General features: G+C 38.2%; 10 protein-coding genes across 15 annotated transcripts in view; 6 read left to right on the top strand and 4 right to left on the bottom strand.

The window, feature by feature from the left end:
- LOC114353893 (CD63 antigen) overlaps nt 1–7,977 on the bottom strand; it is a 9,595-nt gene extending 1,618 nt beyond the window's left edge. Inside the window, exons 1-3 of the mRNA XM_028306039.1 lie at nt 7,862–7,977; nt 7,289–7,483; nt 1–127 (exon numbers count right to left, since the gene is read on the bottom strand). The exon at nt 1–127 is cut by the window's left edge and continues 50 nt beyond it. Coding sequence (XP_028161840.1) covers nt 1–127; nt 7,289–7,483; nt 7,862–7,909 — 370 coding nt within the window. The 5' untranslated portion in view covers nt 7,910–7,977. The remainder of the gene's footprint in view (nt 128–7,288; nt 7,484–7,861) is intronic.
- A 9,391-nt stretch (nt 7,978–17,368) lies between these two features.
- On the top strand, nt 17,369–19,008 carry LOC114353881 (tetra-peptide repeat homeobox protein 1-like). The gene is made up of 2 exons (XM_028306020.1): nt 17,369–17,533; nt 18,382–19,008. Exons 1-2 carry the CDS (start codon nt 17,369–17,371, stop codon nt 19,006–19,008), a joined length of 792 nt encoding a protein of 263 aa, XP_028161821.1.
- Nucleotides 19,009–22,784: 3,776 nt separating this feature from the next.
- Nucleotides 22,785–23,642, top strand: LOC114353879 (uncharacterized). The gene is made up of 3 exons (XM_028306019.1): nt 22,785–22,875; nt 23,022–23,101; nt 23,439–23,642. Exons 1-3 carry the CDS (start codon nt 22,785–22,787, stop codon nt 23,640–23,642), a joined length of 375 nt encoding a protein of 124 aa, XP_028161820.1.
- Nucleotides 23,643–24,121: 479 nt separating this feature from the next.
- LOC114353878 (uncharacterized) lies at nt 24,122–31,070 on the top strand. Its single transcript, XM_028306018.1, has 5 exons — nt 24,122–24,126; nt 24,444–24,496; nt 24,587–24,666; nt 25,332–25,487; nt 30,870–31,070. The coding sequence occupies exons 1-5, from the start codon at nt 24,122–24,124 to the stop codon at nt 31,068–31,070; spliced, it is 495 nt and encodes a 164-aa protein (XP_028161819.1).
- Nucleotides 31,071–31,280: 210 nt separating this feature from the next.
- On the top strand, nt 31,281–34,013 carry LOC114353891 (peptidyl-prolyl cis-trans isomerase E). Of its 3 annotated transcripts, XM_028306034.1 has the most exons (10): nt 31,281–31,517; nt 31,602–31,664; nt 31,742–31,903; nt 32,362–32,493; nt 32,565–32,641; nt 32,707–32,796; nt 32,888–33,043; nt 33,207–33,334; nt 33,423–33,529; nt 33,837–34,013. In XM_028306034.1, the coding sequence occupies exons 1-10, from the start codon at nt 31,395–31,397 to the stop codon at nt 34,011–34,013; spliced, it is 1,215 nt and encodes a 404-aa protein (XP_028161835.1). In that variant the 5' UTR covers nt 31,281–31,394. The 3 variants fall into 3 exon arrangements, with proteins under 3 accessions (XP_028161835.1, XP_028161837.1, XP_028161836.1); XM_028306036.1 differs by lacking the exon at nt 31,281–31,517 and having other exon boundaries at nt 31,609–31,664; nt 31,719–31,903; XM_028306035.1 differs by lacking the exon at nt 31,281–31,517 and having other exon boundaries at nt 31,661–31,664; nt 31,716–31,903.
- Nucleotides 34,014–34,382: 369 nt separating this feature from the next.
- Nucleotides 34,383–43,990, bottom strand: LOC114353890 (tetraspanin-9). 3 transcript variants are annotated; one of them, XM_028306032.1, is made up of 6 exons: nt 43,763–43,990; nt 42,166–42,250; nt 38,397–38,588; nt 37,379–37,633; nt 35,688–35,819; nt 34,383–34,582 (listed from the first exon to the last, which is right to left on the bottom strand). In XM_028306032.1, the coding sequence occupies exons 2-6, from the start codon at nt 42,241–42,243 to the stop codon at nt 34,535–34,537; spliced, it is 705 nt and encodes a 234-aa protein (XP_028161833.1). In that variant the 5' UTR covers nt 42,244–42,250; nt 43,763–43,990; the 3' UTR covers nt 34,383–34,534. The 3 variants fall into 3 exon arrangements, with proteins under 3 accessions (XP_028161833.1, XP_028161832.1, XP_028161834.1); XM_028306031.1 differs by lacking the exon at nt 43,763–43,990 and adding an exon at nt 43,033–43,200; XM_028306033.1 differs by lacking the exon at nt 43,763–43,990 and adding an exon at nt 42,512–42,656.
- Nucleotides 43,991–46,128: 2,138 nt separating this feature from the next.
- LOC114353882 (tudor domain-containing protein 3) lies at nt 46,129–53,091 on the bottom strand. 2 transcript variants are annotated; one of them, XM_028306021.1, is made up of 7 exons: nt 52,935–53,091; nt 52,772–52,856; nt 52,296–52,686; nt 51,946–52,127; nt 50,555–51,835; nt 49,909–50,023; nt 46,129–48,850 (listed from the first exon to the last, which is right to left on the bottom strand). In XM_028306021.1, the coding sequence occupies exons 1-7, from the start codon at nt 52,982–52,984 to the stop codon at nt 48,771–48,773; spliced, it is 2,184 nt and encodes a 727-aa protein (XP_028161822.1). In that variant the 5' UTR covers nt 52,985–53,091; the 3' UTR covers nt 46,129–48,770. The 2 variants fall into 2 exon arrangements, with proteins under 2 accessions (XP_028161822.1, XP_028161823.1); XM_028306022.1 differs by having other exon boundaries at nt 46,129–48,838.
- Nucleotides 53,092–54,741: 1,650 nt separating this feature from the next.
- On the top strand, nt 54,742–55,570 carry Atox1 (Antioxidant 1 copper chaperone). The gene is made up of 2 exons (XM_028306024.1): nt 54,742–54,887; nt 55,063–55,570. Exons 1-2 carry the CDS (start codon nt 54,879–54,881, stop codon nt 55,270–55,272), a joined length of 219 nt encoding a protein of 72 aa, XP_028161825.1. The 5' UTR covers nt 54,742–54,878; the 3' UTR covers nt 55,273–55,570.
- Nucleotides 55,571–55,644: 74 nt separating this feature from the next.
- Nucleotides 55,645–58,439, bottom strand: LOC114353884 (Proteome of centrioles 1). The gene is made up of 7 exons (XM_028306025.1): nt 58,055–58,439; nt 57,758–57,976; nt 57,319–57,644; nt 57,152–57,236; nt 56,941–57,060; nt 56,729–56,863; nt 55,645–56,402 (listed from the first exon to the last, which is right to left on the bottom strand). The coding sequence occupies exons 1-7, from the start codon at nt 58,187–58,189 to the stop codon at nt 55,689–55,691; spliced, it is 1,734 nt and encodes a 577-aa protein (XP_028161826.1). The 5' UTR covers nt 58,190–58,439; the 3' UTR covers nt 55,645–55,688.
- A 353-nt stretch (nt 58,440–58,792) lies between these two features.
- LOC114353889 (exportin-5-like) lies at nt 58,793–69,845 on the top strand (the record flags this gene model as incomplete). Its single annotated transcript, XM_028306030.1, has 13 exons — nt 58,793–59,125; nt 59,292–59,352; nt 59,484–59,635; nt 60,157–60,316; nt 61,870–62,088; nt 62,953–63,123; nt 63,804–63,968; nt 64,253–64,381; nt 65,013–65,255; nt 65,762–65,892; nt 66,327–66,468; nt 67,830–68,013; nt 69,747–69,845. Coding segments are annotated over exons 3-13 (1,783 nt in total), but the record flags the coding sequence as incomplete, so codon positions are not given.
- Nucleotides 69,846–69,849: the final 4 nt, after the last annotated feature.

Raw genomic sequence — 69,849 nt, 5'->3', positions numbered from 1 at the left:
CTCTCGACATAGCCCGCAGCATGCTGGAGTTGAGTGCCGCCGGCTCACGCACTGCGCGCGACAGCCCCGCTACAGACGACAGCCCCAGTGAGAGCATAAGCATCGCCACCGTCACCAGGGTCATCAGCTGGGGGAAAAGACTTTATGCACTGAATAGAAAAAGTAAAAAAAAAAAAACAATTTAAGGCCATGATTTCCCAAATTGTCGATATTTGACCGATTTTATTTGCAGATAGCTTCTAAATGAAAAGATATTTTAGCAAACAAAAAATTGTACGAGTAAGTTAATGTCTTTAACTAGGGCGACAACTTTTCCAAAACACGATATTGCATAGTTTGTCCGATAAAAAAAAATCCCAAAGAAGTACGTCGACGGCTTTTTTGTTTTACTCTCATATATTCATTTTTAACATTTTACACTTAAAATATACAACGTGTCCCAAAATTCAAGGATAAGCCGGCGCCGCAGGGTGAACATAGTCATGACTAATTTAGGAAAAATAAGAAAAAAAATCTATCTCAATTATTTTTTAAGTTACACAATAAATTATGAAATTCGTCGAAAATTGACACCCCTTATGATATTTTACATTACCACGACTACAATTTTTTAAATACTTCTGTTTTTTTGTTTGTATCGGCAACTTAATTAGTGCTGCTGTCCACCCTAATTCTTAAAACCCTCAGAATCCTTGCAGTTTTTACACAAAAGTTAATCAAAATATGATATTTCCTTAAATTTTTGAACGATTTTTACGTTCACTCCACTTTGACTCGTCGTTTTGTAAAAAAACAGTATGAACACTACTGCGGCAAGTTTTTTATAAAGTTGACGCAACTATCCAAGATTCCAAAATGGTATAATACTCTAAGAAAACTAGTCGCAATAAANGGCCCTGTACCCCAGCCTTATCCCGTGCCCTATCCATGTCCCAACATATTCCCGTGTCCCAACGTATTCCCGAGTCCCAACGTAATCCCGTTTCCCGACGTTTATCCGAGTCCCAGCGTAATCCCGGTTCCCGACGTTTACCCGAGTCCCAGCGTAAACCCGGTTCATGGCGTTTACCCGAGTCCCAGCGTAAACCCGGTTCANACAGTCTTTAAAATATACAAATTATAGTCATAAGTATTGATGCAAGCTAGGTAGTTAAACATTCCAAACATTTTTATTTTTTACTAGCTTTCCGCCCGCGGCTTCGCCCGCGTGGAATTTTGTCTGTCACAGAAAAACAATATCGCGCGCGTATTTACTCAGCGTTTAGACCTACCCTGGACTACGACAAACATTTTAAAACCAAAATCAGCTCAATCGGCCCAGCCGTTCTCGAGTTATAATCAGACTAACGAACATCAATTCATTTTTATTTATATAGATATAATCATCAACTTTATAGTAGCCCTTTTTCATTATGGTGCTCGTCATGTTCCATACCAGATATCTCATTTTAAAATTAACATCTATTAGTTAAAAATAATTCAATCCCGAACATCGAAGGAAAATTGTATTCACAAAGCAGAACACAGTTAATGAAATTATTAATAGTCCATTACATTTGTATTGAAAATAACAGAATCGGTTTTACTCGTACTAATCGTCGGATAAGATTGGCAGTCATCAAGCATCGCATGCGCAGGCTTTAAAGCCTGTCACATAAATCATTTGTCCTGTCCTGACTGACTGACTTGTCAACACACGGACAAGACTAAAGAGTCTAACATACAGGTTTGTTTTATAAAATGAGTATAAAATTATTAATTAGAATACTACCAACTACTCGCTAGGTGTCAATCATTTTTTTAACGCAACACGTGCTAAGAACGTAACTAATAGTTACCCAATAATGTATAAAAAAAATAACAGCCTATTGCCTCCACGTGCATTAAAAAAACTAACCAACAAAATGTCTACCACGTCACGTCACTCATGCGCACCGGTCAACGACCTGCCACTGTCGCTTTCGGCGCTAACCATCGCCGCATCTAGGCAAGGCTGCATAACGGGCATTCCTGCATACTCATCAATGTATAAAAATACAAGACGAGCGTTGAGGCTAACCCGTTGTATTTCATCATTTAGCACAAGCTCATTATTTAGAAATTCGTTTCCCGAGGGTTTCAACTTCACTTCACTAATTTTAATAATGGATACTATTCAGGAGTGGTGAAATATTTGTAATTAACTATGTTATCTCACTAAATATTACAATAATAATATGAAGAAAAAACAAGTAATTTCTAAAAAAAAACTTAGCAAAACATGTGACAGCAAAAGACAGTTTACGGGACTATTCCCACCTCTCGTTCCCACCACTGCAACTCCTGTGTAGCCAGGATCTACAGCTTGACCGCCACAAAAACCCAACCAATGAAGGTCAAGTCTGTCCCGGGGGAAAGTTAAACTGTCATTGGACCCGCAACGAAATTAATCAAAAGACAGTTTCCAAAAAATAAAGTAAACAAATAATAAAGCTCTTATCAAAGCTATATGTATGTATAGGAGTGTATGTATGTGTATCGGACATGCACCCTACCACACCTACCAATTAGTGACGGTGTAGACTGTACAGCAATAGCAGTATGTATTCATTGAAAAAGGCTCTAATACAGTATCCATTTGAGATCCAGTTCAGCGCTCTACAACTACCAACCTCGCAAACACGTCAATGTACAACGAACTACTGTAAAACTTCCGACGCATGCTGAGTGCGCACACGCATGGTAACAACGCTGGCATTGGCGGTGATAAGGAAGCGCATGCGGGTTTAGGCTTTGGCCTTAAACTACAAGTTCGTGATAAGGTGAAGGTTTGTTATGGTGGCACAAGGTGTTTTATTTTTAGCTACCGCAATAGGTTTAACTGTACTAGTTAAAATCTTTAATTAACTTTGCCCACATTAATTGTTGCACCACCTAACTTTAACCGTAAATATAACGATAACCGGTGCTTTTTTATGGAGTTTGACAGATAATTGACGTTTGTCATAGTTAAAGTAAAAAACAAAAATGATACGATGTTTCACTATGAAGACTTTTTAGATAAATCTTTATCTTTTTCGTTTATTCAACTTTATAGTTTCATTCATTTGGTTGTATTGTGTCATAATGATGTTTATTTTTTTTACCTTAAACTACCCTACACTCATTTGTCATCAGCATCAGTCAGATGAAGAAGTCTGGCGACTGTTCATCATTAATTTATTAGTGGTCGCGGTCCGCAGTGATGCCTCGGTTCGGTTCCCGGAAGAGCCATCAATTTCGGCCGCTTACCCGCACTTAAACACTCCTTAGCATTTCATAAGCGGTTTTCACTCGGGTCGCGTGCGCGCGCGTCGTTTTTGCGCGAGTTGCGCCCGCTTCCTGCGTTATGCAAGAGAAACCGCGGGTAATCGCTAGTCGGGAACGCGGCGCTCTCGCGAGTTTATGTAAGAATTAGAACTAGTGGAGTTTGGGTATAATCGAGCGGCACGAAAGAATATAAGATAAGGTAAACCTGATTTAGTATATGAATCGCTCTATTAATTTCAATTTCAGTACACATTCACGAGAAATTGTAACACAAAAATGTGCTACTACAAGTCGTGTATTTAATTTTATGTAATTACATGTAAATCGGAATCGATACCACGTACCTACTAACAAGGTTTACCTTTTCGTTAGTGCGTTTCCGGTACATGTAGGCAGGTAGGGAAAATATGCATTATATTTTACGACAAAATAAATAGATATAAAACAATGTTTTCCTAGACAATTACATAGTAAAATATGTCAGATACTAAAAGCCATATCCTTGTGACTACATTTTTATACTCTGTGTTACTCTGTAATCAAAGAACTCAACTGGGTACCTACCATGAGTTTACGTTAGGTGTGCTCGCTAGCGAGTACGTCAAAAATCTCTATGAAGGTTTTGTTTCTTGAAAGTAGCCGCTAGGAGCGCTGCACAATATGTCATACAATTAATGTCATTTTTTTACGTAGTCGCTAGCGAGCACACCTAACGTAAATTCATGGTAAGCACACTGTATTCAAGTTTGTGCCGCTCGCGAGAAATAAAAAAACAAGAACAATCTTCAATTATAACCGCCATTTTCTTGTTCATTCAAACAATTTCGGGCCCTAGCTAAGGCGCTTCTCTTAAAATAGTTTTAATTTAGAGCCTGCCTCATTCTTAATTGAAAAATTATATATCCAAGGCGCCTTTAATTAAAGTCTTCGAAGCCTGCACGACATATAAATATGTATGCCGTAGATATTTTTGATCTTACGCATGTAATTAAAATTACGCTCGTTAGAGACTGAAAGTAATTTGGGAAAGTTGGATTAGCTCGTAAATTGATACGGTTTATTGCGTGAGATGATTTTGCTGTTTTGGCAAAGAAATTGTGTTTTGGCTGTTACCAAATTGGAGTTATGGTAAATTGTTCGCATCACAGTGTAAAAGATCGGTAAACTGGTGGAAAAATAATGCGGTGTGTTTAGCGCAACTTCGACCGACAGTCCGATAACATTCACGATATTAATAGACGACTGACACCAGTTTTTTGACTTGTGTCTTCCCAAAAGAAACCGTTTTAAGACTATACTAGACTGTAATGTCATATTATACTTACTAGAGATATTCCGACCGAGTATATCGTCGCTACATGTGACATTCGTTAATACGCGATCTCTACTCAAGAACACGTTTGCTTTACACCGGTTATCGGCGCTGTACAGTAAGTACCATAAGATCGGATCAAAAAATTATAATATATCGAAGATTTGGTTTACTCAAGATCCTCTAAGAGCCTATATCATAAAGACTAAGGCTGGTTTTAGAGTCACGCTGACGCACGCTGACCGTCAGCGCTGACAGCCGAAATGTATGAAGCGTCGGCGCCGAGCGATCAGCGTCACTCAGGAACGTTCCCTTCAATTACAATACATATTGATCTGTCAGCGCCGACGATCAGCGAGCGGTCAGCGCGATTCTAAAACCCACCCAGCCATTCTACGAATACAGGATTTCCCCAAGTACCAACAAGACCGGTACCAATCAAACTCATCTTATTATAACACACGAGCCTCAAACGACGCCTGCGCAAAGTTGGTACCATTAGACAAACAAACTGCGTCCCATTCACTCCGCGGCTGTCAGACAGGGACGGGCGATCGAGTTAGCGAACTGGTTTCGCGTCACCTTGAACTCTGCGAGATGACCATGGTACTTGAACTAATGGTTTTTAAGTATTGAAAAGAGGTTGAGTATCATGATAGGGTACAACACAAAGTATGGCAATTATCTTAACAAACTATGTGACCCGGATTCGCACTTCTTTTGGGTGTCATGTAGGCTAATTTAACGTGACAGGTACCTTCCAAAATCAAAGCAAGAAATCATCTTTTTCTCAGACAGTTGAAATTTTTGAAACNACTATTCCAAATTCCCCAAGTAAAATTCATGGATTATTGTCAAAATGTGTCAATTAACTATTATCTATCCCATATACAATACAAATAAACAAAGATAAATAAAACAAATCGAAATAAAACCAAAATTATGCTGGTACTACTTATGCTAATTTATTTTAAAATTGGTCATATATGTGAACTTCAAACTCGTGTCATATAAATTCTAGTGAACGAAACATATTCCGAATTTAGATCATGAGAAACTTAAATAAATGCATTATTTGTTTCATAACTTACATTTAAATTATTATAAATAATTATTTAAAAACCAAGCATCAAAATGTTATCCATAATATCCTTGAATCGGTAGTGTCACGAAATAGGGGACACCCGAAAAATAATATGTACGCTATTTCGTGAGTCAATTAATCGCCATTTTAAAGGAATTCTACGTTTTCATAGAACTTTTTTCTAAGCCAAATCAATTGTCAAGGAACACATGAAACCACTATTACAAGTTTTATTTAAATGGACGTTCCTTCGCCTTTTTATAAGCTTAAGAAGTTGGAGCGCTAACCTTACGGTGAGAGCAACCTTTGCAAGCCGCACGGCTGTTTTTGGCTCTCTGAGAGTTTGAAGCTTCGTATTGCTCTCATTTTTGGCGCCACAATGTTGGTACTTGTTTTTTTAGATAGCTTAAATAATAGAGATTTTGTAGTAATGAAGAATTTTTATAAATAATATTCCATTTGCTTATTATTTGAGCTAGAAAAAAATCTTACGAACATACGTACTATCACGAACTAGTAGCCGTTTACCTTAAAGTAAACCGTCATCCAACTTACGGTTTGTTTTTACACTGTGGCGTCAACGCGTCGCGCGAGTGTCAGCGCGAGTGTCAGTGCGAGGTGTGCGGGGGCTGTGGTAAACAAATGCACGGCATCGAGGCGGTAAATCCTAGCCTTAACTATGGTCACAAAAAAGATAATAATATTGTCAAGTATAGTGTGCGAAAAAAACTGTAATCCATTAAAGCATACCCCGGCGTGCCTCGGCCGACACAGATTTTCAGTATTAGCACAGAATAAGTAATAGTACAGGTACAGAAGGATTACTCCGCAAGACGATTTAAATAAATGCGAGTCTTGCTACGACGCGATACAGTGGAATTCAGCTCGCACAGCACTACGTACCTACAATTTTATTCACCTACAAGTTTTGTCTCTTTCTATCGCGTGCCTCTGAACTCTTCTTACGCTGTTAGGGTTGCTGTCTAGTGAAAAAAGAATTAATCTATTTATTTGTAATTAGGTACGTATGTAGGTAAGTATGCATTCATTATGGAAAACCTTGGGAGAGGTCTTTGTCCAGCAGTGGACGTCATTTGGCTGAAACGAACGAACGCATTCTGAGCAGTAGTCATGGTAGGTTAGGTTCCTATACTATCCTAAGAATTATTGATTACCTACATGGCCAACATACCTTTCAGCATCTTTGGGAAGCGAAAAAAAAAGATAAATCCGGTCGATTTCTTTTCGAATTTAAACACCCGAACGTCGCACAATATTTCTTTCTCTTTATGTCCATTTTTAAATAATACTTCGATCATAGAATTATAATCATACTTTAACGCACGCCAGCGTCCTAACGGGCGAGCGCGTGACACTCGACTGATATAATACCCGCCGGCGGGGCGCTTCGCTGTAGGTAATTATCGGATGTACCGCGCGGAGTGAGCCAGGCCTGGTATTAGCTGGTAAAGTTAAAAAGCAAATAAAACTTACGTTGTCTATGCCGAGAAATGTAGATTACGTTACGATCTAACGTTACTTCATAGCTATAAGTATTTCTACCGTTTCGAGGTTTTAAATCGTTCGTATCAACCTAGACCTACCGTGGCCATGAGCGTGAGCCCCTTAGGGTGGTAGGGCACGATGGTGCAGAGCCAGCACGCGGGCAGGCACAGCAGTGCCCCCACCACGAACAGCACGCTAGACCCCAGCTCCACGCCCAGGTCAGTCGTCCAGAAGTAGTAAGAGATGCGCAGCAGGCTCCATGCTGTCGACCCGCCCAGGATCGCCCCACCACTCTGAAAGAAAATAACTATTTAAAATTTAACTCTTGTGACTTCTTATTAGTAGCCGGTAGAGTACAATAGGACCACCCCCAATCTTTCCATCGATGTCAAGAAATGCGCCGGACATCAGCCTACCCGTTTAGCCAGCCTTAGGAACTGAGGAGTGTAGAACAAACCCTAATTCTATTTGCAGACTTGCAGTGAAGAATAAGTAAACCTGATGAACAGATGATGATGATAATGAACCTAGGCAAAACGGTTGCTTTATCAACTCCTAAGTCTCAATTTTAAAGCGCTCTACACACCGAAGTCATCAGAATGCCTTCTTCAATACCTAAATGTTTATTATCTACTTCTACTGTCGTCATATTTTTATCAAACAAGACTTACGAGCAACAGCCCCGCACACGTAAACAATACTAAGCCACTGCTTCTCATTTTCACAAACCTAAACGTAAGTTAACAATTTTTGTATTAATTTAAATTATTTTAGATTAGCAGTCTTTCTGACACTGACAGACACTTTTGCAAAATTTGAAAACCGACAAGATTTGCCAGAGGATGCCAGAAATAGAGGTTTCCAAAAAGTTTGTTTTGCAGGCAATATTTATGTGCAAAATAATTGTTTTTCTATTCTCTGAGGCCCTTTTCACACGTCCCGGTTTCACAAGTGTATGGGCATGGTACGTAGCTTTCACATGTTCCGGCGTAATTAATCCGGCATTTCCTGAAGTCAGAGGCTTTCAAGGTACGAGATAAACATGTTCTGCATCATCATAGATTGCAAGTGTATTCTTTGGGTTTGTTTGTGATCAAAAGCCAACTTACTCGTACCTATTCAATGTTAAAAATATAAAAAAATAACAGTATTTTTTAAAGAAGCAAGTAAATCACTCATTCAGTGCATGTTCAGTGCCATACCTATTTAAATAAATTTAGAAAATGAGGCTTGCCACCACCCCCGTGGCATATAATATACCTACGTAGGTAAGTAGCGTTTGGTCCATTAGGAAAAGTTATAAGGAAATGTAGCCAATTACAAAGAAAAGCTTGAAATGGACGAAACCCATATCAAATTGCACCAACATGTAATTTACAATATTCATTTTAAACTACAGACTGTAAATAAGCAGTGAGCACTTATGATTAAGATTTCATGGATTTCATGCTTTCAAAGTAAAGGTTTTAAGCCTAGTCTTATTTATACTTTACGCATTGTTTATGTAATTACAGGTACAGCTGTGTTAACGGAGATTAATTAATTAAGTGTTATTTTTTAAATTTAGGAAGAGAAACGGTTTGCACTGATAGAAAAGTTCATCACTTCATAAATAAGTAGGTAGGTAGGTTTAATATGGCCGAGTATAATGAATACCTATATGTAGTATGTCATCATCATCATCATCAGCAGCCCTTTACAGTCCACTGCTGGACTATGAGCCTCCTTCACTATAGTAGAGGGTTTTGCCATAATCCCCTTGGCATGCGGGTTGGAGATCGCAGTTTAAAAGATTTATGTTTGACGATCTGGTGAAGGTCGCGGGAAGTACCTGGACGCAAGCGGCGCAGGACCGGTCTTTGTGGAAATCCTTGGGGGAGGCCTTTGTCCAGCAGTGGACGTCTTTCGGCTGAAACGAACGAACGAACGATGTTTGTCAGAGAGCGCTGCTGCCCGTTCTCTGTTTGATGTGTAGTCCCTAAGCCTAAGTCTGTTTGATATGTAGTATGTATTACCTAATTATACGAGTTCAAAAAAGAGGTAAAGATTGTGAGGTTGTATGGGGTAATTGTGGATCTAAACTGATTTTTGAAATTCTTTTACCAATAGAAAGCCACATTATACGTAACTGTCGTGTGTTTTTCTATAAAATCATTTAGTATTTTATTATGTCATAATTTTGTTTTTCATACAGAAAGTGCAAATAATAAACACATTTGTGTCCACTGCCCTATTATTGTGTTAAATTACTATGTTATTACTTATTTATTGAAATTATCGAAAACAACCCACTTAGCGAGTATTTCTAATGTAACAAGTATTAAGGAATAAGTATGAAATGAGAGAAAAGCCATACCTAATTGTTACCAACACGGAATTTACATTTTTCATTAAATTTACAAACCGTGTCTAAGTGGTCGGTCAGTATTTACGATTAAGATAATTTCATGCTACTAAAGTAAGAATTCAGTGGGTATTTATTTGGAAATACTCTAACCTTAAACATAAATTACCTACTTGGTTAAACCACTAGAGATCATGCGGGTCATATTTTTGACTTTCATGGTTTTTGTAATTTCTAATTTCGGCCTTGTTTACGGGGATGTAGTTTGGAATTTCGGTAGAGAAACTCGGGACAGCTATGTCATTGGACGCGAAGTTGGACAAATAAATTTTTTTGAAAAGACCAAACGGATTCCCTTGAACGTAAGAAAATTAATGACAGGCATGTTTGAGTTATCGCTTGGGGACTAACGTAGCTATTATAAAGGCCTATTCAGACCTAAGCGGTATTCGCTACCGTCTGCGGCAGAGAAAACCCAGTGGGTATGCGGTAATAATACTGTTCAGACCTAAGCGGTATTCGCTACCGTCTACCTATGTACCTCTACCCACAGCGGCAGTGAATATCGCTCAGGTTTGAATAGGCCTTTATGTATCTGATATCACCACTGCCAATTCCAGAGAGGGTATGGTGTTTCTACGATGGAGGCTAAATAATCTGATATTGTTGATATTTAATATTCAACGATTCTTGTACTTCCTGTCGTTCCACCACCTTCAATATTTACGTAATACGCGATGAGAACATTGTTTTATCTCGAGAATTTTTCATGTTTTCCTATTTTCCATAAAAAAAATTTAGATACCGCCTTGCCATGAAGTGACGGCGGTGCGAGTGGCGGTGGACAACGACGTGTCGACGCCCACCGTGACGTACGCCAGAGACACCCTCACCGTCACCGTCGCCTACACCCTGCTGCAGGTCAGCAGCTCCACCTTCGACGTCGCCACCAAGGGCCGCCAGATCCCCGGCTGCACGGCGCACCAACAATTAAGCCAACCTGTGTTTTGGGACGACTATTAAAATATCTCATTTTTGTTAAATTTGGTAGCGTTTGGAGTTTGTGTATTGTTTGCAAAAATATAAAAATACCTACATCGCTATTGCATGGAGTTTTGAAATACTTTTTAGACTGCAAGGTTAGTTCAACAAAACCAGTTTGATTTTTTTCATGTACCTATAACAAGCGTATTTGACCGCAATCGCACCTAGTGAGATATAGACCGTCGTGATTTATTGAATTTATTTAATCAAAAAACCTTTAGTTAGTGTCTCATTATATTTCTTTTTCGAACAATCAAATTGCAAGATAGCCAAAAATACCTATGTCCTATATTGATCCTATGCATCAGTGAGAATTGACTCTATCATAAGAGTTTAAAGATTTAGGGCAGCTTCGTTAGCTATTTACGGATATTATATTGCGGATATTATCTATATTCGTCGTCTACTTGAAAAGTTTTCACTGTAATGATTACTATAATAAGTATACGTTACGTTAGGCAAAATCTGGATTAAACGTTTACTCTATTACACGGTTTGCAAATAACGTTAAATCATCACTTGAACCAAATGAATAACATGATTATTTCATTCGCATTACAAATGACCCAAATAATCGCAAGTTATTTGTATTCTGCATTAAATATAGACCTATATAAGTCAATAAGCGAGGTTGCAAATGCAGATTGAAAAGCAATCTTGAGAGTGCAGCAACAATCTGTATCAACCATGCGTGCTCCCATACCCTTGCTTCTACTGGCGCTGCCACTGGCATATGGAAAGATTGTATATGAGTATGGAAACAAGGACAGTATAGGTCAACCTTTATCATATTTCCAAGGTGAAATGGGAGCCCTCGAGAAAATTCGAGTTGTAAACTTGAAAGTAAGTAAAAAAATATAACTGTCCCTTTTATAGTTAGCTAATAAGAACTTAACTCTTCAAATCAATGCAAGTTTTGCAGAAAGCCAATACTTATGTAGTAAAGTATATTAAAATTGTTAGTTATAAATATATGTCATATATTTTATTTATTATTTATTACACTACTAGCGGGCGCCCGCGACTTCGTACGCGTGGATCTCGTTTTACCCCCCCTTCATCTATCTTACGCGGTTCAGATTTTTTCATACAAATGTTTTTTCCCGCTAACTCCCGTTCCCGTGGGAATTTTGCAATATCCTGTTGTAACTAAGCTTTAGCCAAATTTCAAGCGTCTAACTTAAGCGGTTTAGATTTTTCATACAAAAGGATTTTCCCGCTGATTCCCGTTCCCGTGGGAATTCCTAAGTATCCTATAACCTGCCCAGGAGTATGAAGAATAATTGTACCAAGTTTCGTTAAAATCCGTCAAGTAGTTTTTGTTTCTATAAGGAACATACAGACAGACAGACAGACAGACAGACAGACAGACAGACAGACAAAAATTTTACTGATTGCATTTTTGGCATCAGTATCGATCACTAATCACCCCCTGATAGTTATTTTGAAAATATATTTCATGTACAGAATTGACCTCTCTACAGATTTATTATAAGTATAGAAGATAGAAGATAACTATAGATATTCAGCCGTTACATCTTTGATTATACTCGTAGTGGTGTCTTAAATCCTCTTGAGGTTTGTCCACACTATTGTTATCTAGACAAATAGGTAGAATAAAAGTTTTAGTAAGTATTCTTATTCTCTTTACAATTTCAGGTGCCCCAATGCCATCAAGTAACGTACGTGCTAGTCGAAGTCGAAAATGACCGATCGGTGCCAACTATTAAATATGAACCAATCACAGAATCTGTAGTGATTGTATACCACTTGGTTTCCAACAGCCGCTCCGCATATGAAATTTGGGTTAAGAGTGCTCACTTGTATGGCTGTGACGTCCCACCACCCCCATCATCGCAAGATGGCGTTTATCCTAAAGGGGATACTGGGTATGACAACAGCGCTGAGGTTGTTGCGACTCCGGTACGCAGAAGTTACGGAAGTAAATATGTACTTCCTCAAGGATCATATGATCCTTAAGTCTCACGCCGCGCCGTATTTTCCAAACTTAAAAACAAGAAATTGGAGCATAGCTGTTAGTTAACCAGCATTTTGAATTGTGATCAAGGTTCAATGAACCCAGGAAACCTGAAGATTTTTCACAACCTCATTTGGAACCGTACTATGCAGAAGAATATTCGAATAAACAGTTGCTCTACAAAATATGTGTTTAAATAAACTTCAATAAATATCTTAATATAGATAACATCATCTTCTCAGCATCAGCCGATATACTCGTATTGTCTTGAAGTGGTGGTAGGGTAAGCTATATTGGGACTTAGGAATATTGAGTACCTCGAAAAAGGCCTTACATAGTTATAATATTAATTACGCCTATGCGTCCCCCAATGACTTCCACATCGCACGGTTGGTAGCGGCCTGCATCCAACGCCTTCCTGCTACCTTTATCAGGTCATCGGTCCACCTTGTGGGATGTCCTACGCTGCGTTTCCCGGTACGTGGCTTCCACTCTAGAACCTTGCTGCCCCATCGGCCGTCAGTTCTGCGTACTATGCGCCCTGCGCCCATTGCCACTTCAGCTTACTAATCCGTCGGACTATGTCAGTGACTTTAGTTCGTTTACGGATCTCCTTATTTCTGATTTATGTTTCTTAAAGAAACACCGAGCATAGCCCTTTCCATAGCACGCAGTGCAACTTTGAGCTTCTTTATGAGGCTGTGGCGTTCGGATTTCTGAACGCATCACTGACACAAGCTGTCAAAATTGACGGAACGGGACTACACATTTTCCCGCTCACTCGGAGCTACTTTTGGTCGTTCCACGAACTATTATAATGGCACATATAAGTTAATCATACCGTATGCTGTTTGTGATACATGCAATGTTTACGCTGATTACCAAACTGTGTTTAGAGTGATATTTTGTGTTGTGTACAACGATAACCGATTACACATCGTCTCAATGCTAACCGGTGTTTCATTTGGCTTGGGGGAACGCCACCGCATGAAACCCCAAAAGGCCTATCTATAGGGCAGACATCGCAAATGCGCATATACCTACCGCGAACTCTGAAATTTATAAAATCACCAGAAACAGTGTAATCAATTTAAAAACCAAGCCTCTAAAACACCCTTTTCATAACCATCATATTAATGATATTGAAAATCTCTAGTAATAATTCCCAGAATCTCTAGTACAGCATTGTTGTGTTCCGGCAGTTAGAGGCTATCTTAATAGCCAGTTCCTCCGTGGTTGAGGGTGAAGCTCCTTCCACCTTCGGCCTGATCATCACTTACCAACAGGTGAGATACAGGCCAAGAGCTTCCTCGTTGTGAATAAAAAAAAAACAACTCTTATCTAAAGAGTTTAAAGATTTATGACAGCTTTTTATCATAACTAGTTATATTGAATAGTTTTCCATAATTACATAGTAGATACATACGCACAATTAGTATAAACTGGAACTAACATAACTCTATTACACGGTTTTGCAAATAAGGTTAAAATCATTACCTGAACCAAAAGCATAACAATAATTTTTAATTCGCATCACGAATAGCACAATGAACTGCAATTTATTTGTATTCTGCATTAAATGTACTTCTATATAAGTCAATGAGCAAGTTTTGAAATTCAGATTCATAGGAATTCTAAAGAGTGCAGCAACAATCTGTATCAACCATGCGTGCTCCCATACCCCTGCTTCTACTTGCGCTGCCACTGGCATATGGATCGATTGTATTTGAGTTTGGAAACAAGGATGACCCTCATAGTAAACCTATAGGAAATATCCATGGTGAAATTGGATCCTTAGAAAAAGTCCGAGTAGAAAAATTGGAAGTAAGTGATTAAAAGTTACATTTTTAAGTTCTTCAATGTAGGTTTTACAAAAATGAATGTCAGTAAGTATGTGTATTGTTAATTACTGATATCAAATTCTTAATAATCTTATTCTCTTTACAATTTCAGGTGCCGCGATGCTATAAAGTGCAGTATGTGCAAGTTGTAGTCGAAAATAAGCGGTCAATCCCGACTGTTGAATATGACGAAGTAAAAAAATATGTATGGATTGTATACCACCTGATTTCAGACAGCCGCTCCAGTTATGAGATTATCGTTAAGGGAGTTCGCTTGCTTGGATGCGACGTCTTGCCACCGGTAGTGCACAAAGATCACAATTATCCTAGTTGTTCAAGTGACTCCGGTTCGCAGACATTACCAAGGTAGTTATGATCCTTACAACGCCTCACGCCGTGTTTTCCATACTCGGAACCAAGAAAAGCCTGGAGTATTAGCTGTTGGTGGATCAGATTCTTCTGAAAGCTCTGATTCTTAATTATTTTTGAATTTGGATCAACATTGGATAAACCAAGGGAACCTGAAGAATTTTAACAACCCCATTTGGAATTTAACTTTGCAGAAAGTAGTTCATATTCTATTAAAACCGTTGCTCTACAAAATAATTATGTGTTTGAATATTTCATATAGAACAAGTCTAATACGAGTACACCTTCTTCTAAGCACCAGCCGAAATGTTATCTCGAAGTGGTGGTAGTAGGGCAGGCTATATCGGGTCGTGTATAAGTTCCCTAAGGCATACATGCCTACAAATTAAAAATAAAGCATCTTTCTCAACAGATTATAATAAACTATATTGTTAGATTACATAAGAATTAACGTTTTATTAAACGTATTAATTATTGCCTTCTTAGTCAAATTAGCACAAATAAACCTAACGGAACCAAATAATAAAAGGCATGTATTTAAATGATCTTTTTAAATTAGCAAAAACGGCAAATAAAAAAATCTAAATGGTCATCTATTTTAATGATTGATCCTCTTTCTTTGAGACATAAAATAAATAAAATCGATCGATATTTTAACCTCTTTTGAACTACGCAAAAAATTATTGAGATGTAAAAATTATATCTGATCGTTACTTGTTGGTCCTCAAAAATAAAAGAAATGAGCACCAAATATTCAATATTGTGATACTTTTTTAAATAATTCGATTTTTATAAATTATTTTTTGTCTATATCAAATAATCTTCAAAATAATTATGTTATGGTACTTATTTTTATTAAGTTGTAGTCAAAGGATGGAAACTATTTAAAGGCACTTGATGTTCAAAAAATTTTTTTAAAGGTTAAAAAAGCATACCTACTTAACACGTTCACACTGCGTTATCGGGTCGAATTGACCTTAGGTGCTGGATGCGTTGGTGCGGAATGGATATATTCGGTCTTTTCAGTAGTACGAAATATAAATATAGTTTTGCAATTGTTTCGTCAAACACAGTAAATATTTGGAAAAATAAAACTTATCAGGTCCTTACGACCCGATGTCGCACTAAAAGTAAAAAAAAAAGATCCTCATCCACATTTTTTGTACTAATTATTTTTCACAATTTTTTGGCAACAAATCACTTAAGTTTAAGCCGGCTCTCCAGTCCATGTTTAGCCTTACACAATCAACAAAAATATGACATTATTTAACATTTTTTCTAGAAAATTTTGTTGAATATTGATATGTTATGTCGTGTAGGACAAAATACGCGCTGGAGTGGCTTTAACTTGCAATGTAGTTTTTTTTATTTCTTATCATTTAACATAAATTCTAGCAAAATATCCATTTAAACCGCTTTATCAACAAAAATAATCTTAAAAAATTCATATGAAGATAAAATAAACATAAATTTTAATAACATTAGAAATTAAAAAAATATATATCAAAAACAGACTTTAAATTGCTATTTTGAGGTCTTCGGGGCATTGTATCTATAACAGTATAATATGTTTTTTTATTACAATAAAATTCTCATTAAAACGTAATGAAAATCAGTGACCAAGGTACATCGCTAGTTGGGTGGTCAAGGTACAACATTGCGACTACTTCACTTAATAAGCATAATAAACCCACTTCCATTTGAGCTTAGGATCTGAAACTCATATCGTCCAGTAGCTAGATATATAAAGATTATGTTCTAACTATAACCGTTTTGTCAAACATGCAACATTTTTTATAAATTGACATTAAGTAAACCTCCAAAAACTCACTGCGTCAGTGTAAAATATTAAATTACCATTTTTTCTTGTACTTGCACGGCGTCGGCGAATCTTAGCTAACTTCACGTTAATGTTGACAAATAACGTATGTAATACCCTAGACAACTTTTCATAAAACCGCATAATTTAAAAAATATTTACAATTGTTTTAGGTACAACTCTGTCCAAGGTTCAACAGGTTCCCCTACATACCTACTCAACTTTTGCAATCCTATAGATATACTTATTGCTATAACCACAAAACCCTGATCGGTCAATGATGTGGCTAATTCTAAAGCCAGAGCAGCGCAAGGAACTTAGTAATTTTTTTCTTCAAAATTTTAGAAAATTATGATCTTATTTTTGTAATTACAGACAGTTTTGATTCAACACAAAATATATCTAAAGAAGGATTCATCCAAATCAATGGCACACTTAATTCAATTAAAAAATAATAATCTGATGTGATCATTCGTTCTTGTTATTTTCCTTGTTCTTTTTGTTATTCTATTCTGAGATTTTTCGTGAGTTTACTTTTCTTCTAGAATTGATACTTACAAGAAAATTCTATTCTCATTTACATTATGTACTTACATAAGTATATCAGCGATTTACGTCAAAACAAACATGGACTGATGGAACTATCGGCTTTATTATGGTAATGGAGATAAATCAAAGTTGATTTACAGTTCTAGATTTAATAATAATAAACGATGTTACGGTGTATTACACTTTAATACTATATAAGGGACCTTTAACATCAGATTCCGATAGTCCTTCACAATGTATACTCGAACGATATTAGTAGTTTTCATAGCCATAATTTCCATAACTAATGCTAAAAAACATGTTTGGGAGTTTTTAGAAAAATATCCTTTTTTTCCCACCATAGACGAAGCTACCGGTGAAATAGGATTTTTCGAAAAACAGAAAAATATTATATTGAAGGTAAGTCTGTACAATGAATGACATTTATTAATTTATAAATTACCAAGGTATACTACTTTTATAAATTAATGTTAAACTAGCTGTGCCCGCGACTTTTTCTTTACTGTTTCGACTATATTGGTTGTATTGTAGGGTAATCTAAATATAATAATATGTCAGCCGTTTGGTGTAGTGGTTCGAAACGGACTACTATTCCGGAGGTAGCGGGTTTGATTCCCGCACAGTACAAACATTTGTGTATGAACATATTTATTTGTAGGTATTGGACTGGGTGTTTTCTATGTATAATAAGTATGTATTTACAAAAAAAAAGTATTTAAGTATGTTTATATCCGTTGTCTAGTACCCATAGTACAAGCTTTGCTTAGTTTGGGACTAGAAGCGCAGTGTAAATGTCCAAGGATATTTATATTTATATTATTAAAGGGGTTCCACGCGTACGAAGTCGCGGGCGGCCGCTAGTGTTAAATATAGCCTAAAGCCTTCCTCGATGAATTGGGCAATTCAACATAACAATATTTTTTCAAGTTGGACCTAGGTACTGGTCCTGAGATTAGCCAAACAAACTTCATAATATTAGTAAGTATGACAAGAATTCGCCTTTATGACCACAACCACAAAATTCAAATCCATAAATGAACTGTCTTCATCTAAGTTTCATTATTATTCATTAGAGGAAAAGAAAAACATTTGAATAATAACTGATGTTTCAAGGTTAAAAATAAAAAAAATAAGCCCTTTGCACAATTTGCATCGCATCAAACAGCCGTTTGCCGTTATAAACGTAGCCACGTTATACTCGTAGCTCACTTTCTGTATTATTCGACTCAGTTGCAATCCCATTTCAGGTCCCTAGATGCCAGACAGTTAGATACGTGCTTGTTATGGTTGACAACTCTGTCGCCAAACCGAAGGTGGACTATGACAGTGACACAAAGATAGTGTCCATCAAATACGGGCCATTTCAGTACAGCAAATCGACCTACCAAGTGCTCGCTACAGGATCGGGCACACCTGGCTGCGACGCTCCTCTTCCTCCTGCTCCTAACCCAAACCCATTTGATATAATTGTCGGCCCTGTACCCCAGCCTTATCCCGTGCCCTATCCATGTCCCAACATATTCCCGTGTCCCAACGTATTCCCGAGTCCCAACGTAATCCCGTTTCCCGACGTTTATCCGAGTCCCAGCGTAATCCCGGTTCCCGACGTTTACCCGAGTCCCAGCGTAAACCCGGTTCATGGCGTTTACCCGAGTCCCAGCGTAAACCCGGTTCATGGCGTTTACCCGAGTCCCAGCGTAAACCCGGTTCATGGCGTTTACCCGAGTCCCAAAGTATACCCGAGTCCTGACGTTTACCCGAGTCCCAGCGTAGTCCCGGTTCCCGACGTTTACCCTTCTGGACCTGTAATTTCTCCAAATCCCTTCGTAGCGCCAAGTCCTTTGGTGTCGCCAAGTTACTTCATTCAAAATTAATAAAAATTTTATGAATACCTAAGTATTTCAATTACTTTTTAACGTCATAGTCTTAATTTTCAGAGATAGAGCATAGCGCATCGGATGCTTTCAAAATCTTTTTTTATCGTTATCTGTTAAGGGGAGGAGGAGAGTTGTACAAATGATGTAAATTGTTGTAACAAACTCAATAACTCTGAATGTATAGGTTTCAGTTTATCGAGCAAGCAACTTTGCGAATTCGTTGCTCTTTAACCGACGTCATTAAGCTTCGGTCTCGAGATCGCAACGCACAACGCTGCGGTATGCGGAGGCGGACACATAATCGTATGAAAAATAATTAACGATTTACATAACTTATCAATGAAAATTACGCAAGAAATGACTAGAATCTGGGTGACAATCATGGAAAAAAATGTATTAAGATTGATGATATCTTAGAAAATATGGGTTTAGGTTACACATGTTCTTAAGACATTTAACAGGTTATAAACAACCCTACAATTTCCGGAAGTAAAGTCAAAAGGAGCACGTTGTATGCGAAAATTTGCAAAATTACGGGCGTTTTGATTACAGCCAAATAAAGTCGATTACTGTCCATAACTCCAAGTCCTAACCCTGCAACGGGGCGTCTTAGCTAGCTCAGTCTGACACCCCGCTGTTTAGTACTAAGTCCCAGTTCGCCTTCTGCGATGAGGGATGTGTACCTATCCAGGATGCCTACAGGGATATTCGACCAAGGAAACGCACAATCAATAACACAATGGCACTTATAATTCGGGTTCCACAATAGTTTTACTTATTCTAGTTTCACTGACTCTAAGTTTATTATTATCACGAGCAATTACTTTACAGGTTATATCACAATTACTAATTACTGGCAATGAAAAGAATAGCGACGCGCCCGATCCGCGTCCCGAGACTAGTTTACGTATCCGCGAGAGGGGCGGCGCCCTGTGCGAGGTTTAGCGAGTGTTAGTCTGGATACTTATAACTAGGGGGGTAGGATGTGGCCCAATTAGCTCGAGCCAGAGGCCGAAGCCCTCAGGTGAGCGCGACCACAGGGGAAAGGCGTTGGACCTACGTGGCGAGGGGGTGTGAAGTTCAGGAAGGGTGGCAGCAGGATTGCTACCGCAGGTCGGGGATGAGTATCGCATGCACTACTCGGTAAGGAATAGAACCGGTAGGCTATCAACGGTAAAACGTCTCGAATCGACAATTAGATCACCGACCGAGTTATCGAGATACCGAATCAAGCCAGAGTCGAACAGTTAGGGTTAGTGGGAACAATGAGGATAGCTATTCGCTAGGGACTCTGTGCAATGCAGCCGAGGGAACGATAGACGCGCGCGCGAACGTCTGGCTGTTGCAATGGCTCCCGAGCGAATGCTAGGCGCCCGCGGTCGCCGCCGTCTCATATATTAGCTCGGTCCGTGCGGCGTGCGGCCGCGCAGCCGTAGGGTTGTCAAAATCTCCGTGCTCGGTGCTAGGGCTGTCGATGCGTCGCGGGGCGCGTCACATCCTCCCTTGTTTTGGAGATTTTTACCTGGAAAAATCACAAGTCTGGTACATAAAGGTTCTTCAAGAACAACTAAAAGTCATGTCAATAATAAGTTATTTTTGGGTAACTTCATAACGAGTAAAAATTAAAATATAAAACATGACTGAACTTGTGCTTGCTCGTTAGCCCAATAATAACTCCTTATTTAAAACATGACAGTACATTTATTTACTTATAACCATATTAGTTAACTTGGTCTTGAAACAATTTTATTAAGATACCCTTAATTTTTTTTTTGCTTACAATGAACTAATTAAACGCTAATTTTAGCTAACTTAGTTTTGAAACAATGTTATTAAGATACCTTTAATTTTTTTCTTTCAATGAACTAATTAAACGTTAATTTTAGCTAACTTAGTTTTGAAACAATGTTATTAAGATACCTTTAATTATTTGCTTACAATGAACTAATTAAACGCTAATTTTAGTTAACTTAGTTTTGAAACAATGTTATTAAGATACTTTTGACCTTTTGTTTACAATTAACTAATGAACTAATTAAACGAGTTGTTTACTTTGTTATTACGAGTATTCAATTATTACTTGAAATATTTATTTAGTTCAAAAATAGTATGCATGGCACTTGTTATTATTATTTCTAGTTTACTAGTTTAATTATTTAAATTACCATACTCAGAATAGGCATCTGGTTAATGTTAATAATTTCTATAATAATTATTAAAAGTTATACAAGACAATGGCAGTTACGGGGTTAAGTTTTANCCGCGAGAGGGGCGGCGCCCTGTGCGAGGTTTAGCGAGTGTTAGTCTGGATACTTATAACTAGGGGGGTAGGATGTGGCCCAATTAGCTCGAGCCAGAGGCCGAAGCCCTCAGGTGAGCGCGACCACAGGGGAAAGGCGTTGGACCTACGTGGCGAGGGGGTGTGAAGTTCAGGAAGGGTGGCAGCAGGATTGCTACCGCAGGTCGGGGATGAGTATCGCATGCACTACTCGGTAAGGATTAGAACCGGTAGGCTATCAACGGTAAAACGTCTCGAATCGACAATTAGATCACCGACCGAGTTATCGAGATACCGAATCAAGCCAGAGTCGAACAGTTAGGGTTAGTGGGAACAATGAGGATAGCTATTCGCTAGGGACTCTGTGCAATGCAGCCGAGGGAACGATGGACGCGCGCGCGAACGTCTGGCTGTTGCAATGGCTCCCGAGCGAATGCTAGGCGCCCGCGGTCGCCGCCGTCTCATATATTAGCTCGGTCCGTGCGGCGTGCGGCCGCGCAGCCGTAGGGTTGTCAAAATCTCCGTGCTCGTTGCTAGGGCTGTCGATGCGTCGCGGGGCGCGTCACAACCCCAAAACCTTTTCTTCACTTGTTTTGTTTTACAAGATTAAAATTAATTCATTGGTCACATGTCACATGCACCTCAATAGATGAAGAAATTAAAATTGAATTTAGAGTGAGGTGGGGTAAGTCAAAACATATTTAATATTTTTAGTTTTTACTTCATAAAAATAGTGCTTTTTTGTGTGGATGTGGAGTGCAAAATTAAGTTATTATCATCAAAAACTATTCCAAGGCAATAAGTATAATAAAAGAGAATCAAAACAAAATAGGTAGATCTTAATACGTGTCAAAGCTCCTCAACCTCATACTGTTTCGATAAGAAACTAAAGCCTGGTCCGTGAGCACGTAGAATCCCGTCCAATGACCCCAAGCTGCCCATCCTTATCTCTGTGTTGTGCTGTTATGTTGCTGTCGCGCTCGCACACTCACTGCGGGCGCGCGTCGCACAGTCGCGACAGCAATATAATTACGCGCGAGCGATAAGGATGGGTAGTTTGGGGTCATTGGACGGGATTCTACGTGCTCACGGACCAGGCTTTACAAAAAAAAGGGTTAATTCTAGGGTGGAAGATTGATTTTTTAAATACTGATGTTTTAAATTGCTTCAACGATATATCAAAAACCTGTAGTGCAAAGAAAAGAGGTGAGAGTTGTATCGCAATAAAAGGTAAGTTACTAGGGGTACTACTATTATTTATTCTGTGGTTAGGTACTGTTTTACCTAAGGTGGGTACTACCTACTTAGCTTTGTAAAATACATAGTTTTACCGATAGCAGTTTTACCCAACTTCATCCATCATGATGATTAGTTACGTAATGAGTACACAATATTAGCTATGTAGTATACAGTAATCTACTTTATTAGCCACCAGTCATTATTTAAATTGAGATTTACTTCATATATTGTCCGAATGGGTTCTTGTACGCGCGTTATGTCGATTTTCTGGCTACTTTGTTTGGTGTGCAGCCATATTGGATTAACCACATGCATATCTTCAAAAACCAATGACATATTTGAATTTGGTATATTTTTTAATTAAATTATTTCATAATAATGGTTAAATCAATGGAAAAGAAAACATTTCTTCAATTTTTTTTCAAATAAGTAATTATTTACCGTTACCTAAATAGGTAACGGTAATTTAATGCTTTCCTGTTTGATATTTTAGGTGTCGACAAGGGAAGGGTCTCATTCAATGTGGTCGGTAATATCGGCTTGTTCGAAAAAAATACAAAAATACCTATTGAGGTGAGTTAACTATTGTTTTAAACTTTCATGGTCACTAACTTTCATCCTATTAATTCGCAGACCTTGATCAAACTCTTTATGACCTACAGTCATGTTATAGCATCTTCACAGTTCTGGTTACCCTTTAGTACTACGAAGAATAAGTGTAGCCTGACGGGCTGTGCTGTACCTCATCATCATCATTTTAGCCACAGGACGTCCACTGTTGAACATTGGCCTTCCCCAATGTCATTCACATCGCACGGTTGATAGCGGCCTGTATCTAGCACCCCCCTGTCTTTACATTTACTGTACTGTACCTCAGTGGCTCAGTCCTGTCTAATATAATCTTTATTAGGTACCATACTGCATGAAGCTGACCTACGTGCGAGTAGAGGTGGACAACAGCCTTGGCCCGCCGGTCGTGTCGCTAGACCACGGCCTGCAAATGGTCACCATCAAATATCGCCCGCTCCAGCACAGCAAGTCTACGTACTCGGTCACCGCCAAAACACTACCAATGAAGAAATGCGACCTTGTCGACGACAGTAATGGTTATTAAAATATGCATCAATGTATCTTTTGCACATTTATTGACCCCTTAAACCTAAGGAAATAAACATGATTACTGATTAATAGACTCCAAAATACCCATTGTTCACGTAATATCTAACTCTAGAAAATAAATCAGTTATGTTCAAAGTCAAAGTCAAAATTTCTTTATTTGTTTAGACTAATAAATAGTTCTTACAAATCGTCATTTTGTTCGTTGATAGGTATAGAGATTAGAGACCAAGGCAGTAACTTCATGTGTAGTTGGATATTATGAGACTATAAACCAATGATCTCATCCCTTTGTCTAGTTGTTGTTTAATTAGCAATTATGAAGTTTCTATCGATAGTGACCGAATAAGGGAACAGCAAATCTTAGTTATCAGTCTTGATCCGCCTTATTAAAATAATTAGAACAAAACAGCATGTAAGATTATACGCTCAGTTGCTACGTAAATAAGTCAACTTTACAGTATGATTAAGGGTGAGATGGGGTAACATAGGATGCTTGGCCTATTCGTGAACATTTTTCTCGTTATTTCGAGTAAGTTAGAAGGTATCGCAGTATCCTATTGAAATGTTTACAAAAGAGAACGCTACTTTTAGTAAAAAATACTATTTCATGCATGAAGAAATAGTATTAACGTTTAATTAGGCTCTACAAGTCTAGATACACGTCCTACCCCACCTCACTTTACATATTTTTAAACAACCTTATGAAAATTATTTTTCTTCTTAGTCCAATCAGTGCCAATAGTTAAAAAATTACGCGCGTTATGTCGATTTTCTGGCTATTATGTTTGGTGTGCAGCCATATTGGACTCACCGTGTGCAAATCTGAGACAAATGATGTATTCGAATTTGGTATTTCATTTATATTTTTTACATTTTTATGTTACTTTTCATAACCCAAACTTGTGTATTACCTTTATTGCATTGATTTTGATATTTCAGGAGTTGACAAGGGAAGGGTCTCATTTAGTGAAGTCGGCAGTATTGGCCTATTTGAAAAAATTAAAAAAATACCTATTAAGGTTAGTAACATCTCTCAATCCTTTACTTTACTACTTTATCAGATCCATTCTTTCTTTGCTCACATCATACGCATACATTTATCTGCTTGATTCAATCACTGTTATATTACATAACATTCCACCGATTTCCACCTCAGAAGCCCACATTGTTTGAACAGTTAGTAGAAGATATAAAACCTTAAGGTCAACGCACACAGAGGCGGGAAGCGCGGGAAAGCGGTCATGATCCGGGACGATATTTTTTGTAATGTTCTAATTTATTTATTTATTTAAGAATGTTTAAATAGCATTTAATTGTGCATAAATGTGCAGGAAGTTAGTACTTGAACATAAGCCAATTAAAGAAACACATTCTACCACTAATTTGTACAAAATCAGTCATATAGAAAAGAAAGAGGACGCCTACTCCCATCAGGATCAGGATCGCAATCGGATCGCTTTTCCCCGCCCTTCCCAATTTTTGATATGGGCTATTTAATTTGAATATAAATTAATTCTGCAATACAATGTCACTAATGCTAAGAAGGCACAAAAGATAAGGAAACATGTGCCGCTTAATAGCTACTATTCATAAGTGCCACTTGTGGTCAAAATTGAATAAATATTTTTGATTTTGATTTTTTATTTTTTGATTATGTTTTATTTCACGTCGCCGCGTCGTTTAGATACCGTACTGCATGAAGCTGACGTTCGTGCGCGTGGAGGTGGACAACTCACTGGGCCCGCCCGTGGTGACGCTAGACTACGGCCTGCTGATGACCACGATCCGCTACCGCCCACTGCAGCATAGCAGTTCGACCTACTCCGTCATCGCCAAGGCGGTGCCCATCAAGGACTGCGCCTCGCCCGAACCGGACGATTATTATTAATTAATAAACCATGGCTGCTGAGGACTTGAGATTGGTCTATTGGTTTTATTATCACAACTTTTGACCGCAGCTTCGTCTAAGTTTTCGGTCTGTCACAGAAAGACATTTGTCACGCGCGTATCCTATACTAAGTACCTACATTGAAAAACTGGGATAAAACTATCCTGTGCGTTTTCCTGGGTAGGCCATTTCTGTAGGATATTATATAGGATAGTAGGATAGAGCATAGGATAAGATAATAGGAAGGATAGCAAGACTAGGATATGACGAGAAGGTAGGCACACATAATACGAGGAACTAATGTATTCTCATTGTGTTCCTTCTTCATAAGATACCGTACTGCATGACTACGGCCTGCTGATGGTGACGGTCCGGTACCGCCCACTGCAGCATAGCAGTTCGACCTACTCCGTCATCGCCAAGGCGGTGCCCATCAAGGACTGCGCCTCGCCCGACCCTGACGATTATTATATTAATTAAATAAATAAACACGGCTGCTGTACCTAAACATGGACTTGAGATTGGTCTATTTTTTGTTCCTATCCTATCCTATCCTAATTACATAATATACAGGGTGTCCCAAAAACAATGGATAACCCTGTAACCATCGATAGGCCTCGCCATGGTCTCCTTAACGTCCAATTTTGACCCCAGTAAAAATATCACCGTTTTCAAGATTTTCAAGTTTTTGTGCATTTTTAGAAAATTGCCACCTGCGATTACTTTTTCTCATGCCATTTCTACAAATGAGGATACTTTTCAATCTAGTTTTTTTCCTTATCACAAGGGATAGTTGGGCTATCAAAAGAAAATATTAAAGTTCAACAAACTAGTTTAAAAGTATGAAAATTTTAAGAAATTGCAGAGAAGAAGGAAAAATTAATTCATTGTCTTGCACTTTTGATCAGCCATCGTGTAAAAAAAATGTAGGAAGACTATCGTGCCCATTGCCTTAAAAACTTCCTTGGTTAATTGAGATTCTAAAAAGGTATCACAAGCCTATGTATTCTGTATTATTTTTATCTTATGGCTACTTGAATAGCAACTAGTATGAAAACTGCAAAAATGAGTTTTTCTCGTAATAGTTAAACTAGGACTGCATAGTGGCATTAAATACAAATGGATAATTTTTAGCGTAGGAATTTTAATAAAGCAACATTTTATCATCATCATCATCATCATTTCAGCCATAGGACGTCCACTGCTGAACATAGGCCTGTACCCCAATGATTTTCATAATGACCGCTTGGTAGCGGCCTGCATCCAGCACCTTCCTGCTTACCTTTATGAGGTCGTCGGTCCACTTTGTAGGTGGACGTCCTACGATGCGCTTTCCGGTACGTAGCCTCCACTTGAACCCTGTTGCCCCATTGGCCGTCCGTTCTGCGTTTTTGTGATTACTTAATTTTTGTTTTAAACCTTATAAATGTGCCTATAGACAAATACCCGTGATAATACACGGCTCGGAAACGTGGATTTTTTGGACAGCGTGCTATGGAAGGGGTTATGCTCGGGTTTCTTTACGAAATCGTATCAAAAATTAGGAGATCCGTAAACGACCTAGAGTCGCTGACATACCTCGACGGATCAGCAAGCTGAAGTGGCAATGGGCAGGGCACAGTAGTTTGCAGAACTGAGGCAGCAGGGTTAAAGTGGAGGCTTCGTACCGGAAAGCGCATCGTAGGACGTCCACCTACAAAGTGGACCGACGACCTCATAAAGGTAAGCAGGAAGGTGCTGGATGCAGGCCGCTACCAAGCGGTCATTATGAAAATCATTGGGGTACAGGCCTATGTTCAGCAGTGGACGTTCTATGGCTGAAATGATGATGATGATGATGATTAAATGTTGCTTTATTAAAATTCCTACGCTAAAAATTATCCATTTATATTTAATGCCACTATGCAGTCCTAGTTTAACTATTACGAGAAAAACTCATTTTTGCAGTTTTCATCCCAGTTGCTATTCAAGTAGCCATAAGATAAAAATAATACAGAATACATAAGCTTGTGATACCTTTTTAGAATCATAATTAACCAAGGAAGTTTTTAAGGTAATGGGCACGATAGTCTTCCTACATTTTTTTTACACGATGGCTGATCAAAAGTGCAAGACAATGAATTAATTTTTCTTTCTTCTCTGCAATTTCTTAAAATTTTCATACTTTTAAACTAGTTTGTTGAACTTTAATCTTTTCTTTTGATAGCCCAACTATCCCTTCTGATAAGGAAAAAAACTAGATTGAAGAGTATCCTCATTTGTAGAAATGGCATGAGAAAAAGTAATCGCTGGTGGCAATTTTCTAAAAATGCACAAAAACTTGAAAATCTTGAAAACGGTGATATTTTTACTGGGGTCAAAATTGGATGTTAGGGAGACCATGGCGAGGCCTACCGATGGTTACAGGGTTATCCATTGTTTTTGGGACACCCTGTATAGCCGTGCCTTACGCGTTTAAACCACTAAATCGAGTTCGATTAGGTATAGTTTTGGTCAGAGGAAAAACAACTTACAACATAGGGTAGTAACTTAAAGACTTTCTGTGATAGACAGAAATTCATTCGGGTGGAGCCGCGAGCAGAAGCTAAGTATAAATTGTGATTTAAATCACTAGAAGAAAGTGATTAAGTCATTTAATTTTCCCGTAGTAATTTTTTTAATTTTCTACAACAAATACTTATAAAAGTATGAACAAACAAACTAATCATGCTGTCGGCCTTCCTTATGTGCATAAATAACCACCTTCGTGTTACCATAGTTAATTTTATGTGCGTACCTACTTGTCATAGTGTACATTAAATTACATAATTATAAAAAAGGCTAAATGCGTTAAATTAATAATACAAACTGGTCAAGTAGGTACGTGCGGCGATAACAGTCCCGTGGTGTGGATAATAATAATCATAATCATAATCATCATTGCCGAACAACAGGATGACCATTGCCGAAGGACAGAACATAGAAAGAGGAACCACAGATGCTTTCTCTATGTTCTGCGCCTCTCTCCCCCAAGTCCCCCCATGAGTTCCACATCACACGGTTGATAGCGGCCTGCAACTATGCAACTTAGAGCTTCCTTATGAGGCCTATTAGTGAAAGGTCACGTTTCAGAGCCATAATACAAATAAATCAAGTCAAAATACTTAGACCAACTCAGAACGTAGATTTCAGTGGAACAGTGTTAAAAATCTACCCGCTTTATTAATGTCACTGTAAGACCAGTAAGACTATCTAGAGTTGCCAAGTTGCATTAATTTCTTTAGAAGAGAACCCTAAATTCCGTAATTTATGTAAACGATTTTCTTACCACTCTTTTTTTAATGACTTTTATTCAATCACTATTGATACAAGGCAATAGTGTGTTAGTTAATATTACAAAATCAGTCATGTCTGGACTACGCTGTGGTACATTGGTTCTGAGGCTTTTGTCACTGATGTGTTGTAATGTTGGAATGATATTGTGCGGAAAAATAACCACTGATGTATTCCATTTTCCCTTATGTCATGGCAATTTAAAAGGTACTTAATATTATCCTGAAAGGGTGTTTAATGTTTTAACTCGTAGAACCCAAAGTGGTAGCATGGTAGGTATCTAGTCCGTCAATTATATTATCAAAAAATATTGGTCACGTATATTTTTATTTGTCAATCAAAAAAATGATTATGAAATTATGATGCGTTAACCGTTGACGTTGCGTGACCGATTTATAGCTCACAGAATTGCTAAAATCAAGTGGCAGTGGACGGGGCACATAGCTCGTAGAGACGATGGTCATTGGGGCAGAAAAGTTCTCGAGTGGCGACCACGGACTGGAAGCCCAGGCGTAGCGTGGGCAGGTAGATGGACCGACGATCTGGTAAAGGTCGCGGGAAGAGCCTGGATGCGGGCAGCGCAGGACTGTTCATTGTGGAAAACCTTGGTCCCCCAAGGTCCCGGTCTGTGCCCAGCAGTGGACGCCATTTGGCTCTAACGAACGAACGAACGATGCGTTGAAGTTCCGCGTGACGTCACAAAGTGCTACACTTTTAAATGTAATGTATTTTTAAAACTTCAGATCCATATGGAGGAAGAATTTCATTTAATGTAGCAGGTTCAATCCACAAAGATGAAAAAGTTGCCAGAATACCCATTACGGTACGTAAATAATTTAAAATACTCATAAGGTACTTGATACAAATAAGGCCTACTTAACTTTAAATGCTTATATTTTAATAAATATTAACGCCAATCAACAAAAACAAGGTTAATTAACTTCTTCCATCCTTTAATTTTAGCAATATTACAAAAAATAACACATTTTTTAACTAAATCTCTTCAAAATAAGCAAATTACGAAACTACTGATTTTGGCTTTAATAAATCACCTACACGGAATAAGGCCTATATGATTCAAATGCCTCTAGACCTTAAAATTGAGTTTGTATTAAACAAAATGTGGTCTTATATCATTAAACACGTCGATTTGTTTGTGTTATTAAAATTTTACATAACTAATAAACAGAAATATACTGTATATCTCTAGATAAACTTAAATTCCACTTATTAAGAATTGTACATAAATTAATATTCATAGTAACAAAGTAATGATTCCTTACATATTATATTTTGATATTATTGAAAAAAATATCAAAAACAAACAATATATTTTTTTTGTATAGGGCTTATTAAAACACCGTGTTCGAATAAGGCCTACACATAAAACCTTTTAAATAAATCAGTTTTAGGAATATCATTTATATTAGTCTTGAATTTTTGTAAACAAAATGAGATCTCTATTTTTATTAGAACCAGTGCATAAAAAGGCTTCTGAATCATCTTTACGAACTCCTACACAATATTTGTGATACCACCAAAAGCAGTCTTTTATGGTCGCATATCTGCTACTTTGTCTTCGAGACAGGCGTGATAATACTAGCTTTTATTCTTCTTTCCTTTAGAATTATACATACGGCTTTTTTTCTTATTTGTTTATATAAGACAGCACGAAATCACCCACCACCTTAGAAGAACGCGTGCCAATTGGTACTGGGATCGTGGATCGGGACGCTCTTGCACTCTACCGGGTTATAGGGCATATGAGTACGTGTCCTTGAAGTATTATCCCGGTTGGATTTATTTATCTGTGTTTTCTGATGCATAGGCCTTATTAGAACGTAGGCCTTATTTGTATCAAGTACCTTATTTTAACAATAATACATACAGAGATTATCTAATCAACTCCAAATTAAAACAACGGAAATCCAAAGGGAAATCCACGAAAATAATACCTTGCTGTCAGCAAGGCTTGTCTTCATTATTCTTATGAGCCGCCAATAACCTTATGTTGTATTCCAGATTCCGTATTGCATGGACCTAACCTACGTCAATGTGGCGGTGGACAACCCAGTCGGTCCTCCGGTGGTGTCTCTGGACCGAGACCTGTACGTGGTCACCATCAAATACCGCGAGTCTCAGAAAAGCGCGTCAACCTATTCGGTCACCGCCAAGACTGTTCCTATCAAGCAATGCTACGATTTCAACAATGATGGTTATTAAATCAATTAAACATTTCATTATTACTGTTTATTTATTTATCTAATGCACTTATTTTTGCATAAAGATAATATTTTATAAACATGTTAGTAGGTGCTTCTCCTTGGTAAAAAGCAATAAAATCTTTCATTATAACTAATCAATCATCTGCTTGTCTTCTATGCCGTATGACGTGGACATGACATTTTGTACTTATTTATTTACATAATTCTTTGCAAGTAAATCGAAATTTTATAAGTTTTAAAAGCACATTAGACAACCATTTTCAACGTTCAAAGTTTGCACAACAACATAGCTCGTAAAGTGTATCACTAGGTTCTCAAAAGCATGCATCCACTACGAGAACGGGCATGCGATGAGCTTCTGGAAAACCCACTCCTGCGCACACCGCCCCCGGAGCCGGAGCGACCACGCCCACCTCGAGTGCGCAAACCAAGGGTCTTCAAACTCGTCAGTATCAGACATGTGTTTCTAAATTTACTAAAAAACCTGTGTACTTGATTCTATTAATGATCCTTCAAAAATATGCTTCAGCCACCCCGTTTTCCACTGCTGGACAAAGAATTCTATGCCAAGTGGTGTAATCATCAAAAGGAGGTAAATCAAGATAACTTTGCTATTCGAAAGTTTGTTTTTATTATAACTTAGTAGATATTCCTCTTTTTGATATGCAGCTGCAACTGACGACCCACAGAGTAGACGATAGTCCTCCCGAATTGTTCCCTGAGTTATATCTGAAGCCTCGCAGGCTGGATTACTATGCTCGACAGCTGGAGGAGAACATGAATGTTAACAAGGAACTCTTGAAAAGGATTAACATGATTCAGAGGACAGGCGTGAGCACAATAATATTATAACTTTTATAATCTTAGCCAAAAACGCAATCAGTAAATTTTTTGTCTGTCTGTCTGTCTGTATGTTCCTTATAGAAACAAAAACTACTTGACGGATTTTAACGAAACTTGGTACAATTATTCTTCATACTCCTGGGCAGGTTATAGTATACTTAGGAATTCCCACGGGAACGGGAATTAGCGGGAAAATCCTTTTGTATGAAAAATCTAAACCGCTTAAGTTAGACGCTTGAATATTGGCATGCAGGTACCTTAGTAAACTTAAAGCTTAGTTACAACAGGATATTGCAAAATTCCCACGGGAGCGGGAGTTAGCGGGAAAAAATATTTGTATGAAAAATCTAAACCGCGTAAGATAGATGAAGGGGGTAAAACGGGATCCACGCGTACGAAGTCGCGGGCGGCCGCTAGTACTTAATAAGACTACGTGGTAATTTCAGGGCTTCGTTGATTGCTGGATAAAGCCAGAGCCAACGAACACTTACAATAAGCTTCTGTGCAAGCAGAGACAAAGGATGTTGAACGAAATACGTCAACAGAATCTCTACTTTTACTCAAGACTGCTGATTGCGGTAAGTATTGATTTTTTTACTTTCTTCTGAAAAAATTTTAAGAAGAAAAAAAAGAACGTTATTTTTTTCAGAGATCAGAGCAACTTTTGACTAAGGAGCTTGATGAGCTTTGGAAAGATACTAAGCATAAACTAATATTGGGTGCCTCGTAAGTAATTGTGAAATGAGCTCAATTTAATAATGAATAGTTTTCTGATTGTAATTAAATTTCAGACTGCCTTTTATTTTATTCAAGACCGAGAAGATCGATCGCGACATAAGAGATCCAGCTTTTGACAAACCTCCAAGTGTTCAAAGAACCAAGTAAGTTTTTATCACTATTTTTTGGGAAAATGTTTAATGACCTTATTATTTCCACTATAATCTATTTTTATTTATTTATTTATTTATTTAGAGTATCAATGGAAATCTGGGTGCTTGGTGGCTCGAAGATCGGGAAGGTGACCGTTGAGCTGTTCAACGACCTGGTGCCAAAGACCTGTGCGCTCTTCTTGAGTCTAATCAAAGGCGATAACAATGGACATGCATATATGGGCACACGGTTCTTCAGGTAAATTCTAAAAACTTTCCTATGAGAATTGGCTTTTTTCGCCTGACTTTATTCTACTCTCGTTAATTGTTTATCAGAACTTAGAAATTTGATCTATGTGATAAAGATCTGGTTTACATACCTAATTGATGAATATTTAGTATTTACTGACGCGATTTCCCAGAGTTGTGCCGAATCTGTATTGCCGTGGTGGTGATGTAACGAAAGACAACGGTTTTGGCTGCTACCTGCCCGAGGGTGAAGTGGAACCCATGGGAGCTGAAAGCTATAGGCTCAAACATACTGTCCCAGGTACAGACGACAGCACATCAGACTGTACATTTTTAAAACAAAATCATCTCTATTACACGAGCATAAGATGCCAAATTTTTTATTCCAGGAGTACTTTCAATGGTAGTGACACCAGACAACGAAGTGTGCGGACAGTTCAACATCATTTTTAAACCGTTACCGCAGTTCGACGGGAAACATGTTGTTTTTGGACGAGTAAGTGAAAATATATTTTCCCACTTTCCCAAGACTTGTACTCTCATCGTGAGATCACAAATTCAGCCCTCTCATATAATTTCAATGGAATGAGAGAGGACTCTATTACATACAATTTTAATATCTGCAACACATTGCAACGTATAGAATTCATAACGCTATTAAAATTATCAACAGTGTTTGTTTATTTTAATTTTGGCTTTAGATTTGTATTTATTTAACAAAAGTGAGGTACATACAGGACATACTGTCATGTATCTGAAATAGTGTTATCTGATAGAAATTCAACAGATACTCTCATTTTTAGATAGTGGGTGGCCCTACTCAAGCCCTAGAGAGGATCAGCGCACTAGGGCTGCCGCTCGGCACCACCACCTCGGACTGCATCATCCGCTACTGCGGCTGGTTCACTCGCGCCGGCCAGTACCGTGAAGGCAACCCTAACACCATCAAGTTCCCGCCTAGGAGAAAAGCGAAGAAGTAGCGAAAAGCGAATTGCTTCAGAATAACTATAAAAACTATTTTTTTTTAAATAATTTGTCAACAACTTTGCTGCGATTTTATCAATAAAAAAAGTTACTGGTTATATATAAAAGTCTTTTTTTTTATTTACAATCGTAGTTTCGGTTGAGCACACCTATCGTTTGATTTCTAATCCGTAATACTTAAACATAATATTACTTTTACAATAAGAAAAATATCTCACCTGGCATGTGTGATAAACGTAATGTAATGTAAAATAATGCATCTACTTCCAAGAATTATAAAATCATAATTCTAGCTCAAGTTAACGTAATAGAGCTCTATATTTTCTATCTTGGTATTGTAACGAATAAAAAAAAAACAAATTATATTAATTTGTACATCATACTTTAATCACTTTTCCAAATAAATTACAAAAATCTGAGAACACAAATAAAGTACGAAGCGAGTAGCAATCACACTCTCAATCAACAGTCAATACATACATCAATTAGGTCACATTTGTAGAGTTCATGGCCTGGTTCACTCTATCTTCACGAATAATCCACACGACAGTATCAGAGCTAGTACCTGAAATGAAAAACACTGAATAAGTATCAATATTATAATAAGAGTAGTTATCCAAAAATGTTACCTTATACTTTGATTTCACGAATACGAATGGACATGTAACTTTCCGGATATTATTTATAGTAATTAAAACGAAATACTTTTATCTACCTATAGGTGTATTTTTAACATTAAATCAGATGCAAAGTTTTTATCACTAATTTGTTATTCTCTAATTGTTGATAAAGTCTCTGCCAGCCTATCAGGAACTTATCGTAGACGGTAAAACTATCCCTTAAAATCATGTTCATGTTTACATTAATTGAGTGAAAGCGCACTTTTATTTAGGCGACACGCGCTGCCGATAATTTCCTAGATACAGCTTATGCCTGCCTTCACAAAAGCACGGTAATACTATCTATACAGTATTCCAACTCGGCCATATTTTTGAAATAAATGTCAACAGCCGCGCGGTACGTCACAGTATGACAACATGTGATAGGGCTGCCCATCTACAGTACCCAGTTTAATTACATCTGCCTACTTAGAATTTCTATCTAGTTTTGTGATTGTATTTTTTTATTTAGTTAGACAAACAAAATACTTTGTGAATGGAATAGGTTAAAGTGTATTGTTTTGTGATAAGTAGATTTAATTTATTTAAAACTACTTAAATAATTTTGAAACTTTAATAATCATAATGATCTGTTACGTTAATTTCGGGCGAGCGAAGTCGTGGGAAAAAGCTGGTTTAATACAATATAATTTTCATTTGAAATCAAACTGACTGAAAATGATATTTTGACTAGTTCTTAACCAATTTGACCGTAAATGACGGTCAGTCAAATTCAATCAGTTTTGTCATTTTTAACACTTGGCCACCGACGTCCATTCGGCACATTCGTGACACCCCCGACTTTTGCATACCGAGCGCATACCGAGATTTGAATTTCGAAAGAAAGTTCTCGTTTCGTCTGTTTATATGAAGATACAATACTGTATGATAATATTACCGTGACAAAAGGCCACTGCCGCGCTTCTGTCCCGCTTCTGACGCTCTAACGTGAAAGCGTTCTTAAGGACAGTATTTTTTCTCTAGTAATAAAAGATCAAATGAATGAGTTACCATGATAAGCGCGACAACTATAGCTGCTGCGCCCACGTACACAGCGTCTTCCCTCAGGAACTCCGTCACCTTCAGGTAGCAGCCGTCCGTATACATGTTGGTCGGGTTGGGCAACGACTGGCAGTCGCGGCGCTGGAAAATGCCATAGAAAATTAAAAGTAAAATACAAGTACATACCAAACACCATACAAAATAAAGAGTAAAATACATAACATTGATAACGGTTTTATTGAAATAAATGGGCAAGGCTAAGTGACAGACAAAAACAACTTTCGTTGTGGCTTCATTGAAATAGAAGAGTAGATTTAAAGAGCGAGGTCAGGATCAGGCAGTCTTTTGCCCGTTTTCACCATCAATCCCTAATTTTTAAGTGGCCCCTGTGGTAAATCATAACAGGAATTTTGATTTGTTTTGGGTATTGGGTCACTTACAAATTAGGGATTGATGGTGAAAACGGGCATTAGACGACCGTCCTTTTTATTCTTCTTCTTATTATCTTATTCTATGAGTTATTTTATGAGTGCCAAAAGGAATTTGTTATTAATAAGTTAGTGTGCAACTGCATCGTGATCATTATCATTTAAGGTAATTTTATCTCCACTTTATGAACTGCATACCTAAGTAGTATTACCGTGCCCAAGTTGTATGAATATGAGCTAATAATAAATATGACTAAATTCTAAACCACTAAAAACAATATTAATAAAATTAAATTATGTTTACTTCTAAGGTCATATAAAAGACTTCAACGCGTGACCTCTCGTGAATATCTATACTTATAATAAATCTGTAGAGAGGTCAATTCTGTACATGAAATATATTTTCAAAATAACTATCAGGGGGTGATTAGTGATCGATACTGATGCCAAAAATGCAATCAGTAAAATTTTTGTCTGTCTGTCTGTCTGTCCGTATGTCTGTCTGTCTGTCTGTCTGTATGTTCCTTATAGAAACAAAAACTACTTGACGGATTTTAACGAAACTTGGTACAAATTATTCTTCATACTCCTGGGCAGGTTATAGTATACTTAGGAATTCCCACGGGAACGGGAATTAGCGGGAAAATCCTTTTGAATGAAAAATCTAAACCGCTTAAGTTAGACGCTTGAAATTTGACATGCAGGTACCTTAGTAAACGTAAAGCTTAGTTACAACAGGATATTGCAAAATTCCCACGGGAACGGGAGTTAGCGGGAAAAAACATTTGTATGAAAAAATCTAAACCGCGTAAGATAGATGAAGGGGGTAAAACGGGATCCACGCGTACGAAGTCGCGGGCGGCCGCTAGTTAGTTATTAATAATTGTTTTGTTACAGAACATTTAATTTTGTGTTGCTGTTTGTAACTCATCATCATCGTAATTTATCTTATAAGAAATTGCGGAAATGCGTCACCTTCATCATAGTATAAATAATGAGTAATTGCATACCTTCATCCTGCAATTACTTCGTAAGTGCTGTATCTGTAGGCCATATTTCACTAACAGATGGTTAAAGCAGATGATTCACTTTTGTTGTTAAGTAATCACTAGCTAATATCCACTGTTATAAGATATATTTCCCGAAGGCTAAGAAAACGGGATCCCTTCCATTCACATAGTGTTTTTACTACTAATAATAATAAAGACTTGGCATTTTTTTTGCATAAAATTATTTTGCCTTAATTAACAGAGTTTGATTAACGAAGCTTACCTTTCCAGGATATATTTCCTGGCAGCAGCTTTCTGGAATGTTCCCGTTCCAGTCCTTATAGTTCTTGACTCCGCAGCACTGGAGATATGTCTGCGTGTCATCCCACGCCTTGGTGTATTCAGGCTTCACGCCGTAATACGGGATGGCCGCGTGCATTTCCCGGTCCAGGGTTGTGAGGACCTTCTCCCGGAATACGAATTGAAGGATCCCGCCCACCAGCATCACCACGAAGATTATGAACACTAGGATGTAGTACTGGAAGGAAATGTTGCTGGGTAAGACGCAGTTGGATCACCTGTGGCTTCACGTGACCTACTTTCTACTCTGTGACCAAAGAGCCTTAACAGTTTCATCGGAGATGGACATACTCTAGCAGCTAGAGTAATAATTTGCATAATTAGGTTTCGAATAAAAATCTATTTTATAACTTTGTTTTTTTTTTAATGAGGTAGTTTTTATGACCTCTCGCGACCCCCCACAGTTTGAAAACCACTGCTCTAAGTAATACATAATTCCTAATGTATTTAAAATTAGAAGGTCAAGGGGATATGTCGCAGCGCAGATTAATTACTCTGAAATCTTGAAATTAATCTATCGGATCTCGAAGAGTGGTCTACCACAAAGTCCTAATTTTAATAATTATGAATTTAGTAGGAGTAGATGTTATAGTAGTAGCAACATACTGAAAGGGCCAATATGTTTCTGTTGATCTGGCACAAAAATACGTTATGTACTAAACGGGACTAACACCAGTGAAAAGATTTCGGATTAAGGCCCAGAACAGACAGTGAAACGCAACTGCAACGAAACTGCAACTGCTAGTTACTTTTGAGTTGCATCTAAGTTTCTGCCATAGCGTCCGTTGAGAGGCCACACATGACACGACCAGTTTGAAACTTTTAGGCTTTTAGTTTCAGTTTCATTCATCAGAATCATCAGAAAGTTGCAGTTTCGTTGCAGTTGCGTTTCACCGTCTGTTCTGGGCCTAAGTATCTCATGAAGCCTTTCGCATACGTACCGTCAGCAGCATGCACTTGACCTCCTTAGCGGCGCCGCAGCAGCCGAGCAGCGACAGCAGCATCATAGCAGCGCCCATGGCCACCACCACGGCCACCGACGCGATGAACATGTTGTTGCTCATGAGGGTACTCGAGAACGACCGCGACGTCCATACCCAGAGACCCACTCCTAGCGCTATGGCGCCTCCGATCTGAAGATGAACAGAAACTTATGTGTTTATCTCAAATCTAAAGGATTTCTATGACCTTAGAAACGTAGAAGATTTCTAAGATCATATAAAAGACGCCTTGAACATGTTGTTGCTCATCAGCGTGCTCGAGAACGACCGCGACGTCCATACCCACAGCCCCACGCCCAGCGCTATGGCGCCTCCGATCTGAAGATGAACGAAACTAAACATGTAGAGGTATGCTATGCTGCAATATTACTTATTTATCTAAATGATTGCTAGGGTCATATTAACGATTCGATAAACATGTTGTTGCTTATGAGGATACTCAAGAAAGACGGCAACGTCCATACCCACAGCCCCGCGTCCAGCGCTATGGCGCCACCGATCTGAAGTTGAACAAAAGTAAGCATGTAGCATATCTATAATAAAATATTACTTTTTTTACATAAATCTAAATGATATCTAGTGTAATATTTAAAGACTCGATGACGATGACCATGATCAGGGTGCTTGAGAACGACTGCGACGTCCATACCCAGAGACCCACTCCCAGGGCTATGGCGCCTCCGATCTGAAGATGAACAGAAACTTAATGTCTTTATCTCAAATCTAAAGGATTTCTATGACCTTAGAAACGTAAAAGATTTTTAAGATCATATACAAGACGCCTTGAACATGTTGTTGCTCATTAGCGTGCTCGAGAACGACCGCGACGTCCATACCCAGAGACCCACTCCCAGGGCTATGGCGCCTATAGTATTACTTATTTTTAAAATTAAATCTAAATGATTTCTAGGGTCATATTAAAGACTCGATGAATATTTTGTTACACATGACGGCGCTTGAGATCGACCAAGACGTCCATACGCAGAGACCCACTCCTAGCGCTATGGCGCCTCCGATCTCAAGATGAACAGAACTAAGCATGTAGCATATCTATATCTATACTAATATTATAAATGCGAAAGTAACTCTGTCTGTCTGTCTGTCTCACTTTCACGCCTAAACCACTGAACCGATTTTGATGAAATTTGGCATAGAGATAAGTTGAGTCCCGGGAAAGGACATAGGATAGTTTTTATCCCGGTTTTTGAAACAGGGACGCGCGCGATAAAGTATTTCTGTGACAGACAAAATTCCACGCGGGCGAAGCCGCGGGCGGAAAGCTAGTATTACTTATTTATTAACTTAAATCTAAATGATTTGAATGGTTTCTAGGGTCATATTAAAGACTCGATGAACATGTTGTTGCTCATCAGCGTGCTCGAGAACGACCGCGACGTCCATACCCAGAGACCCACGCCCAGCGCTATGGCGCCACCGATCTGAAGATGAACAGAACTAAGCATGTAGCATACCTATATCTATACTAATATTATAAATGCGAAAGTAACTCTGTCTGTCTGTCTCACTTTCACGCCTAAACCACTGAACCGATTTTAATTAAATTTGGCATAGAGATAGGTTGAGTCCCGGGAAAGGACATAGGATAGTTTTTATCCCGGTTTATGAAACAGGGACGCGCGCGATAAAGTTTTTCTGTGACAGACAAAATTGGCGAAGCCGCGGGCGAATGGTAGTATTACTTATTTATTAACTTAAATCTAAATAATTTGAATGGTTTCTAGGGTCATATTAAAGACTCGATGTACATGTTGTTGCTCATCAGCGTGCTCGAGAACGACCGCGACGTCCATACCCAGAGACCCACTCTTAGGGCTATGGCGCCACCGATCTGAAGATACACAGAAACTTAGGGAGAGTTCGGTATATTGTACCGCCGGATAAATTGTACCACCCTCATATTTCGTAAAGTATTTATTGAATGTCTGTAATTGCAACACTCAGCGATACACAACTAAAATCAATTAATATCGGCCATGTGGTTTTTGCCGTGACAACAAACACGTGTGTTTTATTTTGAAAAGTATTTTTTCATTGTTTTCAAGTAACTTTTGACAATACATGTTTAGTTTGTAATTTTGTTAAATTTAATCACAGGGTGTTTCTAATATATTATTTAGAAGCGTAAATTAGTCTGGATTACAATTATTTGAAACATTTTTCGGTATTTATAAGCTATATTTTTTACCGATTTTTTAAAAGCACTATCACCTAGTCGGCTAAATTGTACCACATCAAGTTGTATGGAAATTTACCAAAGGATTTTGAATTTTTTTTTAGTAAATCATATTTTGAAGTTATAATAGCATAGTTATGTTTGACTAACAATAAATGAAAGCAAAAGACTGGCAAAGTAGATTAGGTACAAGTGTGCGTTACGATAATTGGAATTACAAAACTTGTACTCAAAATCGTGATACCGTGTAAAACAATATCGATTGTCTATGTTATTAACTACTGTTCCTTTTCGTTTCCTAATTTGTTAAGAATGTATCGTATAATATTTTGCCATAGTTTTTTTATAGACTTGAAATTTATTGAAATCCAATTTAGTAACCCTGTGGTACAAATTATCGAACCGGTTGGCTAAATTGGACCGAAGCTCTGAACTCGTACTTTGTTGATTTGTGCTAAATTTACAACAATCATGTTAATTAATACTTATGAAATAGTAAGTTGAATAACGTATCTTTTATTTTATACCATGGACATTAGCAAAAACAAAAGAAAACTATGTGTAAAATGGGATTGAAAAAACTGGTCCAAATTAGCGGACTCTCCCTTATGTGTTTATCTCAAATCTAAAGGATTTCTATGACCTTAGAAACGTAAAAGATTTCTAAGATCGTATAAAAGACGCCTTGAACATGTTGTTGCTCATCAGCGTGCTTGCGTGCTTGGTTCTTTACCATCTAATTCTGAATCTTTAGTTGTTTTCTAGACCGGCAATAAGTAAACCTAATTACAGCTTATAGCATATCAGACTACGATACTTACTCATTACTACATAATAGTTTCCTGTTTACTGACAAGTGCATTCCCCTTTTTCCTTTTATTGATTTTCTTTGTTAAGTTATTTATGTAAAATAACAAAGGGCTGTGGTTCTAACTCCCCTTCGTTAATAACATCGTTACTCGTCGCGTGCCTTGCAGTAACTTGTAAACATGTTTTATTATTATGAGAATTCTTCCAACGTGCAGTAGGTATACAGCTTTCACGTAAAAAAACTCAAATAAAACCATTAACGCCGCATTTTAAGACTCGACGGCTAACTTAAATATAGATGTTTTAATTGTTAACGAAGAGTAAACAATTCTATGGTGTTAATTAAAACAAAAACTCGTGGTAAAGTATGAAGTAGAGCGGAAAAGCCGACGTTAACCTTAAACCTGTGCGTCCCCATTTAATCCCTCGCTGTCCGAGCGCCAGATATGATCTAAATGGCTGCCCCAGTTCTAAACAATAAACTACAAGGAGAGGGCTAATCAGGCGTGAGTGCCCATAGTCGTAATCTGGCGACAAAGAACCACTCCTCAAAAGTTACGCCCCGGAACTGTGACTTTGTAGAACGAAAGTTTGAAACTAAAGTTCATACATATTAAAATTTAAAAGCTAATACTATTATCATGGCTACTCTAGACTACTATTTACGAGTATACAGTACTATCCACGGGTGTAAACACTACTTACAAGGGTAATAACATTGATGCATATTAAAGAGAACTTCATACACCGCCCGCAGCTGTCCATCGCTCCTCCCATTCCCATGGCGGTCCTGAAAAAAAATTAAACAAGGATTTTTAAATCGTTTCTCGCTGAAAATATTACATGCAACTTTTTTACAGAGATTTACTTATTTGATGTAGGCAATCTCAAATTTTCCTTCATTTCCCTAATAATCGATTATTTGTGTTTATAATTAAGTACTTAGACCAACATTTACACAGACACAATAAATAGGTAAATGAACACTACTGAAACATGTCCCTACATAATGTAGAGATTATAAATAAGTAGTCAAAGGGAAAATGCTCACCTTGTACAATTTGCACCACCTACTCACATTGGCGGCAAATAAGACATCGACAGCGGGACAACAAACAACTGGTTTTATTACCTGCCTGTCCTACAAGAAAACTACACCGACAACTTTGTTAGAAATGAAATCCAACGGGATTGCTAAAGATACAAACGTGACCGGTACCAGTTTCAAGTCAGATCACTGTCATTACTAGGTATATTTATGTAGGAAAATTATCACTCTCTTAATATTATGATGCTTATAATTATTTACAGAAACATGTAATTTCAAGATCTGTAATGTAAATCTATATCTAAGCGGATTACACTTAGCAAATCTTTACACAATTCCTATTTTTCGATACAAATGACAGAAAAACTAGGTACGAGTACAAGAATTTGACTAATCTAAAGGAAATCTAGTTGGCACCTGGAGATTTACGATAAAGTAAAACTATACATTTAAACTAAGCCTCTTAGTAGAGAACACTGAAACAACTAGGTTCATGTACCTATTCACATTTATGGAAATCTTACCTCCAATATTTCACTGCTTTGCCTGTATTGTTTAAATCATTTTCTTTTTTTAATGTTTTTGTGGGGCTAAAATTTAAATTGAGCCTCATGGTGTCTCGTCTTTGGATCCAAATCTTAAATTAAGCAATCGGACGCTTCTTTTTTCGGACTGCTTGGTATGTACTTAGAAATGCGGGTACTTAACAGATTAAGTAAGAAGGTAAAAAGGAGGGTACCTACCTAGAAAGTTAGCAATATCATACCTTTCAATTCATTTACGACTATAAAGTCGTCGCTAGTCAAAGTACTTTAATTAAACCAATTACGGAATAATTGGATGAACGATGAGCAATTCCGTGCAAAGGACCACAAACGAATGATGCTTGCCTTTACACACAGGTGTTGACTTACGCCCACACCACAATTTGCAGATATTTGACGCACACTAATGCTATTGTTTTGGTATGTATGTATGTCATGTACAAGCGCGGGCGCATTCGTGTTGTATGCATTTACGAGAAGTTACCGACAACTCAGTCATACATACTCAGTCGTACGATTACGCGATCGGCGCGGACGCAACGCTTTACCTCAAGGTAATGCTGGGATAACACAAGGTCCATCTAATACGTTCTCTTGTTGATAAATAAAAGTGAAAGTTTGATTAACAGGCGAGATAAGCATTCAACTTGACTTAACAATCGGCAATAAATTTGCTTTCAATATAATAAAAACGTAACGTTCAATTCACCTCAAGTAAGTGAAGAATTTGGCGCGAACTCCGACACAGTCGGAACGGTTTCACTTTATCATCACTGTCACTTTCACAGCACAGTCAAAGGGTACTTGCGTACTCTGGGTCGCTTTGAATGGTGTGTTCATTCAATATTGTTGTTTGCGTTCGTTTCCGCGGTCGAGTGCAGGTCGCACGGAGGAGCGGAGGCAACTGGTTTGTTTGCCGAGGTGGGCACTGGGCACGCACGGCGCCCCTCCATTCTCCCAGCCCATGCCATAAGAACGCGAAGGCTTTGCTGACATGTTTATGCGTCCAACTGGGTCAGGCAAGTGTTTGTAGTAAGTATATGTAAGTACGCGGACTATGGCATCAGGCTCGCCCAACGATAACTTGATTTCGTGTTATGGTTATTAGGAAAACCTCATAACACACTTTCATATTGTTACGGAAATAATTTTCTCTCCTTCTTTTTTAATCAAGGTAAATCACTTTTTTAAACATAATATATCTCAAAGAAATCATATTCGTTATACAGGGTGTTTCTTGTAAGGTGTCAAGCCGAAGGCAGGTGATAGGTGAGGACTAGACCTATCGATTTCACCCCCATGTATGTTCTACGATTTTTCGTAGTTTAGATGTTATCGTTAATTTTGTGATTTTTTCAAATTTCATGACCTAGTGGCTTAATTTCTTTTTTATCTTTTTTTTGGGTTGACTTTTCTCAGATTTCTTTTTTTTTTGACAGATTGCCTATTAGTTGCAGATATTTTAAAAAAATAATCACCTTCCTTTTTTTGATGCAAGATACAAAATTTTTGCTAGAAACATAAAAAATATGCTTTTAGCAGAACATTCTAAAATTTTCAACTGAAATGTATGAGAAAAAAAAAAAAAAAAAATTAAGCCACTAGGTCATGAAATTTGAAAAAATCACAAAATTAACGATAACTTCTAAACTACGAAAAATCGTAGAACATACATGGGAGTGAAATCGATAGGTCTAGTCCTCACCTATCACCTGCCTTCGGCTTGACACCTTACAAGAAACACCCTGTATATCGTTCACTATACAGTGTGAGTCACGTTAAAGTGTACATATGAAAATAGATGAAACTAGACCTATTTTTATCGACAAAAAAGAGGTCAAAAAATTTTTGAGATTGTGATAGATAGATTTTGCGATTTTTAATATTACGAAGGTAACACGATAGAAAATAATACAAAGTGATAAAAATTACCGGTTATAGGGGCATTTTTTGGAGAAATTTATCAAATAACCAAAAAAACACGAATTTAAAAGCAGATTTTTTTCAAAAAGTATCATTTTTTATTATTTGTTGGCCTTTTTTGTGTATTTTATGTATTTTTTTTAGTATTGACTGTTATTTAGCATTATTACTGTTTTTATTTTATCAGGATATACCGCTTAGATTAAAAGTTATTACGTTTTCTTTACAATAAGTAATTGGAAGAAAAAAATTCTATAAAAAATTTAAAAAAAATCTCAAAAATTTTTTGACCTCTTTTTTGTCGATAAAAATAGGTCTAGTTTCATCTATTTTCATATGTACACTTTAACGTGACTCACACTGTATATTTCACTTAAAAGTCCCAGGTTTAATTCTCAGCTAACATATTTCTCATGTATTCTGTGGCGACACTTTTGTAAAAGCCCTCCCTAAACCTATGTGAAGTTAATACATTATTTGTTTAGTTGAGTAATAAACTTATTGATAGATTAGAAAACTACCAACATACATACATCAGGATCACAATAGGTAGGTACTAATTCAAAAACATGAAACTCAGTAGTTTGTAATCACGATGCACCACATCCGGGATGGATAAACTTATTGCATACAAAATAAAAGATTAACACCAGAAATGTTCTTAGCACCTCCTTACATTAAAATTTCAACATAACGTTAATTTCCTCATCAATATAAAGCCAAAAGTGAATTCTATAACCTACTTAAGATACTTTCTTGAGACAGAATATTTCAAATACTTACCCAAGAAAAATTTTGCTATTGCCTTGTTTGGGAAAAAATATAACAACCAGCTTATAACACAAATAAAAACTTACCCGATACTTATTACTTAAACCAGATAACCTTATACACAAATATTGTGTATAAGGTTATCTGGTCCTACCGTTTTCTATCCCATCCCATAAATTAAGATGGTCTATAGTTACAAATAAATCAAAGCTTTCGTCTACGTCTTTAATTATCAAAATCTGTTCAGCAGATTATGTAAAAGCAACTATTGTGTACACGATAATCACGATGGTTGTAAAGTAAAAATAAAGAGAAATATAAACAAAAGGTGTTGAAGTGCAGTCTCAAGGATTTTAAAAATTTTGAAAATAAAAACCGAAAGTAATACAATTTTTTTATTAGCTTTTTGTTAATAAATGGTTATTTCAAATCAACAAAACCTGTATAAACATATCGAATGTTTCCCGTTAGTGGTGAGCAATGCAATGTTGATTGTTGATTATGTACTAAGTGATATTGGAATTGAGCTTTGGTTCGACAACAAAGTCCTGTTACAGCTGCCTTATACTAGAATGTCGCATTCACTACTTGTCTGGAATACAAGTCACTAATTATAATAATCGCTACAATTCAACAGGTGGCGCGAAGATATAAACAAATCCATTAAGATTTACAGTATTGCACAAATTCTCGTAAAATAGTAATCTCGCAAAGTATCAGCTGACTCAATCAAATTAACTCTTAAGATCAAAGCAGATAGAATACATTTCCTGGTGCAAACATATAACTTATCAATGTTTTATTGTCGAACATAGGCTATCATATACAAACGTTTTCCATAAAATAGTCTACAAAATAGCACTTGATTATTGATTAAAATTATGTACCTTGTGTCTAGCTAGGAAAACAACAATAACTTACAAGTAGCGAATGCGTCTTATAAAACAATTATCTATATTATATTATCCATCGGTAAGTATTAAACGTAGACATCTTTATAGACACTTAGTAGTTTAAAACACGTTCATCGATTTCGAGTTTAGACATTTATAATATCTCAATAATAATTACACAGCAGTAGTAAAAACAGATATTTGCAAACAATATTTCAATATAAAACTGAAAATATAATCAATATATTACAAGTTTTCGCTAAAAATACAACAAAATACACTTATTACATGCTATTCGCTAATCGGTTCGGGTTATATAGACAATAAATTAATTCTATCCGTTGATGAGATACAACTTTTATAATAAATTTCCCTAGAATTGAAACATTAAGAATGCTTTGACTGCGGCCAAGCGGCCAGCGAGGCTGCAGGAACATTCGGCCGGCGGACTCATTCGGCATCGGGCTCGCTTTGTATGTACCAACCAAGTATGGCGCAATATTTGGCAAATATTGTCACAGCATTTCTTTATGTAGCCCAGAAGACGATGTCTGTGCAATTCACAACATTTATTATAGTTCCTGTATCTAATTGATTACTATTTCTAATGTGTATATTTTTATAGTATAAATGAAACAAGCTAACGCCCGAATATTCATAAGTTATCTTACAACCATAAAACAGATGATCTACGAAATCAACCATAGACATAACATAATAAATATTGATACTAAAAGAACGATGAGTTTAATCAGGTGAATGTTTAAGTGCTCATTTTTACAATAACAAAATAAACAAAAATCTGATATCAATTTTGTGGCAGTAACACAAATAGATCTCCTTGCAAAAATTCATAATCTAATTAGGCTTAACTAACTTACAACAGGATAACGGAGCAGCGCTGTGGCGCCCGCACTTGCTTGCGCCTACTTATCACAATTAAAATGCTATTTTTCATCAAATATCGAGGTTTTATGGCTTTTGTTAGTCATTTTAATAGATATTCATTAATTAGTTTGAATGAAAAGCTAATTTTCATAAACCAAAACCTCTCTGCATGACAAAGTTCGCTCAATCCAAGATTGAAAATATGAAACCTAACATTTTAACTTTCGGCACTCGCTAGGACATTTACCATTAAAAACAGTTCATGTTCACTTCGCGATCGGAACTATTATATCCTCCGAGGCGTTTCAAATAATTACACAAAAGTTATCATATACAATAGGCCTCGAACGCTTAGCAGTCGGACTTGTGATGCACATTGTGTGTTGCTATTCTTACTTCGACGAGTGGCTTTCCTTTGATAGCAAAACAATTCATTCGTATTAATTCGGTATTTATTATCAAACAAATAAGGTCCTTCTGTATCGGACATAAGTTTACGTCACTTCATCAGGATCAGATGATACACACCTGTGTAGTGGCCTAATGAACAATACAAATCACCAAAATTAAATATACACAAAATATTCCGCAAAAATGTCCATATGCTAAATAATCACATCATCGATATAGGAAAGCCACACGACGTCTCGTAGTACGTACTCGCCGTGAAGGTGTAACACAATATTACACTATATTCACGGACCGCATACGAACAAGGCTACTCACTAACGCAGTCTCCGGATTCTTCTTTGCAAACCTGTACCGTACTGTACTGATCACACCAGCACTCGACCGGCGAAGACGGGCACGAAGAATACGGACACGGTACAAACGAGTAGCCGAACTCGTCGGCGACGAGACAGTAGAACGCGTCACAACACAGACAATACACACAAGTCCCGAGGGCCGGATGCTAGAGCCCGTCCAGATCGTGGTCGAAGTGATGGTAAAGCCTGGTCCGTGAGCACGTACAATTTTGTCCAATGACCCCAAGCTACCCATCCTTATCGCTCGCGCGTAATTATGTTGCTGTCGCGCTCGCACACTCACTGCGGGCGCGCGTCGCACAGTCGCGACAGCAATATAATTACGCGCGATCGATAAGGATGGGTAGCTTGGGGTCATTGGACGGGATACTACGTGCACACGGAGCAGGCTTTAGTAGGTCGGGGCGTGGTCGGGGCGTGTGGCGGGCGCGGGGCGTCAGCTGGCGGCGGCGCGGGCCGGCGCCGCGGCGCAGCACTAGGGCCGACGCCCCGCGAACACGCCGGCGCCGCGCGCCAGGTAACCCAGCCCGTTGCTGCCGATCCCTGGAACCATTTCTGAAGTTGTGTTCGTGTATCAATCACCTTTGTTCAGTGTTCCTCTAATGATTTTAGTCCTTATTATAATGGTCGTTTATTATAATGCTCAACTCAGTTTGTGCCTGAAATATGGGAGGGGTGACACTGACATATTATGACACTAGCTTTTGCCCGCGGCTTCACCCGCGTGATACATAAAACGTGACAAACAATTTGTCACAGATCGTTATAAACAATAATAAATATCCCTGGACATTTTACACTACGCCGCTAGCCCCAAACTAAGCAAAGCTTGTACTATGGGTACTGGACAACGGATATAAACATACTTAAATACTTTTTTTGTAAATAAATACATATTATACATGAAAAACACCCAGACCCGTCACAGAAATTAAAATTCATCATTTCAATTTCTGCCCGGCCGGGAATAGAACCCGGGACCTCTCGGCATAGTAGTCCGTTATGAACCACTACACTAACGGCCGACGAATTTAGTTTGTCACGATCGTCCTAAATATTATTCTGGGTTATAAACAATAATACAGTAGTTTCATCAAAATCCGTTCAGTAGTTTTTGCGTGAAAGAGTAACAAACACCCAGACATCCATACAAACTTTCGCATTTATGATATTAGTAGGAAGTAGGATAACATAGCATAACAATCTGAAGGAGATCTAGTTTCGCTAGCGTTTGACGTTTCAAAAACACTCTCCCGCCGCGCTCCCATACCACAGGCACTGACTGAGTTAACCTACAGAAACTAATGTAATGAATGAGTTATGTACAGGTCGTTATTTTATTTTGTGTATGTTATTTTTGTTATTATGTTATGCATGATGTTAATTTTATACTTGATCAAACAAAAAGGATTGATTGTACTGCTCAAGTGAAACCACTTTCCGTTCAAATAAAAATTTAATTACCTTTCCATACAAATAATTATCATTAGCAATCAAGTCAGTATGGACTCAAATTTTTTTTAGATACCTAATTATTTAATCGTCCTTTAGTAAAATTAGTTGTATTTTTAAGTAGTACAATCAACCCTTTTTATAATACTCTAGAAACTCACCAGGAAGGGGGAAAGGTAGGCAGTTTGATTTCAAAACTTCCTCGTGATTACCGTATGCACAAAATTTAACTACTACTGTATTCGCCGACACACCCGTCACTTCGGCCTCGTAAAACTGGAATCAAAGAAAAATACAACATTAATTCTTCACTCACATTACATCAGACCAGATCCAAGATGAATGTTGTGCAAGCGTGATTTATGATGCAATTTTACACTTTATTATTGCTTTTTTGCTTCTTTTAGCATTGGTAAAATAGGCTAAGTTAAAATGACATGATAACATGAAAGGCCAATCTTAAAATTAAATTCATTCAATAATTTTCATTTATATCTACATACATAGAGTACGGGTGGCTAATTTGATTAGACTCAAGATCTACTATTTACTGTCGAGACCCTGAGCGAGCAATCTTGGTATAATGCTTTGATACTTCTTAAAATTGCGTGTTCTATTACACACATAATTTTTGCTTTGCCGCGATTGACAGGACTAACAGTCGCGGTCGTTGGTTAGTTTCGCGATGCACCACTACGAAAAAGTGCCGCTATGTACCAATTATTTGTATTTTATGAGTGGTGCATAGGGGAACTAACCGCGATCGGTTGGCCACCCCTACTAATCTAATAGAGGATAAAGACTCACATTATTATCCTCCCAGTAGAGCGCGAGGCAGCGGTCGCCAACCTTCCAGTTGCAATCCGAAGCCTCGAGCATGGCGCGTGCCTGCTCGTTGACAGCCGCGTTCTGGAAGCCGAGCAGCGACCCCGGCAGGAAGGGCCCGGGCGCGGCGGGCTGGCGGGCCCCGTAGTACTGGCGCCCGTAGCCCCCGCCCAGGTAATTGACCCCGTACACGCCCTGCTGCGGATCAATGAACCCGTTCGGCGGCTGCTGCCGACGCTGGTACTGCTCCTGGAATTTTCCCCCGTTGTCGTTGTTGCGACGGAACGGCGGGATCTCCTGCATGTTCTGATTCGGCACATACGACTTTTGGTAGTCCGGGTGCGGCTGGTAATTCCGCTGGTTCTCCTCCGGCCGGCCCTGGTTGGGCATCAGATTCATGTTCGCCGTCGCCTCCACTAAGCTTTCCATGTTGGGGTTGCCGCGGTAGTTTTGAGGTTGCTGCATTTTATCGGCCAGATTCCTCTCGTTTCTCATGTGGAGGTTGTATTGCAAGTTCAGGTTCTGCAAATTGATGGCCTGCTGCTGTTGTTGCTGCTGCTGCTGTTGTTGTTGTTGTTGATGATGTTGTTGCTGTTGGTGTTGTTGTTGTTGCTGATGGTGTTGTTGTTGTTGTTGTTGCTGTTGATGTTGTTGTTGTTGCTGCTGTTGCTGGAACTGATGTTGCTGCTGCTGCTGCTGTTGTTGCTTATTCTTCTCCTCCAGTTTCTTCTGGAATCTAGGAGGTTTCTCGTTTTGAGTTTGATACTTCCTATCCTCCCTATGTGAGTTATGGTGATTATCATTATAATGTCCTCTATTCTCATTTCTTCTGTTGGGATTGTCGTAACGTGAGCTCTGACCGCGAGAGTTACCTTTGCCATGTCTGTCACGATTACCATAATTTCCCCCTCTATCTTCAGAGTTTGATGGATATGAGCGGTTTTTGTCTTTTTCTGGCACGTTAGGCAGTTTATCTTCCAGAAAGTCAAACAATGACACTTTACCAGACGGTTTCACTGGAATGCCTTCATCATCATTCGGATCCTTATTCCTGCCCTTACGCTTGGGCTGCTCAGGTTCCTTCTGTTGTTTTTCTTTGTTCCTATTTTCCGAATGGTCTCTTTTTTGCAACATTTTCAAAGCTCTCTCTACATTGTTCTTAGTATATTTGAGTGCATTTTCAGCTTGTTCCTCTGAGAATCCAGCATCAACAATTTTCTGGACATTGGCATCCAGTAGTGGTTTTGTACCACCTCCAAATACCTGAAATATAGATTAACAATAAACAAACTATGCCAGCCAATATCACTTACAACACTAAATAAGTTGATGTAAATTATAACTTATCTTTAACATAAAAGATTTAAAACTACCTTCTTAACTCCTGATAATCTCTGTGCCTCAGCAATGGCACCTTTCCTTTGTGCCTCAAACTCTGCATTGTCCTGCTTGGTAGCCTCTTGTAGGCTTTTAAATTGTTTTTCTACACTAAGCGCCTCAAGACGCTGGCCAAATGGAATCCATGGTGGTGGACCACCATCCACTCCTATACCACCTTCAATAAATTTTACATTTATTAACAAATAAATGCAAGCAACAATACTTTATACACCTAAAATTTATCAACTGGGAACTATATAAAAAAACATTACACAACATTACACTTTCTTATTAGAAATACAGAATCTATGAAATCATAAATAGGTACACAGCTGTAACTCACCTCTAGTGTGCTTGGCAAGACTACGATTCAATTCCCATTTCTCTATCATGTGGGAGACTTTTCCACCCAACACAGTTATGACACTAGGTGTCAGCCAAACAACCCCATGGCACGTCTCCAGCCCTTCGTTGTTGAGCAGCAGCTTGGTCCCCGGCGGAGTGTTGATGCTGAGGCTGGAGATGGGAAGGATCTCCAACCCGGTACACGTCGACTTCCCATCGTGCAGAATCAACTTCAACATTCGAGGCGCCGAAGTAGACTCCTCGTTAGCTTTCGGAGCAGATACATTCCGGATTTTTTGTATCTGGACTACTATAGGTTTCTCGAGTTTTGACGGATCTTTGGTAAAGTCCTCGGGGAAAGAACCGTCTCCTATATCCCTTATATCGAACTGAAAAGAGAGAATGACCATCAATTTATTGTGTTGGGTAGCGAACGCGCAAAGACAACATAGCACAACTCGACGTCTTACTTACATCTAAAGCTCGCTTACTTAAAACATTTACATCCACTATTTGTCCATTTTCGCTAACAGCATCGATGCCTTCTTGGCTCAAGTGCCTGGAAGAACCACGCAATGTTTAGTTGTTAATGGAGGCAAATTATCAACAATAAACAAAATATATTGCATATAATTACCAGCCCAACTCCTTAAGATCTTCCTGGAGTGACATATTGTCATTTAACATAATATTACACCATGACTTCACTAAATATTAATGTTACAAAAATAATAAAATTCCCAGACATACGGTACCAACCAATGACATAAAATGACAGCCAGACACATTTTTTTTTTCAGGTGTGCGGCTTGCCACGGATATGAAATGTAAATAATTTAACCTTTATCAAACAACAACAGAAAAGATAAAAAGCAAACAGAGTTACAAAAAAGTAAGTTGAAAAACGATTTTGTTGTAATATGTATTATCAATAACATTTGTCGGTAGGTATTATGAAAATGTTTCATAAGTTATCGATGAATGAATTGGAACGTTTAATGAACTGTCTAGCTAGACCTACCAGCCAATCAGCGAGCCGTATTTACAGTCATTCATGACATATGAAGTCATTGACCTCAACGTCATAGTAAAAGTGCCAAACAGGGTACGGAAACTTCCATACTACGATCAAACTTGCTTCCAAACAGCGACTTCAGTCGATAAATTCCAATACTTTTTTTTTTCTTTATGGCTCTCGCGGATTGCGTTTAGCCACGACAGGGTTCTTGATTTTTGCGTTCAGTTTTGCCATAAGTTTTGCGGACATTGCGTTTAGACAGGGTGGGATTGGGTTAAAGTTAAAAGGTAGGGAAACGAATCAATTACGGATGGAAACGGAACAAAGGATGGTTTTCATAGGATCAATTTAGGTGTGATATAATTACAAAATAATAAAAATAAAATAATGTTTACATAAGTACAATATACATTACTATTTACAATTTTATATTATTATGGGTAATAAATTCGGCTAGGATATTATAAACATCAATGTTATTGGTATATAATAGGAATACTTTTTAACTACCCTAAAACGCATGTCGCTGCTCCTGTTTCCTTCATATTTTCATTTTTTTCTTAATTAAAATATATTTCAGAATATTGTTAATTACAATGTGAAAACTTTTTTTAAAATGAAATTAATTTGTTTTAATTTAAAACTGAACGGTGACATTTTTTGTTATAATTTACTTAATAGAGTAGTAGAAATTACTATTTAACATATGGCAACTTTGTTTTTCCTCCAAAATGGCCGGTGTTGTTTTTGTTAGGTTGAATGCATTCTTGTTTTCTTAGCCATCGTTTATGAGTTCTGTGGCCCTATTAAAGTATTGAAGAGTCGAGTCAAATTCAAGTTCATTCCTTCGTACCTGCTGCTGTTCTGGTTCATCGGAGTTTTGTTCGTTCCTTCGTGAATCGCGAAGAAACTTTCTGTTATGTTAACAAGTGATCTGAGTTTTCTCAAAGTGCAAATGCTTTTTTAGTGTTGTTGAAAACTTTGCGAAAAGACGCTTTTGGTGTATAATATTATGTGTGTTCATAAATAAAGTAAAATTATTAAATTGAAAAGTTTTTGTTTATTTGCATTTCCATGTGCAATGTAGAATTTTTCCAAATCCATTGTTTTGAAAATAATACAATACGTACACCATAAAGATAAATACTTTCAAAATAATGGATTTGAAAAAATTCTACATTGTACATCAAAAAAACAATAATTCTTTGAAGGTTATGAGGGCCTATGTGTGCGTGAACTGTGTGTATGTGTGCGTGGACTTTATGTATGTATGTGTGCGTGTACTATGTGTGTATGTGAGCGTTACGTACGTAGGTTAAGTACAGCGAATTTAACACCAGGCTGTCAATTAGTAGGCTCAAAAATTTGACAGAGGGTTCTCTATTTCCTATGTATTACTTTTCCTATGTATTACTTTTCTCTATGGTGCCAAATGTCTAGTAAACCATTTCAATAATCTCTGTAAAATTGATAAGATTATGCCTCCTACCTATATCAGATTGTAGATTTGTAGCTCTCACAAACTATTACAATTTTAACTTCTACTAAATACAAGCAATAATCATGTCATCGGTAAGTAATTGGTGTTGTTCTTTATAAAGGTATTAAACAGAGTGAAAACTAAGTAGCCACGTATTTTTCCTCCTTAATACTCACATCTCAGTTTAGCCACGTAAAAAAGCAGTGCAGTTTAACGGCATTTACGTGCAAGATTATTTTTATCTATTTACATTTTATTATTTTACAGACACACATCTTTAATGTGGAAATGACCTGTGAGGGCTGTTCTGGAGCTGTGGAAAGAGTTCTTAACAGGCTAAAAGGGCAGGGAGTCGAGAATGTGTCTATAAGTCTACCAGAACAGAAAGTATCAGTGACATCAACACTCAGCGCTGACCATCTCTTGGATGTGATCAAGAAAACAGGAAAGAAAACTACTTATGTAGGGAAGGAATAATATTTTTGTCAGTTGCATAGCATACCAGTGATATGGCAATCAGGTTTGATGACATCATTTTTCATTGATTTACAATTCATCTAATTGTATTTGTGATATGCACTCATTCTACAACAAGAACCCTGACTGACCACACTGGCCAGAAGGATGGGGTTTTCTGGGAATAAATCATATAAGTACATCATTTAAAAGGCAACTAGATGTTTATGTCATTCTCACAAAATTTTATAATCGTCATTATAAAGTAAGGTTGTACTAAATATTTTAAAGTATAAAATACTTTGTTATATTCTTTGTTTGTACTATTTACATAAAAATAAATAGTTGATACAGTATTTTATTAATAAATTACATATTTTCATGAACTGACTTTTAATTATAATAAAATAAACGATAATTAAAAATTAAACTAGTGATCATCCTTGTTCACTTTTACTCAAATTATCTTCTAATGTGTTTAGCCTCAAATCCACAAGGTCTACTGCCTCATGCAGTGCATTCAAGTGGTCAACAATAGCATTGACAGTGGGCAGAACATCAGCACAATCACATTCTTTTATTTTGTCTGCTCTACCAGTGAAAGTATTATTCATCCTTTTCACTTTCTTCAAGGCTGGTTCAGTCTTGCTATGTGTATGGGTTTCATGAAGTATTTTGAACCCACTGTTCAAAGGAAATGTCCTCTTTCTTCCAACCCACTCTATAGTGCCACTGGTGTAACAAACATCATTTTCTTTTAATTTTATCATTCCAAATAGGTCTTCATCATTCTCTACTGCAGTTCCAATTGAATGATTTATAATTGAAGGTATTGTATAGGTTGCAGGACTGGGAGGGGTTCGAGGAATGTGACTCATGTGGCCAACACTATAACCTTCATCAACAGGAGCATCAAATCGCACTGAGGAATTGTTGGCAGAAAGCCTAGTTGAATTGTCTGGCAAAGAAGTTGACAAACCAGTAGGATTCATAGGACTTGCATCAATCATTGTACTATTAGCATTTGGCTCTTCATGGAAGCTGGAAAACCTCCCAGATTCCTGGGGCGAATCTGACGCGTCATCAAGGTGCACAAATGTAGTCACAGGATACTTGGTGCTGTGGTAGCACTGATACCAAGTCCTTATGCCCTGATTCGTAATTAATCAAATTAATATACTTGCTCCTGATGTTAATAAGAAGAGGAACGTGTGAGGGGGTTAAAGAGACAGTTCTCTCTAAAGTCAAGTTTCTGAAGAGCTACTGTATACTTTGTAGTGACAGTTGTGAATGACCACACCTAAACAAGAAAATAACTTTAGATAAATACAATATTATATATTATATTTAATTGTCATATAAAATCTATAGCTTATTTACATACAAATACCATTTACCAACATTTTACATACTAGGTAGATACTGACTATTGGTCACAATAGCTACTACTGAATCTATACTATCTCTTTTTGACAACCTGATTTCTCCCTCTAGAAGCTGAAGTAAGTTTTGAGCTCTGAGATGTTGTTCTTGGAGCAGAAGCCTGATTTTGAGCAACATTTTCTTTAGACTCTGATGCAAACTCAGTAAAGTTTGTTTTCCATACAAACACCTGTAAAAATATTTATTTATCATTAATTAACAGTAGACACATAATAATACTACACAAATAAATCAAGCTATACATACCAGTTTATCTTTCCCTGCTGATGCAAAACTATTGCCAGTTGGTGAGAAGTTCACAGCATTTACTGAACCATTATGACCACTCAGGGTAAAAATTGGATGGCCTTCCAATAAATCTAATATCTAGAAAACATTTAAGTATAAAAGCAGTTAATTACAACATACTTTTAATTTAAACTTAAATTCAAAAGGTATTGCACATTCAAATTGTTACCTTCATTTTTCCATCTTTGCTAGATGATAAAATATAGCTTCCACTGGGATGGAAAGCCAATTGGGTGACAGCATCATTGTGGATACTGAAAAGATACCAATATTAATTTGTTTTCAAGCATTTTTTAAATATAACAACAACAATGATTCATAATGCAAAGTATTTACCTATAATACTGTACCAGATTGTGTGTTCTGATATCATAAAGTTTAATATTGCCCTGAGATGTGCCTATTGCAATGTAACAGCCAGAGGGGTGCCAAGCCAAGTATAACCCATGTCCTTTCTGGTTCTTGTATGTATGAACACATTCCCCTGTGTCGGGGTTCCATAGCTTGGTTGTTTTGTCATCAGAGCATGATGCAATCACTGAGCCATCATTGGATACTCTGGCACATCTCACCCAATTTGTATGACCAACAAAAGATGCAATAAACTTGTGTTTATCACTTGACCACAGCTTTACTATTTTGTCATCTGATGCTGTTATAATCTGAAAAAATGTTAATAAAAACAATTAATAAAGTCTAAATGACCATCTTGAAATATCAAATTGTTTTGTGAACCATAAATAAATGATAAGTAACTAAAGTTGAGAACACTCACCTTGGTACCATCAGGACTGAACTGAACAGAGCGTACAGTCTGCGAATGCGCCTTGAAGACACCTGTACTACCAGTAACTGTAGGTACCCATAGACGAACAGTTTTATCGCGTGACGCAGAAGCCATGTATTTTCCAGTGGGGGAAAACGTAACATCCATGACTGCTTCGTCATGACCCTGGAATCTGTAGCTCCGCATAGTTCCACGAAGATCCCATAGCTGCAATCGACCAGTTTGTTTATTGAGCCTGTTAGCAGGCAACAGCAAACAACTTTTAATCTTTAAAATAAAACTTACCAGAACACTATTATCTAAAGAGCTAGTTGCAAGCTGCTGTTCACTAGGACTGTAGTAAATAGCCGTAATGCCATTTCGGTGCCCCTTTAGTTGTTTCTCTAACGATGGCTCCAAAAATGTTATTTTATTATCCATATTAAATAGCACCAAACAAAGTTGGATAATAAATGCAACTCCTTCGTATAACTCTTAGCACTAAGCATATACTTTTTAGTTGGATTAGCGTTTTTTTGTAATGTTATTACGAAAAATAAACTACGATGTGCAGATTCAAATTCAAAATTGACATTTGGTTGATTGGTCGGTCAACTTGACGTTTACAAACCAAAACATTGGCCATAGAGCAATTACTTTTTTTTTAATAACTCGATTGTGAATTTTTTGCCGAACTGCCGAGCTCTTCTAACCACATTTTAGGGATTTGCCAAATTGCCATACTAGATGCGTTCTACGGTCTGCGGTCAGATCAAAGTGAACGCAGCAGCCCGAATCATGAATGAACAACATACTCAGAAACCAGCCGGGTTGTTGCGGGTAGGCAGGTGAGAAACGGGTGCGGCCAGCAGGTGCCTGGTGGGCAAAGGCCACTGGCATCAGTTTGATGCTCATAACCTCGTTCATAAGTACCCATAGTTCGTAACATAAAGAACGAACTGCAGCAGACCGCAGAACGCAAACGTATCTAATGTGACAAATCTTTAAGTCATACAGAGAAACTTCATAGTTTCTAGGGCTATAAATTTCACAAAACCAAGCACTTTTCTAATACAAAACGGACGAACATTGCAAAATGAAGATATTGTGAGATAAATACACCAAATAAGCTAAGCCACGGGCTAAGCTGTTTTCATCACGTTTCTATAGCCATCGATTCATATCGTTCCTGAACTAAAAAAGAAACTCAATTGTCTAGCTAGTCTATGGAATATTCCGAAATTCTTTCTGTTCGACACGAGGTATTTTCTTTATTTTGAATGTGTTTCGTGTTTTTTGTGGTCAGTCAGTACGCGAATACTTTTCAGTATTTACAAAACTATATCGTTGAATAAAATTTGAACAAATTTGGGATGCGTAAGTGTTTAATATTTTGTCGCTTGCAGGTTTTAATTGCATGCCTTCAACTGCACCCGGTAATGTCATTGAATGTTCTTTAAATTTTACGTGTTTCAATTTCGCGAATTTGTAATTTGTTTCATCATAAACATACAAAAACATTCACCTAATTTTAAATTTCCAGTGTAAAACAAAAGATCATGAAGTAACTATTTCTATGGGGAAAACTTATCACAGGATATTGGGTAAGAAAACTTAAGAGTATGTTTCTTAATTTTTTATTTTAAAATATTTAACCAGTCAGTTTTTATGATAAAATGGCTCTTACCCTAATCTTTATAATGTAATTTTTTTTATAATGCTTTTTTAGTTGTAGAATCCCACTACAATGAATGTTGGAGCAGTCGGAGGAGAGGTGGCTGGAGAGGTGACCCTCATAGCAGATGACCTGAGCCGTGCCGTGGAGTTGACCCTCAACCCCACAGTTGCACACGAGGCCCGCAACCAAGCCTATAATGCCTGTGAAAGGTAAAACTAAAGCTTTTCTTTGTTCTATAAATAATACCTAACAAAAGACATTTTTATATTCTCAATATCTTTTTCTTTTAAATTATGCCAATGATGGTAGATCATATAATTAAATGGCCTTAATGACCTATTTATTATTTATTTATAAAAGTATTATGCATTGTTTTAACTAAAATAGGTGTGCTCTGTACATATGTCTCACCTTGCAATGCCAATTGGCATTTTCCACAATGACAAAGACAACAATGTTTTACACCTACTTATTTTTTGTTCCCAACAGCATATCATTAAATTAAATTCATGATCAAAATCAGACTTGTGACTAATAAGAAATGAGATCATGTAATTTTTGAACGAAGATGTTTTTGTTGTTATTTATGATCCAAATGTACCAACATGATGCAATAAACATTTATGACTATGCCAATTTAATGAAGAATAGTGTAATGTTGAAGGCAATATTAAATCCTTATTCTTATATTACATACATACATTATTCTAATACATTTTATGTCACATAGCTTCAAAGAGAATTCTCCATGGTGTGCACAAGCTGGCCTGCTGTTGGCCAGCGGCAGCCAATACTCGGCGGTTGTTAAACACTTCGGCCTGCAGCTCATGGAACACACAGTCAAGTACAGGTGGACTCAGATCACTCAGGCAGAAAAGATATTTATCAAGGTAAGAATACAAGTTTGTACTGTGGGCTGAGTGTGAGTTTATTTCAAAAATGTATGAAAATTTTAGTTTTTGATCGTTTCCCGCTAGGGCGCTGTACAATCCGTCATAAATTTAATGTAATTTTTTGACGAGCTAGTGACGCGAATGAGCGTGTTTGATGTAAACGCACACCAGGCCCTATGTTGTTTCCATCCAGCGCACTGTGGGCCCGGCAGAGGTCAAAAGTCAAAAAAATCAGTTGTCTATTAATCTTTTTTTATTTACGCAGATAGATAGTTAAAAACCTCTAGTTTTAGAAAATATTAAAGTACCAACATGTTTCTTAACAAATTGGTATACTTTTACGAGTCAGAAGTCATTGCTTGCAAGCCTAAGGACGGTTGCTATCAGCGCGTCCTAAGTTTATTGCTTTGTTTACATAAAGTTTTGTTTATAAATTGTATTTAAAACTAGTGAATTTAACAATAGAAATCCTGGAAAAAGGTAATGTGTAACTTGTTGTCAAAATTTTAAAGTTATATGGCTAGTATTAACATGTCAAATATGATGAAAATAATTGATAATTTATTGAATATTTTTAGACTTTTAGTTTAGTTCCCCGTCGTGCCCCGTAACAATTTATACGTCATTAGTTAGCTGACAATACGCTTTATTATATTTTGTATGCAATTTCACCCAAGAGTACCAAAGGTCTTGACAGTAGGGGTCCAAAGTTGCATTATTAACTTAGTTTTAAAATTCAAAACAATTGATTTTTCTGTTATAAGCTAAGAAATTCATTGCTCGTTTTCAAGATTGTTAGTATTTGAGCAATGGAATGTTAAAAAAAGTCACGAATGCTGAAAAGTCTCGTCTTGTGTACCAACATCTAAAGTTATCATTAGTTAGTGATGAGAAAAATATTGACATGCAGAATTTAGAAAATAAGAGTAATTACATGTGCAAAAAAAATTGTGAGTGTTTTAAAAAGGCATCTCAGTCTACAAAAGTTTTCAAAAATAGACAATCTGACTGGTTAAGCGATCCTTATATCACTGGTTTGCGAAATTTGCCTAAAAAAAGGAAGTCTTTTTTACCCAAAGAGTGTATTACTTTAATTTCAGTAGAATAATATAATATTATACAATGTTTTACAAAGTATTTTATTTTATTAAGAAGTTTTCCACTTTTGACCGCTGTTACATAGACGCGGGACCACCGTGCAGCGACTTGGCCTTAACATAATACAGTGTAAACACATCAATTTGGGTGACACAACAACAGTAATCAAGTGAATACTAGACAAACTACATCATTATATTGAGATTAATTAAGTTCATGGGGTAAATACTTACAGCAGACATTACTGATAAAGAAATCAAATGAATACAAATTATGCAATATAGTAATTATGTCACAGTCTTGTTTGCCTCCTGTCACTTGGAAAAAAGTCAGAAAATATTTATAAAACTTTGTTTTGTAAATTAAACAATTTTTTTTATTTTCACAAAATCATTTGAATTTTTTTTTAACCTATCTTCTATCTGTACATAAAAAGTGTTCTTTTTAAACAGGAAAATGCTATGAAACTGCTATACATGGGAGGATGGGAGATTGGCCACCTGAACGATGCGTTAGCTCGCGTCATCGTGGAGATGATCAAGCGCGAATGGCCTCAACAGTGGCCCACTTTATTGGCGGAGCTCAGCGACGCGTGCGCAAGAGGACATGTGCACACGCAAATTGTGCTGCATGTCTTTCTGAGGCTTGTTGAGGATGTTGCGACATTACAGGTACGATTGTCACATTGAGTATTTTTTATTTCAAGTCACATTGAGTATTTTTTATTTCAAGTCACATTGAGTATTTTTGAAAAAAACCTAATGAAGGGCTATGGTTTAAACCTGCAATACCATTCTTTACCCACTTTATAAAAGACAATCAACAAAATTCAGCCTTATCTGCTAATTATCTAAATATTATTAATAATACTTATAACAGTTATAACTATCTTCATTTTCAATTTTCAGTGGCTACATACTTTGTCAGTCTTAACACAATATTAAATCAGATGCATCTAACCTTCATTTAACTTGTGTAAATTGTTGTTTCATGAATGACCTTGAGTACAATTTCTTACAAAAAAATCTACAAGTTGTCACTATCTAATATTTGTAATTCAAACATGTGCATAACAGCTGCAACTATTAGTAATATAATTTTACATAAGGCTTTAATATGACAGTCATGCATAGGTTTGGCAAAATATTGTGTATTTTCAGTTTTGCAGAATGCCTCTTACTTTCAAAACACTTACGCGCGTATTCACAAACGATGCTTGCTTATGTGAAGCAGCAAATCGAACGCACAGCGTTGAATAGGGCTCTGTGATTGGTTCGTGTGTCACCCTGTGCGTCCACGCGCACTGTGAGACCTCATAGTAATGTTTGTGAATATGGGCATTGGATCCTAAGTGGATTTTGTCTCCTGAAATTATTTTAATGTTGACAATAAACACGCCACCAACTGGTAATTATGGGAATGTTTGGAGACGCCTATATTCAGCAGTGGACTTCCTATGGCGGAAATGATGACGATGATGAACGATGAATGTCTGTTTTGAAAAAAGTCTTATTTTTTATGGCTTTCCTTCCTAGACCTTGGAGCAGCATCAGCGTCGCAAGGACATCTACCAAGCGCTGACCAGCAACATGTCGGAGATTTTTGCTTTCTTCATGCGCCTCATCGAGCTGCACGTGCAAGAGTTTCGCGAGAAGACAGCTGCAGGAGACTACAACGCCGCAGCCAGCAATGGGCGAGTGGTGCAGGTAAATAAAACAGCCCTGTAGGCGAATAGCGTTATCACACCATTTTATCGATTTTGCCCATACATTTTGATGTCGATAAGAGTATATCACGGCGCGCATCCTAGCCCAGCTGGATATTATTAGCGACAAAAATAGCGCTATTAATTAATTACAAACACTATCAGTTTTTCTGTGTTAGTTTGCCATTGGCCCTTGCTCCTCCAGCCAATAAATACTACATCTGTCTACAGTTGCAGAACATCTCCTATTCCCAGATCAAGTCCAGGCCAGGAAATCTTTAACGTTTTACATAAATATATTGACTTGGCCATCGCATGAAAACACGTGTAAATTAAATTATTTAGTGCGATGGCCAAGTCAATAATTTATGTAAAACGTTAAAGATTTCCTGGCCTGGACTTGGTATTACATGGATCTCACAACTTTTTACCGTAGAACAACTGAGTTGCGAGACTTGGTTTTTTTGACAAGTATTGTTTTTGATGGGATGTACTTTTACTAAAAACTGCAATTAATTGCTGTAACTTATTTAATAAGATTGTTATTTGAAGCAACCACTATTATAACTTGCAAGTAATCCACACTCCAGACGTAGTATACATTTAACGGCGTATCATACTTTACATATTTGTTGCAAAGTAGTCCATATTACGACGACTTAAGATTCTTGTTTGTCACAGGTCGTGCTGCTAACTCTGACTGGCTTCGTGGAATGGGTGTCGACCAATCACGTGGTTATGAACAACGGGCGCCTGCTACAGATTCTGTGCATTTTATTGCAAGACGATGCATTCCAGTTGCCGGCGGCCGAGTGTTTGTTGCAAGTCGTTAATAGAAAGGGCTCCGTGAGTACTTTGGCTAAGTCCATTTTCGATTAAAATAATATTATTTAGTCATCATCATCCATTATCAATATGTTCACTGTAAGAGGAGAGGAGGACCCTTTATTTAACCAAAGGCAAAAGGGAAGATTTTGCCTACAATAAGTACTTTTTACAAATAAATTTTCTTATTTGCTTTCTAAAGACACACAATTACTATTACTGGATTAATTTATCTGTTTGTTTTTTATTCATTCGGGTCAATTAGACCATCTGTTCAAACAATTGAGTCAATGCTCTCGTTTCAGACAAAGGAGCGCAAACCGCTGATGATTTTGTTCAGCGATGACGCAATCGCGTGCATCCACCGTGCGACGTTGGCCAGCATCAATGCGGTTGATGAGCAGCATTACTTGTTCCTGAAGAAACTGTCGCAGGTATGTTTTGGAAACTAATCTCCTTGAAATCGTGCACAAGGTACACAAAGAATAAAATAATACGTACTTGGGGCGGTCGTACACATGTCAGTTTTAATATTGACGATTAGCTATTATGGAAATTGTATCTATCGTGTTGTGTTTTGTGTCTCCCTACTTTCGATCGCAATATTGTCCCGACCAGGGTTGCTAGTTTACTGGCCTTAGCAGGACTTGGTTGGCTTTTTACGGACTCATCCGGCAAAATATTCTGTTGTCCGGCCTGTTCGCCTTTTTATGTTGCCGCGCTAGTCGAAAATCGAGTCACAGAATAATAACAAGCACTCATGCATGTATAGGGTTAAATGTCCGGCAAAATTAAGCACCCAGTCCGGCTTTTGTGTTTATGGATCTGGCAACCCTAGACCCAACATATCATTTCGATAAATTATAACTTTTTTTTCTGTTATGTTGAACCACAGAGTCATGTCTTCTAGTATTACTTGTAGTGCGGAGGTACTCACATTTTAAAGCATTTTGTAGCATTGCATCGTAGCGTCGACTCCAATTACAAAAGCTACGAATGAGCTCTAGGTTGCATTTGTCTTGTTGAAAGAATCATAAAAATACGCCATTTATTTTGCACGTCTAGGTCCTCGCCGGTCTGTCCCAGCAGCTGACGTCACTATGGGCGTACGCGACCAACTACGAGGGCTGGCTGCCGGTGCTGCTGGAGACGATGCTGCTGCTGACGTCACACCCGTCGCTGACGCTCGCGCACACCGCCAACGCCGTGTGGCTGGCCTTCCTCAAGCACGAGCACATCGCGCGCCTGCCTCACGTGCTCGCCGTCGTGCCGCGCTGGCTGCACGCCTCCGCGCCCAAAGTGCTCAAGGTACGTCCCACCGCTGGGCCGCCGCCCACGCCTGTGGCTGGCCTTCCTCAAGCACAAGCACAAGTGCTCAAGGTACTCCTGAGAGAGTCATCATCATCATTTCAGGCACAGGTCAATGCAGGCCAATGATTTCCATATTGATTGGTAGCAGCCTGCATCCAGCACCTTGTAGGTAGACGTTCCGGTACCCCTCCTGAACCTTGCTGCCCCATCGGCCGTCTGCTCTGCGTACTATGTGCCCTGCTAATCATATTATTCGTCCTGAGTAATCTATACTAATATTATAAAGCTAAAGAGTTTGTTTGTTTACTTTAACGCGCTAATCTCCGTAAATACTGGTCCGATTTGAAAAATTATTTTAGTGTTAAATAGCCCATTTATCGAGGAACGATTTAATGAAAAATGTTGCGAAAACGGGTTTTTACGCGTACGAAGTCGCGGGCACAGCTAGTGTAAGATAAAACTTGATATTCTGGCGGTTGTAAAAATGCATTCTCTTGTCGCAGGTGACGTACCCTACGTCTCGGGTGAGCGGCGTGAACGACGCAGTCGCGTACGCGTGTATGGACTACGACAGTGAACAAGAGTTTGCCATATTCTTCAGTCGGTGTCGCACCGAAATATTAGATAGCTTTAGGTAAGACTTGTTCTTCGAATGCTACTTAAATATATCTATTGTGTTTATGTTCTTAAGTCCTGTCACCGAGCAGATAGAATTTCGAACAATGACCCCAAGCTACCCATCCTTATCGCTCGCGTTTACCCATTACGTTGCTGTCGCGCTCGCACGCTCACTGTGCGAAGGGCACCAGTTTGCAGCAAATTCTATCTGCTCGGCGACCGGACTTACAACTACGTTTTCAAACAGCTGTAAAACTTGATTTTTAGCAGCTTTAAAAATATGTAAAATGAATTATTGTCAGTTTATTGAGTTCGATGATGACGTAAAATCACCTTTGCCTTACAAAATTTATAGGAATCTTATTTTGACATCCTAAAAAAGTATATCAATTGCCTGGGGTCTTTACCCTTTTACAAGTAATCACGTACTGAAGTTTTTTTTCTTTCTAGATACTGCATGTCGACAGCCCCTCTCGTGACGTGGGCGTACGTCGAACAGTGGACGCGCGCGGCGCTCGACAAGGTGGAGTCGTGCCCGCCGCACGTTGACGTCACGCACCCGCTGCACGTCGAGTGGGAGGCGCTGTCGCAGGTGCGTGAACTCTACTGTGTTGATAATAGTGATCAGAGTCGCCTGCAGCGGACGCGGACATCGCTCGACAAGGTGGAGTCGTGTCCGCCGCACGGTGACGTCACGCACCCGCTGCACGTCGAGTGGGAGGCGCTGTCGCAGGTGCGTGAACTCTACTGTGTTGATAATAGTGATCAGAGTCGCCTGCAGCGGACGCGGACATCGCTCGACAAGGTGGAGTCGTGTCCGCCGCACGGTGACGTCACGCACCCGCTGCACGTCGAGTGGGAGGCGCTGTCGCAGGTGCGTGAACTCTACTGTGTTGATAATAGTGATCAGAGTCGCCTGCAGCGGACGCGGACATCGCTCGACAAGGTGGAGTCGTGTCCGCCGCACGGTGACGTCACGCACCCGCTGCACGTCGAGTGGGAGGCGCTGTCGCAGGTGCGTGAACTCTACTGTGTTGATAATAGTGATCAGAGTCGCCTGCAGCGGACGCGGACATCGCTCGACAAGGTGGAGTCGTGTCCGCCGCACGGTGACGTCACGCACCCGCTGCACGTCGAGTGGGAGGCGCTGTCGCAGGTGCGTGAACTCTACTGTGTTGATAATAGTGGTCATAGTCACTTGGCAAGGAGATTGTTTGAGATTTAAAAAATATGACTGGGTGTAAATTATGATCTTTATTTCAGTGTTTTATTCAAAATCAAATCTTACAAAAAATGTAAAGAGACCCTTAACACTAGCGTTTGTCCAGTTTAGGCATGCGATGAATGTATGGCGCACGCACGCACGCGTTGTATTGTCGCGGCTTTTCTGCTGGGGTTAGATTATTACACGGCGCTTAGCGTCGTGCCGCATCGCTATTCTGTCATGCATAATCTTGTACGTCTGCGCCGCGCTAGCGCATCGTTTAAATTAGCTGCAGCGCAAAAGGTGTGACATTGCGTCACATATCTGCATTAGGGCTATAGGGTTAGGGTTTAGGGCATTAAGGTTCACCTGGACACCATGGCGGCGCAACCAGTCGCCGCTACCAACAAAATGTATGCAGCTTTGCGCAACCAAACGAACACCAGTAGGCCTAAGATGCGCGCCGTGATAACTTTTATCGACGTCAAAATGTATGGGCAAAATTGATAAAATGGCGTGATAACCGCTTACCGCGGCGCGCATCTTAGGCCTACAGGTGAGTAACTCTCTATAGAGCTGTATACATTTTGTTGGTAGCTGGCGACTGGTTGCGCCGCCATGGTGTCCCGGTGAAATATAGCCCTTATCGTGTGAGTAAGCCTATGCTAAACAGAGGCTAGTACCAAAGGGGCTCTAATTTGATTACGATACGAAGACAACCAAATTGCAAACCTCTACGTCTTTTCTAGGTGTTAGATGTGGTCCTATCGCGACTGCTTCAAGCGGAGCCCCGTCCAAACGTGGTGGAGGGCCTGCAGCTGCTGCAGCGCTGCGTGGTGTGCTCGCCGCGCGCGCCGCCCATCCTGTCGCTGCTGCTGTCGCTCATCTCGGCGCTGTTCGTGTTCCTGAGCTGCGCCTACAGCCAGCTGGCGGGTGAGTGCGGCGCTAGTGACGTAGTGGAGGCAGACCGTCTTAGTTCGTGCTTGGGAGGACATGCTTCGGGTTGACCTGGCTTACAGCTTAGAATCTATCTATGCTAAAACTAACGCGTGCGCACGCGCAGTTTAGCATGGACGCGTGTGACGGGTTTCCACACGCGCGATGTGGACGTGCATTTTGGCAGTCATTGTGTCATTCACTATGTGGCGCCACTAGCTGCAGAGCCGCTTTAATGCGACACATTTGACACATTGTTCAAGTGCGGCCCGACATTTAAGCGAGGTTAACAGCCGAATACTGAAACGCCATTTAAATATTTGACGGCTTCTCAAATAGTTAAGCAGCTCCTAAACTTACATTTCGCATACTCAAAACAATATCTGAGCAGTTCTCAATATTTAAGCACCTCTCAAATTAAGTTGCACTCAAACGCCACTTAAATGAATTTTCGCATACTGAAACGCCATTCAACGCTAAGCATTACTCAAACAACTGTCAAATCGTCTTAAGCAGCTGTTAAATTTGAGAGTGCTTGCGCGGTATCTTAAATCCTATTCTTATACCTAAATCGACCTAAATAGTGGTAAATAATGTGTGTCATCGTTATCATTTCTTTCGAGCCTCGAGGAAATACCTAGATCTAATCGCAGGAACGCAATAAGGCTGAACGCTATTGAAAAATATTATTATAATGACATGCAATTCCGAGCGAGGTTCCGCGTCTCTAAAGAAACGGTGTTGTTTCTGGATTCATAATTTGGAAGCTCTTTGAAACCCCTCACCAAATGCCATACAACCAGTGGACCAAATACTTATTATAACCCTACTGTTCTACGCAACGGGAAGTTATGAACGTGTACTAGGTGATATCTTCCACATCTAACAGCCAACTGTGCATCGTATAGTGCACGAAGTAACAACCAAAATAGCTGCTATGAAATCGCTTTACATAAACATGCCTATTTCTGAGGATTAAGGGGACATCGCATAGCAGCATTTCCAAGAGTTGTTGATTTGTCAATTTGATGCTCTGTCAGTCAACAATGATAAATGTCAATTGTGGTTACGTTTCGGTCCACGATCGCCACTTAATAGATTTCAACAATAAAAAGTATCACCTTTAAAATTATTTTTTTAATTAAATAAAAATGCAAGCATTAATTTTTTTATATGATAAAACGAGATTTATATATAATAGAAACTAAAAATAAACTGTTCTATGTTAAGTTGATTGAGTATATTTCCATAAAAGACAATACATAACCAAACGATGCTGCGTGTAATGGATAAAAGACGTAAAGTTATCATTTGTGAAAATGAAAACATACTTTTTTTGGTAAATGTTGCCATTATGTAAACATTTGAGAGCTGCTTAGCTGATCACGGCTTCAAATCCGTTGAGTAGCGTTTGAGAATACCATTTAAAATTGAAGGATACTTAAATTTAGGAGCCCGTCAGCTGAGTGACAGATTTGAGTAGTGTTTCAGTATTCGGCCGTTAGACAAGCAATAAAACTTACTGAAGTCAACTTCTGCAAGTTTTATTGCTAGTTCGTTCGCGTGATTCGGAAAATATTCCAGTATTGCCCGAGCCAACCAACTTGCAGTGAGCCCTACTATATTAACACATGTCCTTAGGCCTAGGCGTCACTTGCAGTGAGCCCTACTTATGTTACCAACGTGTTGTATGTTTCTTTAATAAATATAAATAAATAAAATGTCTCCAGGCCCAGGCGTGGGTGTAGCAGGTGCGGACTTGCTGCCGCGCGTGCTGGACAAAATATTTGCGGCGCTGGTGTACGAGGGCGCGCCGCCCGCCGACCGCCGCGA

Source organism: Ostrinia furnacalis, unplaced genomic scaffold, assembly GCF_004193835.3.
Source record: "Ostrinia furnacalis isolate ACB-3 unplaced genomic scaffold, ASM419383v2 OfSCF1850, whole genome shotgun sequence".
Taxonomy (NCBI): Eukaryota; Metazoa; Arthropoda; class Insecta; order Lepidoptera; family Crambidae; genus Ostrinia; species Ostrinia furnacalis.
This window is presented reverse-complemented; position numbering and strand designations above follow the sequence as displayed.

Coding starts and splice junctions, on each gene's coding strand:
- LOC114353879 (XM_028306019.1), top strand. CDS start 22,785: ATGTCGATTTTCTGGCTACTTTGTTTGGTGTGCAGCCATATTGGATTA. Junction 22,876..23,021: donor CAATGACATATTTGAATTTG/GTATATTTTTTA, acceptor TTGATATTTTAG/GTGTCGACAAGGGAAGGGTC. Junction 23,102..23,438: donor ATACAAAAATACCTATTGAG/GTGAGTTAACTA, acceptor AATCTTTATTAG/GTACCATACTGCATGAAGCT.
- LOC114353890 (XM_028306031.1), bottom strand. CDS start 43,121: ATGAGGCTCAATTTAAATTTTAGCCCCACAAAAACATTAAAAAAAGAA. Junction 38,589..42,165: donor GCATCAATGTTATTACCCTT/GTAAGTAGTGTT, acceptor GTTCATCTTCAG/ATCGGAGGCGCCATAGCGCT. Junction 34,583..35,687: donor TAGTTGTCGCGCTTATCATG/GTAACTCATTCA, acceptor TTTTCATTTCAG/GTACTAGCTCTGATACTGTC.
- LOC114353878 (XM_028306018.1), top strand. Junction 24,497..24,586: donor AAATGATGTATTCGAATTTG/GTATTTCATTTA, acceptor TTGATATTTCAG/GAGTTGACAAGGGAAGGGTC. Junction 25,488..30,869: donor ACTCCGTCATCGCCAAGGCG/GTGCCCATCAAG, acceptor GTTGTATTCCAG/ATTCCGTATTGCATGGACCT.
- LOC114353891 (XM_028306034.1), top strand. CDS start 31,395: ATGCATCCACTACGAGAACGGGCATGCGATGAGCTTCTGGAAAACCCA. Junction 32,642..32,706: donor AAACTAATATTGGGTGCCTC/GTAAGTAATTGT, acceptor ATTAAATTTCAG/ACTGCCTTTTATTTTATTCA. Junction 33,044..33,206: donor ATGGGCACACGGTTCTTCAG/GTAAATTCTAAA, acceptor GCGATTTCCCAG/AGTTGTGCCGAATCTGTATT.
- LOC114353881 (XM_028306020.1), top strand. CDS start 17,369: ATGTATACTCGAACGATATTAGTAGTTTTCATAGCCATAATTTCCATA. Junction 17,534..18,381: donor AGAAAAATATTATATTGAAG/GTAAGTCTGTAC, acceptor ATCCCATTTCAG/GTCCCTAGATGCCAGACAGT.
- LOC114353884 (XM_028306025.1), bottom strand. CDS start 58,189: ATGGATAATAAAATAACATTTTTGGAGCCATCGTTAGAGAAACAACTA. Junction 57,977..58,054: donor CTTTAGATAATAGTGTTCTG/GTAAGTTTTATT, acceptor GGTCGATTGCAG/CTATGGGATCTTCGTGGAAC. Junction 57,061..57,151: donor GCAAAGATGGAAAAATGAAG/GTAACAATTTGA, acceptor AATGTTTTCTAG/ATATTAGATTTATTGGAAGG.
- LOC114353882 (XM_028306021.1), bottom strand. CDS start 52,984: ATGTTAAATGACAATATGTCACTCCAGGAAGATCTTAAGGAGTTGGGC. Junction 52,857..52,934: donor GATCTTAAGGAGTTGGGCTG/GTAATTATATGC, acceptor TGGTTCTTCCAG/GCACTTGAGCCAAGAAGGCA. Junction 50,024..50,554: donor TCTACTGGGAGGATAATAAT/GTGAGTCTTTAT, acceptor CTTTGATTCCAG/TTTTACGAGGCCGAAGTGAC.